The sequence below is a fragment of the Mauremys mutica genome, chromosome 3 (assembly GCF_020497125.1).
Source record: "Mauremys mutica isolate MM-2020 ecotype Southern chromosome 3, ASM2049712v1, whole genome shotgun sequence".
Taxonomy (NCBI): domain Eukaryota; kingdom Metazoa; phylum Chordata; order Testudines; family Geoemydidae; genus Mauremys; species Mauremys mutica.
In genome coordinates this window covers 25,155,255-25,227,343 of record NC_059074.1, presented here as the reverse complement: position 1 = coordinate 25,227,343, position 72,089 = coordinate 25,155,255, and the positions used below count along the sequence as shown (strand labels likewise).

General features: G+C 43.3%; 2 protein-coding genes and 1 pseudogene across 4 annotated transcripts; 1 reads left to right on the top strand and 2 right to left on the bottom strand.

The window, feature by feature from the left end:
- Nucleotides 1–28,058: 28,058 nt before the first annotated feature.
- On the bottom strand, nucleotides 28,059–35,665 carry RDH14 (retinol dehydrogenase 14). Its single transcript, XM_045010704.1, has 2 exons — nucleotides 35,246–35,665; nucleotides 28,059–28,939 (listed from the first exon to the last, which is right to left on the bottom strand). Exons 1-2 carry the CDS (start codon nucleotides 35,600–35,602, stop codon nucleotides 28,322–28,324), a joined length of 975 nt encoding a protein of 324 aa, XP_044866639.1. The 5' UTR covers nucleotides 35,603–35,665; the 3' UTR covers nucleotides 28,059–28,321.
- Nucleotides 35,666–37,430: 1,765 nt separating this feature from the next.
- LOC123366864 (cytosolic 5'-nucleotidase 1A-like) lies at nucleotides 37,431–59,772 on the bottom strand. Of its 3 annotated transcripts, none has more exons than XM_045010703.1 (8): nucleotides 59,649–59,772; nucleotides 53,737–53,967; nucleotides 52,881–53,048; nucleotides 46,629–46,758; nucleotides 45,594–45,716; nucleotides 44,636–44,820; nucleotides 42,851–43,130; nucleotides 37,431–37,632 (listed from the first exon to the last, which is right to left on the bottom strand). In XM_045010703.1, exons 1-8 carry the CDS (start codon nucleotides 59,676–59,678, stop codon nucleotides 37,577–37,579), a joined length of 1,203 nt encoding a protein of 400 aa, XP_044866638.1. In that variant the 5' UTR covers nucleotides 59,679–59,772; the 3' UTR covers nucleotides 37,431–37,576. The 3 variants fall into 3 exon arrangements, with proteins under 3 accessions (XP_044866638.1, XP_044866637.1, XP_044866636.1); XM_045010702.1 differs by having other exon boundaries at nucleotides 37,511–37,632; nucleotides 42,731–43,130; XM_045010701.1 differs by lacking the exon at nucleotides 37,431–37,632 and having other exon boundaries at nucleotides 42,136–43,130.
- LOC123367709 lies at nucleotides 58,584–58,759 on the top strand (annotated as a pseudogene).
- Nucleotides 59,773–72,089: the final 12,317 nt, after the last annotated feature.

Below are 72,089 nucleotides of genomic sequence, written 5' to 3'. Positions count from 1 at the left end.
CCTGGTGGGCGCTGTCCGGGGTTCTCTGCTCGGTGTCCCCGTCAGGCTCCCTTCTTATGACCCTCTGACCGCACTCCTGTCCCTGTTCTTTTATTAGTTGTCCCCCGGAATCAGTTGGGTTTTTGAGGTCCAGTAGATCCTCCTCTTAGGCTGGGGGGGATCCCTTAGCAGTGGGCAGGCTTCCGCCCGCCCAGTTCCCAGAAACCCAATAGATACATCCAGCCTATAATGGAATATAACAGAAAAAAGGTGGGGAGCCAAGGAAACAAACAAAATACAGCATCCCGCCACTTTAAGGCACACTGAGTGTGCTATGTGGAACATTTGCCCACCCCAGTGTAATGTACTGGGAGTCTGAACCAAAGTTTTCTTAAAACAACAAAAAGCCATAGAGAGCTGAACCTTGCTTTTGGCAGAGGTAGGAACCAACAGCCTTTTACTTACAAAACCCCTGTTAACCAGCATACAGAGGAGTGGAGCTTTGGGGAAAGAGCAACATTTTCATGGGATTTTCAGAAACTTTATACCTTTTATTTTTAAATGAACATTTTGAGGAAATGTTTTGATTGTTTAAAAGATACAACCATTTCTGTAGCCAGTAGAAACTTCTCCAAAATGGCAACAAAATGTTCATCAACATTTTTCAAAGTTATCAAAAAATGATTTTTTAGATTAAAATTTTAACTGAAAACTTGAAATTTGGAAAATAGCATCTAGTTTTAGATTATGATTCTTCAGTGTCCCAGTACCTTGCTCCTGACTGAGGTGGCTGGGCTGGGACTCAGGTTTTCCATTCAGAATTCAGCTCCCAGTGGTTCATTAGCAGGAAAAACCTGAGGGACCTCTGGCAATAAAGTGATCTGTGTGTATAATTAATATTTTTAGTAATATTAATAAGCAACTATAATGAGCAATTGTGAATGTGTCAGGATGCTGGAGTGGAGGGAGTGACTGGATAAATTGTGTCTAAGGAATAACAGTAACCAACTTTCCCCACGTGTAAGCTTTATATACACATTAGCTCTGTTCCCCAGCAAGAGCCCCCACAAGGAATACTCTGGGAATTTTAGAAAACAACCCAATACTGAGTGATATGAAAGTTCAAGTGTATGGGATGTGCTAATATGGAGACACATAGGAAGGTCCATGGAGAATAGGCATGAATTGCAAGAGTGCTGCCACCTGGTGCACATAAGTGGAATAGCAGGGATTTGAGAGAATGACAGAGAGCGAATGAGAGGTATTTCTTTCCCTTAGCTCAAGGAATATTTTACAGTATTAGCAGATGAATAGACCCCATTAGCCATGATAACAGGGCAAAGTTTTAATTTCTCCCACTGTAATGGGACTGATGGAGTAGCAACAGTATTTTCTGATGGATGAGTTTCTTCCAAAGGTAACCGGAGGATCTTGTGTTAAAGCCAATCCAAGGCCATAATTCATTTGAGATTGTAAACTGGAAGTCTCCAATTCATATGGGCTTTGAAGGTGCCTACATTCTTAATGAAAGTGAAGATGGAAAAGGCATGTCTCTGTATTCATATCAATCCCATAAGGAAGGCTAACAAAGCAGGCTCTTTGTGGGAATCGTAGGCTGACCATATTAGTAAGTAGATGCCCGTAGTAAGTATTATGATGGTATTGCCATTAGCATAACATAACAAGGTCTCAAAATGACCTAACAATGTAATTGGTATAAAGCTGGGTAAGTGGGTTAGTTGGGGATTAGGTCCTGCTTTGAGCAGGGGGTTGGACTAAGTGACCTCCTGAGGTCCCTTCCAACCCTGATATTCTAAGTGTGAGAATGCCCCTGTACATCTACTTCTATCACTTCATAGGCATTCCACCTTGGGATCTAGCTTACCAAACAGAAATGTGTCTGCGCAGTGTAGATGGGACTTTATGAGCCTGCCTAGCTCTGCCCTGATCTTTCTGGTGGCATAGATAGCAATAGAGCCGACAGGGGCATGACAGCAATATGCAGACCACAGTGGGACAGGTTTAATCAATTCCTGATCTATAAATACCCAGCCTGATGTCCTTGACCAACTCCTGGTTCCAGTGTAGGTCCTGATAGAATGTAAAATATTTATATTACATTTTAGGGGCTGGTGAACCTTACCCTTAGCTGTCAGCAAGTATGGCTTGGAGATGGACAATTTAGCATCTCCACCAAAAACCAATGATTATAATAAAGTAAACTTGGAGTGTGCAGACTGGAAGGGAGTTGGGGGTGGACAGTAATCAGGGCAGGTCATTCATCTTAATATTCACCCAACCTTTTAACTGCAGGGTCCAGGCTTTCCTTTTTCAGATTATTTTATATTGTGCCCAGCAATAGCGAGTTCAGGTACACTCTGGCTCAGGAAATATGCCATGACTCCCAACTGTAGTTAAACACAACGAAGCATTGTTGCTTACATTTGTAATACACAGTGGTCCAAAGATGAGGGATCAAGGATTGTGGCTGGGAAATCAATAGGAAATAGGGTGACCAGACAGCAAATGTGAAAAATCAGGACAGAGGGTGGGGGGTAATAGGAGCCTATATAAGAAAAAGACCCAAAAATCGGGACATCTGGTCACCCTAATAGAATCAGCAGCCTATATATGATCATTGTCTATCTTCTTAATCCCATGTATATTGACAAATGCTGATTGCTCATGTTTCAAGAGAAAAGGGAACTCTTACTTTCCTGGATGAGAGTGAACTGGCTAGAGGTTAGGTCATTCACGTAGGTAGTGGCCAACACCTCTCTGTAAAGGTAGCTGACTCAGGAAAATCATTCAAAACCATGTGTTTGAAAACGGGTATTCTTGGCCCATGCTATCAAAGTCTTCCTCATTACTTGAGGAGATGTTGGCTGCTATAAGTCCTGGAAGTCTCGAGAGATGGATATTAGAGGTGAAATCCTGACCCTATCCTGGCAAAACTCCCACTGACTTCAGTGGGGCCAAGATTTCATCCTAGATTTATTATCACAGATTGGCACATTCTATATATGTGTTTAAAGAATCCAATCTGACTGTACACACCAATCCATTCACATGCTTCTATGTCCACCTTCATTGTAGTATCTCAGTGCCACATAAGCCTTAGTAAAATTATCCTCACAATACCAGCAAAGTATCATTATCTCTAGTATACAAATGGGAAACTGAAGCACAGGCAGATTAAGTGACTTGCCCAACACCAGACAAGAGTTTTGTGGCAGAGCCACCTCCTGGTCTCGTGCCTTAACCACAAGACCAACCTTCCTCCCCAGGGAGAGTTCTCCCCAGTCTCTGTACATATTTTTGCCAATATATTAGTCAGCGTTGATCAAGAATATTGGGTGGTATCTGGCATACAGGTCTGGGCTTTAGCAGTAATAAGATAGGGTGGTTTACATTGTGGAAGATAAACCATCTCTTCCTAGAGACATATTAAATGTGCAGTAAAGGGAGGCAACTGTTTCAGAAAGGTATTGGTAGAAATTTATCAAGAAGCAATCATTTCTAGGAGCATTGCCAGATTGCATGCTACGAATTACTCCCAGCTGCTACCAGGATGATGGGCCTCCAGCTTTTCTTGGTCATTCTTGAGTATCAGATGGAGAGAGAGGGGATCAAAGAATTCCAAAAGGGTGCTTAGAGTGGAGGGAGAATGTTCCAGAATATAGTGATCCATGGCAGTGGGTGCACCTCACAAGTTACAAGGTATGCAGGCTCCGTCGTGGGTTTCGGAAGGCAGGGACTGCTTTTACTTTTCCGTAAAACCAGTTTTGAACAGATAGTTAGTGCAAAACAAATAATAATCACCCTGCTTTGTGTAGTATTTTGAGATTCTTAGAAGAAAGGATAACCATGCCCTGGGAATGTAGCTGGCTTATTATGGGATACCCAGTGCGGTGGGTGAAACACGTTTGCATTTATCTGCAAAGTTGGGACCTTGGCACCACATGGAGCTTGAATATTCCACATTAAGAACTAAAAATTTCCATGAGTCTTAAATATATTAATTTGAAACTTTAATATCTGCCCTGTAAAGTATAAGAGCTAGGAAAGACCTTATAGGAGCAAACAACTTCAATGTATTTTTTTTAACATTCATGTGAATTTTCCAAATTACCGTTCTCAGAATTTTACACATTGTTATAGCAGGTGGTGTACCGCAATAGAGCAAGCTGAGCACAACCCTGTCATAGGGAGGGAGTGACTATGTAATATCTTATTATGTACAGTAAATTCTGCACGCATCACCTCCTGGTTATGAATGGCTTTGTTTACTAGAGTATCTGGTCTGTGTTTATCTTTTGTATCTACTGTACTGTATTCATTGCTGCTGGCTTCATTGCTTGCACTAATTCACAGATTCCTCCGTGCCACAATATTTGTGGAAGGCTTTATCAAGTGTGACAATGATGGATTTGAAGAAAAATGTCTGCCTACATTTTGTGGTGAGGTTTGGCAAATGTTTCAATTCCACCCTTACCGTGTCCTCCAAGAAGGCAGGAATTACGTTTAAGAGGCTCTGCAGCTGTTTGGCATATAATATTTGGAGCTTATTATTATTAGCAATTTGTGGTGTCTGGCCAATCAGATTGCTTGGTTCTCTAAACATTTTCCACTTTATTTTTGTCACAGAACATGTAAAATTTTCCTCTTTCACAGGCAGAAGAAGGGAGGTGAAGACATTTTAAATTTTAATAAAATGAACTTTATATTATTATTTCAGAGCTTGGTTATAATATTATTTATACCTTGCAGGTGCTTCTATACATATTATAGGGTGTTTCATTTGTGATGCAGTAGGGATAGAACAGTTCCATTTCACTTAATAGTTCTACAGCAAGAACCCAATTGTTCACAGGACACGATGTAATATTAACAAAAGTTCCTCTGGGCCGTGTATTCATTTATGCTTTTCCATTCTATGGTAGGTGTTTTACCAAGAGAGATTTCTATTTGCAAGATAATGGGCTACATTTCTCTCCAGCATAAACTGGCACCATTCTGTGGACTTCAATGGAGTTGCAGCCTCTTCCACTGGCAGATGATTAGGCCCAGTAATCTCTGTCTCTAACCAGAATTATTGGGTGAATCTTAATGTTGGACTTAGTACAGGCATCCTCGGTGCAAGCTTCCCCATACAATTCTGCTCATGTGAATCAGTCATGCTGTTTCTGTCATGCAGTACAGCTGAGCAAAACGTTCCCATTTGTGCTGAATTGTACTATACTCTATACTGGTTTTATGCCGTGGACAAATAATATCATCTTGGAACTGAACTGAGATCTGTACATGTATTTTCACAAATAAATTAAGACAAATATGAGCACAGGTCTCCAGAAGTGAAAAACTACTGTCATCATAACAGCCGTGTTCTTTGAAATCTTGTCCCTTTTACAGTGTTAGTCTATGTGGAATTAATGAAATAAGCAGAAAATTTACTTACACAGTATATTTCTTAGGAAGATTCTAGACTACAAGCTTCCATTTTGTGATGGTGCCTGATATAGTTGATCAGACTAGATGATGGCAGTTTGGAATCTATGAATATTTACCAAAACATTATCACACACATATGATACATGTTGGAGAGTAACTAATTATAATACTTTGCTCTAACTTAACACCTTTCATCCAAAGATCCCCCCCAGGGGCTTTACATACATTATTTAATCTTGAGACCTGGAAGTAGGCATTACTCTCCCTGTTTTACGTATGGGTAAATTAAGGCATAGAGCAGTCAGACAACAGTATTAGGAATAAAACTCAGCAGTTCTAATTCCTAGTTTCTTGCCCTAACCACTAAACTATACATTAAGTCACAGGTACTGGGTCAAATTCTTTTCTGACTTATATCTGTGCGATTTAATGGGGTTGCACCAAAGAAACTGGCTGGTTGTGTCAGTCTACTCAGTGCAATGCTTACAGAGACATGCTCACAGATAGTTTTGCTGACAGGGAACTTTTCTATCTGATTCTTTGTTTTGCTCCTTGACTTCACTTCCAGGACTTTTTGTTGTCTAACATGTACTGAGATCTGGTCCTTTCAAGATGAGTCTTGAGCAAGGAACTGCTCAGATGCCCCTGTTCAATTGTCAGAAGCTTTTTGCCAATCATGCCAGCCAACAGAAAGGGCACACTGGGGTCAGGGAGATGGCCAGTTTTCAACTGCCTGCTGGGAAAACCTGAAACCACTTCGAAAGAGGATGACTTTAAAAATAAAGTTCAGGCCCCTTTCAGCTGATTGTGCAATTGAAAATAACATATGTGTGTGGGAGGCTCCATTGATACTGGAAAAGAAACTATAGAGATTGAATCTGTTTTAAAATTAATTAGAACATGGCTCATGTTAACTATGCTAAGAGAGGCACTGTAGCTCAGTGCCTAATGCACAGGACTGGGACTCTGGAACTTCTGCCACTGGTCTGCAGTGTGACCTTGGAACAGTCTTTTGGAGCACTGGGTTTCCCTCGCTATATGAAATGGGGGTAATTATGATACTTTATAGAGCACTTTGAGATTGACACATAACAGTTGGGTATTATTATTGTACTCTATTGACGTTCTTATAATTTTCCCATTGCAATGGTATGTGAGTGTCATCCAAGGTAAAAATAAGCAAAGTGTCTAATATCAGTCAAGTAATGTTTTCTCCCCCATTTCTCCATCACAAGGGGGGACATGCATGTTGTTTTTAATTCAGTATTAACAAAACCGATGTGCTGTGCATGACGATTCAGGAAAGCAAAGAAGAAGAAATGAGTTTTGCATTTGGACTGGAAAGTGGTGAGCTCTGTGGTCATTCTTAGTTCCCACAGGAGTGAATTCCACAGGCATGGGCCAACCCCCAAGAGAGACTGCCTCCTATGCAAATGAGCTTCACCTCAGGGGGAGTCAATTCCACCATTTTTGAGTAACAGAGTTGTTGTGGGTTGCTGATGTCTTGAAGGAGAGGAAGTCAACTAGGTCTTCTGGGCCCTGTCCACAGGGGAAAGGAGGGCTTTGGCTTCCCTGTGTAGGATCAATTAGTGCCTACTGATGGCCTGATCAGTGAGGAAGGATTGATATTTGACTGAAGATGGCTGCAAACTCGTCATCTGCTAAACTATAAAGCCAAGCAGAATGAGGATTTTATCTGACCTTGCAGCCTTGCTCTTTGGTGTCTGATCACAATTAATGTAGTCACATATGCAGATTTTGCTTTTCTGCTGTCCAGAACAAATTTCAGACACCTTAGTGTTCCTAGAAATATTCAGCATTTTTTGAATAAATAAAAGAGTCACCTCCACTTTTGGGTGCATCAGGCTTGGAATAGCTCTACATAGCAGCCGTATAATATTGTGATGTATGTGACGGTATTGCACATTTTTATATCTAGCAAAGGTACTAATATGACCCCCATTACAGCAGCATGTTACAGTCTTTAATATATTTGTTCTCAGTACACCCCTGTGAGGTAAGGAAGTGCTATTACCCTCACTTTACAGATGGGAAACTGAGCCACAGAGAGGCTATGCTCAAGGTCAAAGAAGTCTGTGGCAGAGAAGGGATTTCAACCAAAGTCTCCCATGTCATAGGCTCATGCCCTAACCACAACACACACCCATCTTTCCTCTCTATCACAAGCCAAACAGTGACACTTTAATATTATTAGACCTTGTGTCCTGAGAGTTGAACCATGGCAATCAAGCCCCTGTAGACAGTTACTTTGGAACTACATGTAGTTGGCTTCGTCTATGAAATATAGCTTTGATCTGACACTACAGCAGGGAATAGCAATCTTCTTCTGGGAGTGGGAGGGCAGAAGATGATTTGTATTTTAGGTTTGTTTATTTATTTAACCACATCATGTGCTTAGAGATTGCAGCCTCTTCTGTAAATTAGAAAAAATGTGGAACCCCTGGTGTGTGAGGTAAGGCTGCAGAGTTAGCTCTCACTCTGAATTGCTCCACAGTCTTTATCATCATAACCTTATTATGTCTATTCTGGATGAAGGCCTCATCCAACTACCCTATTCAATGGGTGAGATATACCCATTTAGGTTCAGTCATGAAATCAGGTATTCTCTTTATCTTATTAACTGGCATCCTTTGCTTCATGTACCATTCATTGGTCTCTAGCTTTTCTTTTGCAAGGAAGACCATCACAGACCTTCTCATTCCATCAATTTCTTTATTTTAACAGCATTCAATAATAGAGGGGTGGGCAAACTTTTTGGCCTGAGAGCCACATCTGGGAATAGAAATTGTATGTCAGGCCATGAATGTTCACAAAATTGGGGTTGGAGTGTGGGAGGAGGTGAGGGCTCTGGTTGGGGGTGTGTGCTCTGGGGTGGGGCCAGAAATGAGGAGTTCAGGGTGCGGAAGAGGGCTCTGGCTGGGGCGGGGGAGTGGAGTGGAGTGCGGGGGTGGGTGAAGGCTTTGGGGTGGGGCTGGGGATGTGGGATTTGGGGTATAGGAGAGTGGTCTGGGCTGGGACCAAGGGGTTCAGAGGGTGGGCGGGAGATGAGGGCTGGGATCGAGGGGTTTGGAGTGCGGGAGGGGGATCAGGGCTGGGGCAGGGGGTTGGGGCACGGGGGAGTCTAGGGGTGCAGGCTCTGGGCAGCGCTTACCTCAAGCGACTCCCCAAAACAGCAGCTTGTCCCTTCTCTGGCTCTTATGCAGAGGCGCAGCCAGGCAGCTCTGCACGCTGCCCCATCCACAGGCGACACACCCACAGCTCCCACTAGCTGCAGTTCCTGCACTTGGGGTGGGAGCAGAGCCCCCTGGCTGCCCATATGCATAGGTGCCAGAGCGGGGACATGCCGCTGCTTTTGGGAGCCGCCTGAAGCGGCCCCCGACCCTGCTTCCCAGTTGGTGTGCCAGAGCAGGGCAATCCCCAGACCCCGCGCCCCAGTGGGCGCTCAAGGGCTGGATTAAAATGGTTAGTGGGACAGATCCGGCCCACGGGCTGTAGTTTGCCCACTCCGCCATAGTAAGACCATAATTAGAACCAATACAGTGTCCTTCATTAGAGAATTTCAAAATGCCCTATAAACATTTCTCAGTGAATTAAGCCCCACAGATTCTCTGGTTGTTAGATAAGCAGCATTATCCCCATGTTACAGATCGTGTAAACTGAGATATGGGGAAGTTGTGTCCAAGCAAATCAATGGGAGAATAAGAAAACCCAGATCTCCTCTCTTCCAGCCCTGTGCTCTATTATTAATTTTATTTATACACGACCTCTAACCCTTAGCCCCATACCATCTGTGCGAGTCACTTGTTATCTTTGAAAGAGTAACTGCTATCAGAGAATTACTCCTCACAGTTCCTACTGGCTCAGCTCAGGAAAGGCTTTTGACAATTTAGTTCTTAGCTTCTGCGCCATCCTTTACAGTGAGTTCGGGCAGGGGTTTATGCTTCTCCAAATGACTCAGCTCCATTTGACACATCAATAACAGTGGATAAAGAGACAGTTAGGTTATGACTCTTTCCATTCCACTACTGCACTGTGCTGAGATGGAGCTGAAATCCATTGTCTGCTCCAGACATACATTGACTACAACTTATATCATTTTTTTTTTTTTGTAGATGGACTTGAACCAAACATCCTGGCCAAACACCCCTGAGCTTTGGAGAGGTCTGCACAAGGATCTAAACATTGCCACTGGCCTTGTAGCACTACAATGGGCTGAATCAAACCCCACTGGTCCTGAATTTTTAGGGAAATGCAGATTGGCAGGCAAACTTTGCAGTTTGGACTCCCCTCTAATTACTTTACAGCATCTAGTGCAAGTGATCATTAGCTTTAATTTAATTCAGTATTAATATTAACATCTTTACATTTACATAATGCCTTTCTTCCCAAAGTGATTTATAAATGACAGGTTACATCCCGGTACCAGGTACACAAACACAGCTCCTCTTGATTCTCCACTGAAGTCAAAGGGAATTGGGGAATTGCACCTAATATATGACTGCAGAATGTGGCCCAGTATATACAGAATTCACTTCAGCCATTACTGAAAAGGAGCAGCTGGAAGGAAGCAACAATTAAACAGTGCACAGCAATTGCATACCACAGTTTAGGATAGGAAGTAAAGAAGAAGAAGGTGTCTAACTGAAACTGCATTTATGTAGTAAACATAGTAAGTTATGAAATGTTTTGGCACTAGGTGATTTTTTTTGTTTGTATCAATTTATTGTGTAGGCAAAAGCTGCATCTAAGAAATGATTCATTCAGGAGTACAGCAGCAAACAGGGTTTACTTGTTAAATGATTGTTTCCCCAAAACAATTGCACCACAACTATCAAAAGGCATTCTCTGAGGTACATGCAGCCAATTAAACAGAACTTGCGAGGCTATCTATAATAGTGCCATTCAGTAACAGACAGGCTAAATATAATCTAGTCAGTCCCAACCTTTTAGATGAGTTAGGAGATAATTATTTTTTTGAAATGTTAATTAACAGTCCTTCAGATGTAACACCAAAATACAAGGAAGCTGTGTTTTCTGTGCAATAGTTTAAGCGTCTCCAAATGACTCAGCTCTAAAGAAATCAGAAACAGTGGATAAGGAGGCAGTTTGGTTTACATTTTCTTTTTACACTGTGTTGGGATGGAGCTAAAATCCATTGTGCATACGAAATGATATTATCCTTATAGCTACTTTATGTCAGCCAAGGCATATGGACTGTACATTTGAAGTCTGACCTCTGTTTGGGTTATATTTTCATAAAATTTAAAAAACAGCAGGATCTTTTCCTTTTGTTTATCTATTCCCTTGTTCAAATAAAAGAAGTTGAAATAATATGAAACATGTCAAGTTGTGTTATCAGTTGGACCAACTTACATAGCCCGAGAACTATTCTAAGTATTTAGAGTCTTTAATTAGTATGTTTTCATAACTGGACATTTCTAATCTCCTTGGACTTTCAAGCAGATGTTTGTGAATTAAAATCATTCTGTTTCAAAAGAAATCACTGGGTTTATTATAATATTTAAGGAATACGTTCCTTTTGATCACAGTACTGTGACATAACTCAGACATCATTGTTTGTGCTATTTCTCTAACACCAATGAAAGATGATACCATTCTGGCACTGAACCAACTGGTTATGCTGGGCACTGGTCTATGTTACATAGTGCTTATTGAAACCATCCTGATAAACAATTTAAAGTTATGGTTATTACACAGGAGGCTTTTAAATTAAGTTGTGCTGACAGAGAAACTACAAATTATCTGACTTATTTCAACAGTCTGCTTGAGAAAACAGTTTTTAATGATCTATTTAAAAGGAATAATCCTGTGCTACCTAGCACCTGTTCCAGAAATGACATATGAATGAGAAGGATGTTTGGCAAAAACAATCATTTTGGCTTTATAATCACTCTAGGAGCCAATTAGAAGCTACTGTGCACATTCAGAGAGATCCAGCAAGGTCACTTCAGTTTTTACTCAGTCACCCTACAAATAAAAAAACCCCTTCATTAATTAAAATACCAACCATGCAATATATGCTACTTTGCTCATCATTGCTGCAATTCTATCCTTTTTCTTGTGAAAACAAAACTGATAATCATTTGGAATTGCTCTATGGCTGAATAGTTACCACAGCTGAATTGCCATTTGGAATACTTGCTTTACCTGCTGAAAAGCAAACATGCTTTGTAATTGAAATGTTCCAGTGTCTCCTAAAGACTTTGCATTTAAAAATAAAAAGAGAGATCAATCACTTTAGAATCTTGACTTTAGTAACGCTTTTGATGCTGTCTCACATGACCTTCTAGGGAAATACAACCTAGATCAGTGGTTCTCAAACTAGGGCTGCCGCTTGTTCAGGGAAAGCCCCTAGCAGGCCGGACCAGTTTGTTTACCTGCCGTGTCCACAGGTTCAGCCAATTGCGGCTTCCACCGGCCCTTGTTCGCCGCTCCAGGCCAATGGGGGCTGCAGAAAGGGCAGCCAGCATATCCCTCAGCCCACGCAGCTTCCTGCAACCCCCATTGGCCTGGAGCAGTGAACTGCAGCCAGTGGGAGCCGCAATCGGCCGAACCTGCAGATGCAGCAGGTAAACAAACCGGCCCGGCCCACCAGGGGCTTTCCCTGAACAAGCGGCGGCCCTAATTTGAAAACCACTGACCTACATGGAGCTACTATAAGGTGGGTGCATAACTGCTCTCTCTGGGAACGGTTTTCCAATCAGTTATCAGTGGTTCACAGTCAAGCTGGAAGGCATATCAAGTGGGGTCCTGCAGGGATCAGTTCTGGGTATTGTTCTTTCAATATCTTCATCAATGATTTAGATAATGGCATTGAGTTTGTGGACAATACCAAGCTGGCAGGGATTGCAAGTGCTTTGGAGGATGGGATTAAAATTCAAAATGATCTGGACAAATTGGAGAAATAAATAGGATGAAATTCAATAAGGGCAAATGCAAAGTACTCCACTTAGGAAGGAACAATCGGTTGCACACATACATGGGAAATGACTGCCGAGGAAGGAGTACTGCAGAAAGGGATCTGGGGGTCATAATGGATCACAAGCTAAATATGAATGAACAGTGTAACACTTGCGAAAAAAGCAAACATCATTCTGGGAGTTGTTGTAAGCAAGACACAAGAGATGTTTAAGAGCAGGTTAGACAAACACCTGTCAGGGATGGTCTAGATAATACTTAGTCCTGTCATGAGTTCAGGGGATTGGATTAGATGACCTCTTGAGGTCTCTTCCAGTCCTATAATTCTCTGAATGAACAGTTCATTAATTATGACTTCTTGGATCTTTGTCTCAGACAAAAATAAATAAATAAAACATAAAGGTGCCCTTTGTTGATCAAAGCTATTTTGAATACAGTATATTTTTATCCATTTATTCCAACTCTCTAAAAAGATCAAGGGATAGATTGTGTCAGGATTGCATTGTTACAGGGGAAACACTATAGTACACTGGGGAAAGCACAATGTGTTACACCTCTTTCTGTGTGCAGGGAAAAGTCTTCAATTTGGATGGAGAAACTGTTTACTCTGAATTTCTTACAGTATTTTACTTTATGCAGAAAATCATAAAACACATGTAATGATCAAGATACACAAAATCCATCCTCCATCAGAGCCACCCAGAGGATTCAGGGGATCTGGGGGCCTCGGCGGCAGGGGGCCCCCGCTTCGGCAGTAATTCGGGGCAGGGGGGTCCTTCCGCTCCGGGACCCACCGCCGAAGTGCCCCGAAGACCCGTGGCGGGAGCCCCCGGCACCGAATTACCACCGAAGACCCAGCTCTTCAGCGGCGGGTCCTGGGACGGAAGGACCCTCTGCCGCCGAATTACCGCCAAAGACCCAGAGCGGAAGGAGCTTCGGGGCCCCGGGGCCCGTGAGAGTTTTCCAGGGCCCCCAGAGCAAGTGAAGGACCCCGCTCCAGGGGCCCCGAAAAACTCTCATGGGGGCAAATTGCCCCACTTGCCCCCCGCCCTCTGGGCGGCCCTGTCCTCCATCTGAAAGCAGCTTAGCACTGTTCTTATTATGCAAAGTACGCTTCACTTGATTTCAGTGGGTTTTAAGCATGTGCTTCAGTCCTTTAGTGTATCCCTTCACTGCAGAGTTAGTCCAGGCAAGCTTACCATGGGTGAAGCATCACCACTGTAATGTCCCACCTGTGCCAGACCCAGGTGGTTGTGTCCACAGTGGTGCTATCCTGGTCACCTATGCAGAAGTGCTCTAATGGGTCTTGCTGGTGTCAGCTTCTGGCTAACCGGCAGTATGGAGAAGGATTTCTTGGCCAGCCTCTCTGTTCAAATACTGTAGAAGTGCAGCAAATATGGAGCAGGCAAATATGAGTTAAAATGCAGAGGGGAGAAACTGGAAAGAAAGTACATCCCAGGTGAAATTCTGGGATAGGATTGAAGGATTAACAGCACCTGGACTTGATTAGCCTGCATTTTCACTGCAAAATACGCAGGATACCAGCCTGAGCTCAAGCCTGTACCTTCAGCTATGCTACGCCTGCAAGCTCAAGGCACTCTCAAGTCCACTTAAGAGGTTTTTCTATGTGGATGGAAGAGGTTAAGAGGCAACACCCGGGCTATAACCTGGGCTAGCTCTGTAGTGAAGACCTATCATTGATGAATAGGGATGCTTTTCTGATCTGAGGCCTTCACTGTTGGAAGGCTCCTAGTTGGCTTATCTGGCAGCACTGCAGTGCTTATACAGCAGTAGGCTCCAGATTTGATTTGAGGATAGAACAGGCAGGGTACATACATAGTGAGTTTAACCAGATGGGGAAATTTTACTAATAGGGCAAATCTATAATTGCTCAGACAGTTAATTACAAATAGAGCAGTGTTGTATTCCTATGAGAGATTTCTCAAATAGGGCAAGTCCCCTCTAGTATCTGGCCTCCATCACTTGTACTCCTATGTGCGAAGGCATTTTGCATAAACATTTAAAGGTGACCTGTAAAGGATTTACTTTTAATTGAACTTCTGTCCTCTTTTGATTCTTTATGATGTATAAAGAGGGCCTGAATGTGGTTTTTATTATTATTTCAAAGCTGCTGTTTTCTACCTTTTTTTTAACCTTAGAAATATCAAGAACATAAAGTCTAGATCCCCCTGCCTTTGTTGGAGGGGAGGGGAGCGGTATTGTTTATTGTGACATTGCTGAATGGGTGAGAAAGTTTACTAAAGGCTTCTTTTCTTCAAAATGTTAATTAATCATTGAAGTTAAATAGGTGTCCAGAACAAAAACAACAACCGTTTTAAGCAGCCTTACTCCAACTCTATACCTTCTTTACCGCTCAATTTTTGCTTGTAAAGCACTTGTGACTTCACCATTCAGAAGTTCTCCAGTCATCATAGAGTCTTCCAGCCTAGGTAATATCTGAATTGCTAATGAATAAAAAGCAAGCAGAAAAAAAAGTTTATATTTTAAATCTATCTATTTTAAAAACTTTGATACATCAAGAGGGAAAGGGAGCACAAGCCCAATTTTTTTTAACTTTGCCAGTTATCTTTGAAGTTAGAAAACCCAAAATGGTGTTCCCAAGGAGCTAAGTGAACATGGCAGGGAGATATTAAACAATTTTGTTTCTTCCTGGGAAACCAATTAGCTAAAACACTAAAATCAAGCTGGAGATCAATGCATAGGGAGTAATGAAGCAATGTTATAGTTTCTGAACAGAAAGCAGAGCCATAAGTGAAGTCTATGTACAAACATGTGGAAATGCCCCACTGCAAATTTCAAACAATACGTTTTATAAGAAACAGTCAGTTGACTTATTTCTAGGGAATTGGCAGCCACTTTGACTTGCTGAAAGATCCAAAACAACATGATTTAAGCTCTGTGTTTAAAGTTAATCTAGTTAACAAAAAACAGGACTAAATTCTCCTAGATTCAAATAGTAAATTAGATGCAAATTGACAAGAAAAGTGGCATTTTAATGAAGTACAGTATCATACACTGCAGACGAAGTTAATTCACAGAAATTGACTAACAGTTGACACAACATTTCATGTTATGAATTTTAAACATGGAGAAAAACCCATTGGGCCTCATTGTCTACCCCGCACCAGTACAGGACTGAACACAATGATGGTTATTAACAAATAATCATAGAGGAGATTTTTTTACTTGATTGATGAGAAAAGATTTCATTGAAAGTCATTGGGATTTATACTCCTACATTTTGTAGGTGCTTTTAAAAATCTGCTACAATGAGAATTGGGAAGTGTTGCTAACTAGAAATGTTGAAATTTAAGAATACACTTCTCTAAAATTTATAACGCTTTAGGACTCAACTCTGGCCTAGTAACTGTGGTGGCACAGGGGAATAAGGGGGTGCCAGGCACATCAGAGAAGCATACACTGCACTAGGTACAGGGCTCAGAAATATGCTCCCTCTCAGAGCAGTAGGGGAACCGTGAAGGAAATTTTGACTTCGTCTACACTAGTACTTTTGTCGGTAAAACTTTTGTTGGTCAGGGGTGTGAAAACACACCCCGACAAAATTTCACCGACAAAAGCGCCAGTGTGGACAGCACAATGTCAGCGGAAGATGCTCTCCTGACAACATAGCTATCGCCTCTTGTTAGGGGTGTTTTAATTATGCCAATGGAAGAGCTCTCCCCCCTGGCATAGAGCAGCTACACGGGAAATCTTAGATCGGCACAACTGCAGCGGTACAGCTGTGCCGCTTTAAGGTGTGTAGTGTAGACAAAGCCTGTGACTCCTTGAATCACATTCACAATATCCCGGTCTGCTTCTGAGGTAGCACAACAATGTTCTGCCTTTTATTTTCTATTCCATATAGGTACTATACTGCACTCATCAAAGCCACGATCAAGCCCTTCAGTTATATTTATTTCCATCTTTGCACAAGTCAAATCAACAGCACGACAAATAAATTATTAAGTAAAATCAACAATACAAATGCATTTCTCTTACTAGATTAACTACATGACCACTTAATGCTATTTTAATTATCTTTTGGCAACAAAGCCCCTACTTGATAAGCCTGGGGTTTCCTGCTGCAAAAAGAGAGCCTGGAATAAATCAACATTTACATGTGACATTATTGCTGTTCACATTGTTTTGTAAGCTGCATTGTTTGTATTCCAGAAAGTGAATAAGAACCTAGGGCAGTTGAGTTCCAGCATTTTTTAACAGCAGCTGAGAAGAATTTGTGCTTTTTTCCTAGTGTAAAAATATATGTTTTCTCTTGTTTCACTTAAACAATAAAGATGACGAAAGAATAAAAGAATGTAAAAAGAGAGAGGGCGAAACATAAAGGAAGAGAGGGAGAAAAATAGTCCATAAAAGGGTCTTATGAGAACAATTTTGCAATGCATATTTCTATTTCAAAATATATTACCTGTACACTACTGAGATCAGACCTACTACTACAGCAATACATGAGTTCCTCTGTTTTCTTTGAGCACTGCAGGATTGTTTATATTTGTTGTTTCATCAAATATTGTTACTATAATAAATTATACAAATTACTCTATGTGGTCTTTGCCAAAATTCCTAAATTAGTGTTCAAAGAGACAGATCTAAGCAATCTTCTTGATAAAATGCTGAACTTATAGTGCATTAAGTATACTAGGGCATCATTAATTGCAGATGTCTGTGTGTACATTCATTTCCCTAGCAAAGTCTGCTGCGGTGACCTTTCTTTGTCAGAGCTCTGTGGAATCAAATTAGACCAAGAATAATAGATGTGTCAAGGATGCATTAGTTATATGTGATCTCATCACCTGGATCACGTGCAGAAGTGCACATAAAAAATCTACAGTGGCAAAACAAACTACACAGAACAAAGGTCAGCCAGACAGCCAGGTGCTAGGAAGTATTTGTTTGTCATATAATGTTTAAACATCTTATAGAGTGATGTAATAAACATTGTATGTGCCATTGAAGGTGATGATAATAAAACCTAATGAAAGTGATGATGAATCCCCACTGTGAGCGTGCAATGAGCTTTGTGAATCAGCTACCATTTCAAATGCTTTCCAACACAAGTGCTTCTAGAGGTGAAAATTAATAACAATGATAGTCTTGCCAATATTCAACATTGCGCCAGTTTAACCTTAAATTGATTTTAAAAAAACAATTAAAACTGGTGCAAAACCCCATGTGGGTACTCTTAATTCAATTTAAAGCTGTTTTATATTGGTATTTTAGCTTAACTTGGTAAGGAATTGATTTAGACCAGTTTTAAAATAAATTAAGAGTATCCACACAGGGTTTTGAATCACTTTAAATAAATCATTTTAAAATCACACATTTAATTAAACTAGTGTAACTTTGAAGATAGACAAAGCCTCAGTAGCTTCAAAAAGTCAAGTATGTACATTAAAAGCAAACATCCCACTTAAGCACATGCTTAAATACTTTGATGAATAGGGATGAACTTAAGTATGTGCTTAAAGTATTTTGCTGAATCAGGACCCCAAACCTCTCCTAGCCTGATGGACAAGTGAGAAAGAAGATGTAGGGGCCTTTTCCATCCATAAGCAGCAGGGCAGGATCCTATCTGAGAGCTCAAGGCAGAACTAGGGGACCAAAGCCCATTGGAGTCTTTCAGTTGATTTTATTAGGCTTTGGATCAGAATCTAGGAGAGCAGATGAGTTAATATGTCAGCCTGTTACCCGCACACTCTCTAGCACACCCATCTTTACCCTTCTGTGGGCTCAAGGCATAACCCTGTTAATTTAGGCACCCCCACCCTTCCCCAGTTCCTAAGGTTCTGGGTTTAAGGCACCCAACTTTACCTCTCCATGGGCTCCGGGCTCCACCCCTCCATGGGCTCAGGGCTCTAGGTATAACACCCATTCCCTGTGGACTCAGGGCTCTACAGGTCTGCGAGGTCTTTTACCAGTGAAAGAGCCTTATACAGTAATATCCTTAACCTCTATTTATTAACAATCACCATAACAGAATCCACACTGAGCATACAATGCTCAGCACTCCCAATAAGGCAGATGAACTTTTTCTTCTGGCCAGTTATGATCAGTTTATCTGGGGACTCCAGCTGCTGCATAGTGTGATTGGCAGGGTGTTGAGGTCTGGCAGCTCTGATCTTGGGGCTGTGTCCTGGAGTTGGTTCCAAAAGAACTTCCTTTTGGACCCCAGTTTATATAGTGAAACTTGAGTGCTGCTTAGCTGTCCCGTAACCAATCATTTTACTAAAATATTACTAAATAATTTTCTAACCAATCCTAACATATTGTAAAACAATTCGTTAGCCAATCATACCCCACCACCACAGTTGATTTCACACCTAGCAAAATTAGTTGTGTAACGGACAGAAACAATTAAGAGAACCAGAGACCATACAGATGAAAAATAGAGAAGTGGGGACCATAAAGACAAATCAATAAAGAAGTAGGGATTTCACAACCACAACTGTTGATAAGTGATTTCTTGCCAGACAGGATTCTATCAAACAAAGTTTTCTTTAACCATCTTAAGATCTGTTTCTTTATCTGGTGATGGTGGGTACTATTAGGACAGCATTGCCTTCTTAACAGCCACATATTACACTGTTTTAATGTCATTTAGATGGAATGTGAGGATGTGACTTCCTGCTTCTTAGCTAATGGCTGTTGCTCTCCTTATATGGCTGCAGGAAAAGCCTTGTCTTACAAGCGCATGCATCACATCTGCAGCTTAAGGGGCATGTCTGGTCCTAAGCCATAAGTGACTGTCAGCAGATAACAGTGAATAGTGAGTTAGAGCTACTTCTGCTCATTGGACAAATTAAGTAACCCCCACCCCCTTCATTTTTGCCACAGCCTATTGTGAAGGATGCCCCTCTAGACAGCAGAAAGTCTACAGTGTAGGGCTCACCGAACCCTACCACTGCACCAACCAGGGGAGGATCTGATATTAAACTGATGAATGTAATGAATTCAAATCAGATATCAAAGGAATGGAAAATGGATTCGCTTCCTTTTCTCACCTCTGCATTGTCTCTTGTCCCATTTGCAATCAAACTCCACTTCCTAACACCAGTTGTGTGATTATTCCATTCTTACTTATTCAATTCTTAGGGTAAAAGACAGAGATCAGGATTAATTTTAAAGAAAATATTTCACTTGTGGGGTGAATTTTAAAAGCACCTCCGTGACTTAGGAGCACAAGTCCCATTGAAAAATCCCACCATATGTGTATGTTTCATGTGATTCATAGGGGGAAATTGCAAAGTACAGTAAAGTAATATCAACTTTTAAAAAATGTATTCCATATATTATATTGTCTTTATTTCTTTCCCTCCTTACATTTGCAATTACTCTGAATCTATAACTTTTTTGATATAGAACTGTTAAGAATCCCATGGTAGCTAAAAAAACAGAGTGAGGTCTCGCGAGGACCATGGAGCATTTAGGACAACAAGGTGTGGGAGTAGGGAAGTGACTTTACTTCTGTATAAGGCAGACCGACAATGGGATTCTGGGGTCTACATTTTAAAATATATATATATAGAAAAAACTGGAGAGGGTATAGAGAAGATCCACAAAAATTATTCATGAGCTGGGGGAAAAAATGCCATAGAGAGATTTAAGGAGCTCCATCTGCTTAGTTTATTTAAAAAAAACAAACAGATCTAAAGGTGACATGATTACAGTGCATAAATATCTTCACAGGGAGAAAATATTGGGAACTAAAAGGTTCTTCAATCCACTGGAGAAAAGCACAACAAGAATCCATGGCTGAAAGTGAAAGTCAAATTCAAACTGGAAATAAGACAGTGAGGGTGACTAACCATTGGAACAAAATACCAAGGGAAGGGGGTGGATTCTCCATCTCTTGATGTCTTCACATCTAAATTGGATGCTTTCTAGGAGATGTGCTTTAGCCAAACACAAGTTATTGGGCTCAACAGAAGGGTAACTGGGTGAAATTCTTTTGCCTGTGTTATTCAGGAAGTCAGTCTAGATGATATAATGGTACCTCCTGGACTTAAAAGAGAAACTGTGTAATTCTATCATCCTGAGGTCCATGCTAGTGGATCCAATTCCAAAAGCAGGGCCTTAATTTGGAAATGGAAATACACAGAAATAATGGTATGTTGATATTAATAATGGTTCTGATACTCTAACCACTTACAGACTCAATCAGGAGAAATTGCTCTGAAGTCAGTGAAGTTTCACCATTTTAAAATTGGTGAGAGACAAATCCAGCCCAAAATATTTATTCTGAAGAATCTCTGAATTCTATTCCATGACATATAGCTGAGACCATCTCATGTATATTTTTTGACACCTTCTCTTTTGCATTCTTGGATTCAATTGTACCACGTTCTTTCCAGTGCATTTATATATATCTGTATCTCCTTTCTTGTCCTTATAATATAATTCTATGCGTGACTTTTATTTCCAGGGTTAATCAATGAATGTGGTGCTTTCATTAATTTTAAACTGGCCTTAAAACTGAAAAGAAATAACTCACAAAAAGGACAACAGTTAGAAATTCAACTATATAATTAACAAAAACATTGAACAAATCTAAAGGAGAAAGCCTTTTGAATGGTCAGCACTAAGTCCCATACATGATTCTGTTATTCCAAGGTTATGCTGGTATTGGTATTGATTTCAGTGAAGTAACTGGCATAGAACTAGTAGAGTTCATGTGGTGAATCAAGACCACAGACTTGAGGCAAAATGTTGATCTGACATGAGACAGACAAGGTGGGTGAGGTAATATTTTTTATTAATATTCTGGGACCAACACGGCTACAACTGCACTGCATACAACAATCTGAATTAGGGTCAATAAAAGGGAGGATTCTTAATAAAAACACCATGGATTTGGCAGGCATGTTTTGTATCCTATACATTTCTTTAATACTGTGCTCATTTTAAATTATCTACAGTCCCACCATCGATAGATTGCATGAGCCCTCTAAAGTTCAGTCAACCCAGCTGCATGATCAGTAAAGATACAATGGTTACCGCACACAGGGTTATTTGGATTAGTGAATACCACACACCATTAAATCATCTGCCAGATGGCATCAGAAGAAAGCTGCAACTCTCACACTTTCATTTCAACAGCAGCAAACAATGTTCTGTTTTTAAAATAAACTCTTCCAGATGAGCAAAAGATAAACTTTGTGGTGCTTTTGCTCAGTCTTCCCTTTTGACTCTAGCTTTAACAAGGGTTCTGATTGGTTACATTAATGTAAAATCCCAATTTAGACCACCATAGTACAAAGCTGTCCCTCTAGGCTGCACCAAAATTCCACGCTCCTTACTGAATGCAATATTTTCACTCATCAACTTCTGTCAACAGAAGCCTTAAAATTGAACACCTCCCCGGTTAAGCCATTTCCTGTCATTTTATGTGTTTTCCATAGCAAACATGTTTCTGTGTTGTTGAAGCAATGACCATTTACACTTTTCCCAATGCTTTAACCCCTTTTAGAAATAATAGATGTCCAAAAGCAAACTTTATTTAAATAAACAAATTCAAACAGCAAAGTAGGTTGATAGGCCTTAACCTTTGTCGCAAGTATGCTTAAGGGGACATCACTGTTGCCTTTGTTTTATGGATAATACATCATCTCCTACTCTGCTTCTACTGTGCCTGGGCCTCAGGCTTGGTTGGAGCCTCAGTGCTACTGGAATACAATTTATTAATAACAACACATGACCATGGATACATGCGATATTAAGAAAAGTGTTTTGAAGTTGTTCATTTTAGGAAAGTAGTATGGCCAAAATTTTCAAAAGTACTCTCTGAATTAGGATGCCTCAAGATTTGGGGAGCACAATTTGAGCCACTTTTGACCTGATTTTCAGAGGGTTTGAGTAGAACTAATCAAAAATGAGGAAAATTCAAAACATTTTGCAAAAAAGGTCCATGTTTTTCCACTGAAAAACTTTAGAATCCAACATTTTCCTGCTAATTGTAGTTTCGAGCAACTGCAGTTCCTGTTGACTTCAAGTGGCGTTGCAGGTATTCAGCACCTCAGAAAATCAGGCCTGGGGTGTCTCAAGTTGAGAACCCAAAAAGAGGCCACCCTTGAAAATGTGACTGTTAAACTTCAATGTTTGTATTGTAGGCTTTGTCACCCCCATGCATCTCAGCCCAATCAATGGTCTTTATTCGCACAAGAGGTCACTTGGGCTCCCTAAGGACTATAGGATGAGGATTACAGGATTGGGCACTTCATATGCAGGAATCACTTTACTCACCACTGAACTGCAGTCACCTCTGGCATGGATGGAGGGTAGTAGCCAGCTAGAGAATTGATTCTCGGAGCAACAGCATGGTGGAGATAATAACATATTGGCAAAGGATAACCATGGAGTGGACCCTAACTCTTACAGAAAAGGCCTTGGAATCTTTAATGTCCACACAGTAAAGACTATGGTTTTTTAGGTCTTTTTGGAAAGGTACATACACAATAATCTACCCAAAGATTAATGTATCTAACAAAGAAAGGGCAAAAAAAGCTGGACAGGATTTGAACATGCACTTCCAAGCAGTCTAATGGCCTGACCCCACAATGCATAGACAATCTTAAGCTCCCATTGACTTCACTTTAAGTCGATGGGAAGTGAAATCCTGGCCCTATTGAAAATTATCATTGACTTCAATAGGGCCAGGGTTTCATCCTGGGAGTTTAGGATCCTTGGCAGCTGGCAAGGTGTTCAACACCTTCCAGAATTGGGCTGTATTTCAAGCTTGATGCTTATGGTGGCAGCATTTCATTTAGTGTTGTTATACCATACTGATCCCAGGATGTCAGACAGACAAGGTGAATGTGGTAATTTTTATTGGAACAACTTCTGTAGGTGAGCTCTTCTTCAACTCTGTGTAGCTCAAAAGCTCGTCTTTTTTGCCAACAGAAGCTGTTCCAATAAAAGATATTACCTCAGCATCTTGCAGCACTCATGGCATCCAGGCCATCCGTCCATTGTCCCCCACCCCTCCTAGTTACAGTGAGTCTTCATTTTCTCTGCAAATATTTAAGAAGTAAAAAAATTCCAACTTGCAGGAGAGGTTTGTTAACTTTATTAGATGGCTGGTGTGCCAGCCTTTCTGAAGGATGATTAGTAACATGTTCCCTTCACTATGCTTTTTACAACAGTGGTTCTCAAACTTGAAAATTGCTGAGGGTCTCGGCAGACCACTTAATGATGTTTCCAAATGTTGTTTGCACTGTTAGCTAACCATTGTAAGATGTTTGGATAAAAGCGATTATATATATATATATATATATATATATATATACACAGATTAGATATAGATATAGATATATAGAGATATATATACACAAACTTAATAATTACCTTTTTTTGTTCTACAAATAAAAGCACACAACTCATATTTTTATATCAGTAGTCTTGCCTTTCTAATGCAATGAATGTGAATGTGCCCTTTCTCCCCTGCTGCGGCAGTCCCCGAGCTTGGACTGGGAAGTGGGGAGGGCTCTCCCTTTCTCCCCTGCTGCTATGACTGGGAAGTGGGGGGGCCTCTCCACCACCATAGCAGCCACAGAGCTGAGCTAGGAAGGACGTGTGTCTCTCCCCGGCAGCCCTGGAGCTGGAGAAAGTCACCTCTTTCCCTAGCTGCTGCAGCCCTGCACCTCCCAAATTCCCCCCTCCCTCTTCTCACCCCACTTCCCCCTCCCACCTACCCAGTATTCCCCCCAAGACTACCACCTCACCTTACATGTGTGTCTTTTCCAGGGTCTAGGCACCTAATTAGTGGAGCCATACCTGCACGGCTCCACTAATTAGGTGGGTGGCCCTTCATTCTCTTGTGTGCGGCTTCCCAGGCACACACCTTATAGCGACCACAGTTTGAGAAACTCTGGTTTAGAACATTTGGAATCAATTAAATATTCAAATATAAGTTCTCAAATCTGAGTCCAGTCACAACAGGTGCAAGGGCACTTCTGGTAGCTGAGGGGGTGGGTAAGAAGCCTGTAAGGAGGCAGTTTTTCTGTTATGAGAAATATCAGTTCCACTCTGAGACACATCAAAAATAATGATTTGGTTGTCTAGGCCTCCTGGATCTTTATGCCAGCCAAATAGCTCCTTCAAGATTAACTTGGGAAAATGTATATGTAAAGGGGAATAGGCCTTGTATACTAAAATTATTTGAATGACTCTTGCAAGTTATTTTCTTTATGGCCTGAAGTGGAAATAAATCAAATGTATTTAAACTGGGAACTATCCATATCCACATAATCCCCTCATGCCCTTACCCTATTTTCACAGGACTCAGGCTTTGAAGCCTGTGATGCTTTCTCATAGTAGGAAGCTTACATGGGCAAAATGAGCAACCACAAAAGAATGAAATGGGAGTTAAAACAATATTTCTTTTTTCATTGCATCATGGAAAAACTGATCATTTATCTCATATTAAGATGGACAATTTGTACTGGAAGTCTCATGCTATGTACAGCTGCCCCCTCACAGTTGTAGATTTTGGGTCTTTTTAGAGTAAGTGTCTCAACGGCCAAAGACTCAGTATTTTCTTCTGTACTCTTTTTTTTTTTAAATATTAAATATGTACACAAGCCCTGTTTGCATGAACAAAGACAGCAAAAAATGACAGTCTTGATTCAGCAAAGTATGCCACCGACTCCCTGTCTAACCTTCAGCAAATCTCTGAAAATCTCCCTAGCATGCCTGTGCCTAAGGGATTAAGGTACAGAATTCCCACTTAAGTGCTTTTCAGCATGACACTTTTCTTTGCAAGCTATGCCCCGGTAGGCATCCATGACCCTCTTCTAACATGCACACAGTGGTTTTGACGGGGTAGCAATGGAACAGTGGATCACAGATCATAAATTTGAGTTCTATTTATGTTACCTTGGTTTTTTTACTGTTTCACCAAAGGCGCTAAAGGTATCTTCTGGTCTGTAGGGACTTGAGAGAACCCATCTTGTTTTTTGTCAGAAGAGTTTGTGCCCTGGTACAATTGGTCAAAACTTTCGCCTTGCCCTCAGTATTATGCTGCATGGTGCCTTCCACTCCAGCCAGGGTTGCATTTCAATGGTATTACATATAGTGTTTTAGATGAAAGACGCAAGATAAACGTAAAATAGGATTTCACAGGTTGAATACCTGTTTATTCTCTAACCATATTTCCATCCTCTCTCTGGGATGGCTCTCTGCATTATTTACAAACAGCATGTTTGTGTCAAACATTCAGAGTACACAATCACACACTTCGGTTCTACTCCTACAGGTTCTGTTGCCTAAAAGTGAGCAATATATGCTGCAATTACAATATAGTGAGCAATATATGCTGTAACTATTGTTACAGGAACTTTAAAAAAAATCAATTTTCCCCCTTAACTTATGTTCTAGATTTTTCTGTCTTCCTCCCAAAAGCATGGAGCTCCTGCTATGTCTCTTTCCTATATCCACAGCACTGTATCTCTGGAAAGAGGTGTGGAAGGGATTGAGCACAATACAGTGTGTGAGTTAGAACATACAGAACAACATGCAGTGAGTATGAGTTAGAACACATACATCGTAAATGACCTGAGAATCTCAAACATGGTGTTACCTCAAGTGTTGAGCCAATAAGGATTTATAGTGTGATAGATTAAGCTTCAAACACTTCAATCTTTAATATGTATATATAAATTAATAGTAGTAATCAAGACCCCAAAGCACTACTTTCTTCATATTCATTAAATTTACTTTTACCTTAAATTGGTGCTGTTAAATAAAATTACTAAAGAGACACAAGCAAATCATAATTAACCGGAAATAGTTACTGAAGTTATATATTTATTTTAAAATAATAAGGGAGGCATCTTTATGTAATATCCCTATATTTATTTTTGGCATATTTTAATTCCATTATCTCTGCATAGTAGAGACTCTCTAAGCCTATGTAGGATAGTTGCCAAGGCTACTTTTGTCAAGTTTGTGTATTAGTTTCTTGATCATATTTGTACCATGTACGCATTAGTGAGGTTAAGGAAATAAGTATCATCAGCGACTTAGATATTGGCATAGAAAGTACGCTTAAGTTTGCAGATGATACCAAACTGGGAGGGATTGCAACTGCTTTGGAGGATAGGGTCATAATTCAAAATGATCTGGACAAATTGGAGAAATGGTCGGAGGTAAACAGGATGAAGTTTAATAAAGACAAATGCAAAGTGCTCCACTTAGGAAGGAACAATCAGTTTCACATATGCAGAATGGGAAGAGACTGTCTAGGAAGGAGTACGGCAGATAGGGATCTAGGGGTTATAGTGGACCACAAGCTAAATATGAGTCAACAGTGTGATGCTGTTGCAAAAAAAGCAAACATGATTCTGGGATGTATTAATAGGTGTGTTGTGAGCAAGACACAAGAAGTCATTCTTCCGCTCTACTCTGTGCTGGTTAGGCCTCAACTGGAGTATTGTGTCCAGTTCTGGGCACCGCATTTCAAGAAAGATGTGGAGAAATTGGAGCGGGTCCAGAGAAAAGCAACAAGAATGATTAAAGGTCTAGAGAACATGACCTATGAAGGAAGGCTGAAAGAATTGGGTTTGTTTAGTTTGGAAAAGAGAAGACTGAGAGGGGACATGATAGCAGGTTTCAGGTATCTAAAAGGGCATCATAAGGAGGAGGGAGAAAACTTGTTCATCTTAGCCTCTAAGGATAGAGCAAGAAGCAATGGGCTTAAACTGCAGCAAGGGAGGTTTAGTTTGGACATTAGGAAAAAGTTCCTAACTGTCAGGGTGGTTAAACACTGGAATAAATTGCCTTAGGGAAGTTGTGGAATCTCCATCTCTGGAGATATTTAAGAGTAGGTTAGATAAATGTCTATCGGGGATGGTCTAGACAGTATTTGGTCCTGCCACGAGAGCAGGGGACTGGACTCGATGACCTCTCGAGGTCCTTTCCAGTCCTAGAGTCTATGAATCTATGCACTTACACAGAAGATGACTTATCAGGAAGAATTGTGGGGCATATTAGACTGAACCATATGCACATTTCACTATGAAAGGCAGTATGATAAAAATCTATAAATAGACAATTCACAAAACAAACCATAGGATCAGATTTTGGGCTCTGACACACCCTCCAGTCACATAAAGACCTACTGAAGTCAATGGTGGGGCATCCACCAGCCCAAGGTTTAGTGCAGGATAGGGGCCTGGATTCATATCTCCAGAAGAGCAGGTCTGACCCAAATAAAATGGAACCTGCTGTACAAACAAACATATATACTAGATTAATGGCAGTGACAGATGCTAATTTATGGAAGGCCATCTTGAAAATATCTGACTTGTGACCCACAGCTGAGTTATAATATGGCTTGATATAGTTCCTGTTCAGGCAGCCAGTGATATGCAGTTGTGGGAAAGAGTTTTTGTGCTATGAAACAGTATTCAGAGGCCTAGAGGATTATAGAGGAAGAGTGCTCACAACTCACTGGTAAAATCTTTCACATTTTTAGCTTGGATTGCTCACCAACCCAACACTGTTATTGGTATTAGGATGGATTCACAAACCATCTACAAGAAAAAGCAAACAGCCACACATTTCACCTACAATGCAATACAGTGCGATGTCTGAGATCAAATAGTGGAAGACAACAAAGAAGCATATACATTACATAGCAAATAACTTTTTATTTGTAGAACAAGTAGCTTTCCGAAGAGATTTAATGCTGAAATATATTCAAACACCCAGGCTGTTAGATTCTAGTTCTGTATTTTTTTTTTCAAAATACGGATTTTAAACCTAGTAGCTTTGAAATCTATGAGCAAAGTAATTTGTGTTTCACACCATTCAAGGGGGAAATACCATTGCAGAAAGCTTCAGGGTAGCAAAATATTAGTTATCTTCATTCCTTTCAGTAGGTCTTTTTTCCTAGCATTTATTTTAATAATCCAACCATCACTTCACTGATATCCCAAAGTTTTCTTGCAACTAAATCATCCATGGCTTTAGGCAGCAGTTCTTCCTCTTTGCAATCCCCAAAATACTTGCCTGACACACCCTCTACTTCTGCAGAGGAGGCCAAATAAATAGAAGTCTGGGCTCCTTCCAATGGGGTTTTGAAGAAAGCCCATGACACCAAATTGAAGAGGGGTTTTGCCAGCAAAGGAATATTCATGTATCTGCCTAGATTGGTTCGGACTATACCGGGATGAAGCACGTTGACAGTGACTCCTGTGCCTTCCAATCGGCGGGCTAGCTCCCTGGTGAATAGTATGTTAGCCAGTTTACTGCGACTGTAGCCAAAACTTTTATTGTAACTTATCTCACTGTTCAAGTCTTCAAAGTTGATCTCTCCATATTTGTAAAGTTTGGAAGAAACTACCACAATCCTGCTTGGGGCAGAACTTTTGAGGAGGCCAAGGAGGAGGTTAGTGAGCAAGAAATGACCCAAGTGGTTGACACCAAACTGCATCTCGAAACCATCCTCTGTCTTCATGTACGGACACTGGAATATCCCCGCATTATTGATCAGAACATCCAGTCTCGGCTCTTCCTTAAAATAGCAAAAATAATCAGATTTATAAACACAGCAATCTGTTATTAAGATTAATTGTATTCACTGACCTTTATTAGGAAAAAACATTCAACTGCTCATCCTCTAAAATGGGATTTTCTAAGTCATGGTTATTTTAATGTAATCTTGGAAAAAATAAGTGTATTGATAGTTGTCAGTAAGAGGAGTATCAAATCACATGGGATGGAGGGGGGGCTGTGTTACTCTGAATATAGCTAAAATATAAACATTTTTCAAGAATAGCATTTTTTAATTGAAATCCACTGAAGTTATTCTGTAATACCAATTTCTTTCCAAAGAATTATCAGGATGTGACATTAAAGAAAAGCTGATACATGTACCACTGGTTTGTATTTATACTGTGGTAGCACCTAGAAGCCCTGGTCATAGAGCCTATTGTGCCAAGCACTGTACAAACAAAGAACTAAAAGTTAATCTAGCTCTTTGAGGCAGGGATTTAGGGTTAAAGAGACACTACCAACAAATTTTAAACTCATCATTTGATTAGGGAAAAATAATTAGATTTATGATAAATTTTGAAAACACTGCTATTAATGATTAATACTTATGCTCCAAAACCTGCATAGTCTGTGCACCCAGAACTCCAAGAGGGAAAGATCTTAGGAGTTTCAAAGTGTGGTTCCACTCTGAAAAATGACTTCACACAAGTGTCACTATAAAGTTCCATGTTTCAATCTGAATGCTCAGTTTACAACAATCTGCCCCCCACCCTCACCCCTCTTTTCCTGCCAGTCCTGCAAATTTAACAGAGGCTCTGGAAGTCTAGCTGAGCTCTTTCTGGCTCCTTACCACCAGTAAGAAATTTTCTGCAGGCCAGATTCTATCCTCATTTACACCTTTGAAACTTAATAATCCACACATTTTGCCATCAGTGGCACAAGTATAACTTGGAGCAGAATCTGATCCTGCATTTGGAATTTAGTTAATAATTAAATCAAGCTGGGGCTTGATCCTGCAAGATGCTAAGTTCCCATAACTCCTACTGATATCAATGGGAGTTGAGGATGCTCAACATCTCACAGGATTGGGTCCTTCATGCATGAGTCGGAAAGAATTTACATCTCCCCCATAGCTGCATAGTACTGAAAGATGTAACAATTTATCACTGAAGCCAGCATATTACTCTGAATACACAATGCTGTTGGTCTTTGTGCAGTGAGGCTAAAAAAGTGAAAAATGAAAATTAGGTATCTAAACACCCAACTTATCAATCTAGGAACCTCCTTTATCTTACAGACAACTTCAGGAAGGAGTCAGAAGTTCAGAAAAGGAGGGGAATAACATAAGTGTGTATGTACTACAGCCCTTTGGAAGTGTTTCTAGAACTAGTCACCTCAATCATTTTGTTTTCTCCATCATTTACGCCGTGGTGAGGGGATTCTAAAACAGCAGATACCAGTAGAAATAAACCCAATAGCGGCACTACCTTCCCAGGCTGTCTCCAGCTCACTCCCGGGTATGTCACCCCACACACTTCATCTCATGCCTCGCTATTTTGTTCTCAATTTTGCTTGTGAAAAGACAACACTTTATTTGGTTTTGCCAATAGGGAGACAGCCAGCTTAAAAATCACTGTTTTTTAAATGTATCACTAACACCTATGAGGCACTACACCAGATTAGAAAAAAGGATATGTTGTTTTCCCAGTGTTTACTTTGTGCATTTCACAGCACTTTGTGTATAGTCACATTCAGTTTCCCCTGTAAAGTCAAACAAGCCCAGATCCTGCAACTGGATCTACGCAGTTGGCCCTAAATGGTTTCCCACTGAAGTCAGTGGAGTTTTCCATGGGCACAGCTGTCCATCCATGACAAACCAATTACAGAATTAAGGCTTTAGTCAATTTCCCCTGTTGTTTCTGTGGGTCTTTTCTATTAGTGTTTTTGTTCTGTTTAAAGGAGGAGGAAAATGCACACACATAACACGTCCTAAAATGAGATTCACACTGTGTTGGCCCTAACACTTATCTTCCTTCTTTTCACTCCCCTTACAATTTTCTTATCTGCAAAGATTGGAGAGGTCCAACAGACTACGAGAGACCCACCGCTGTAGCCCTTTTTACCACTCGTCTTCATTATTCCAGATATTTCTTCTTCAGTTAAACTCATGGTTTCTGACACCTTTGTTTAAGTGTGTCATTTAGTTACCCAAATGTGTGGGGATCCTACAGATTTTCAAGAAACATTTAGCTTTTTCTCTAAAATATAACCCTTCCTGCCTTGATTACTTCAAGGGCCTCTTGGGTCGGTGTTCGGACCCAAAGAGTGCAATAGTATTCCTGTCTAGACACAATGGGGAGAGACATCTTTAATACACCCTGGAAAAATAAACTATATAGTTAAGGGACTGTTATAAATTAGAACACTGTGAAACGTGCACAAAAATATTCCAAGTTATGAGATACCTGTCTAGCTTTTCATTTAAAACCCAGAGAAAGTGCCTCAAACAGGGCCCCTACAGTCTAGAAAACCCAGACTGAATAGTGGATTTTTGCATCAAGCTTATTCATCGTTTTAGTTAGAACCAGGAGAAAATTGGAAGTTTTGACTGGATTTTCCTTATTGTTCCTCAGTTCAGTAAGTGGGAACCCACACAATCCAAAACAGAAGAAAGTGTTAACACAAATCCTGTGAAGTGAATCTGGCACATCACTTTAAAAACTCATGTTTAGCTCTCAACTTTATTTAAGCCAAGATTATTCACTTTTTGTTCCTATTAAGAGTATCAACAAAAGAAAGCTATTAGCTGCCTTTTTCTCCAGCATCAGAGAAACTTTCCCCCTCTCCCAAGATGAGATAGTAAAATCCTAAAAGATGACAACTGGGTCCTGACTCATTCCCTCTTTACATATATGTCAAACATGACTTCCAAGTGCATGGACCTGCCCTGTGAATTGAATCCAGAGATCTAGCATTTGAAAAAACACTCAATCCAATCTGTTTGAAAGATGATACAATTTCTTCATCATGCCTCCCAATATTATCTGAGTGTCTGCCAAATATTTCAAATCAGAAATGACACCAGCCTCCTGGCAAATTATGTTAAAGGCCCAAAAGGGTGAAGAGAAAGAGAATACCGGTATTCATCACATTATTATTAATGTGAAGTTATGTTGAAACATCAAGTGTTAAGATGATGACATTTCATGGATTAAGAAAATGATATCAAGAAAATATTTACCCCAGTGTTATACAGGGTGGCAGTTCCAGCATTAGCTCATTTTCTACCATTATGTAGTTTCCCCACAGCACACACCCTTTCCTCTATTTTGGGATATCCCTAAACAGTGTAAATTGTATCCATGAGATGCCCAGTGAAACCATTTGTTGGCTTGCTCATGCCCTTCTACAAAATCTCTTAGGAAAGCCTGTATGACCCTAGTGAGCACCTCACAAAGTAGGCTTGCAGGATCCAGGATAGGTCTAACAAAGTCAGAACGATTACGGACATATAGTATACCCTAGATATAACAAATCCCTCAGGATCCAAGCCATTTGTTCATTATAGCAAGGGGGTGATTATCCAAATAGAGACCCATGATGGAGAGGGGAGGAGGAGACAGCTGACAGCTCCTCCAGCCCTACGACTGACAGCCCCCGACATATCACTATGGCTGGACGTGGGATCCAGGGACTGAGTTCATTATATCCAAAGATTCGTTACTATGAAAGGCATTAGAGAGAGGGTGTACTGTAATAGAAACGTGCTCAATGTAGATTGGATTCAGATGACCCCATGAAGTGCTCTCTCACTGCAGCCTATCCTCTATGCTGTAGGCAGAAGGGGGCTCACACTTAAGCCAATTCACAGTCACAAATTCCCAGATGCCTTGCAGAATAAACCGCAGCATATTGCAGCTGCCCTAGTTTTTTCTTTGCCTCCAGAGATTGCCCTTTGCCTGCTCCATCTTGATATAAGCTTGTGAAGGTGACTTCTGGCTGCACTGTATAACTCCATGGGCCCGGTCCTTCTTCTGACCGGTCAACACAGCTAGTGGAACAGGAAAATTTCCCTAGGAAAGGATACTTTGGCCTAATAAGGCTTTGTTCCCTGGGTTAAAAATCAATACATAAGAATGCACCAAAACATTACATCACATCCCAAAATATTTTGGGATTATTTTTAATACCCTACAAGATGCAAGAATAGCCCTGACAAAAGCTGCTAATCTTCACTCAATTTCAGCACTGAAGAACCCCAAGTCGCCAAAGGGGTAATCTGAAGACTTTGTAGCCCTTACTGGATAAGGGAGTGAGAGACAGGAATGTTCCTGAGTTGCAAACCTGCACAAGGGCTGCTAATTAGACATACAGAATGATTTGCTGACAAACTCCAGTCGTCTACAAAGGATAGGATGATGCCAACGCTATGTCTGCCCTTGGAACAACTAGTTCTCTCACATGCCATCTCCCATATAACCTTCACCAAGGCCCTGTAACCCCCATACGAGCTTCCTCTTGCCTCACTCCAGCCCTCCCCCATCCTTCTCCCCCTACACCATCCCTCCCAACCTACCCCATCCTCCTCCTCGCCCCCCAGCCTACCCTCTCCCCTCACTCCATCCCTTCCTCTGCCCCCTCTCCGCCTCCTCCTCACCCCCCAGCCAACCCTCTCCCCTCACTCCATCCCTTCCTCTGCCCCCTCTCCTCCTCACCCCCCAGCCAACCCTCTCCCCTCACTCCATCCCTTCCTCTGCCCCCTCGCCAACCCTCTCCCCTCACTCCATCCCTTCCTCTGCCCCCTCTCCACCTCCTCGCCCCCCAGCCAACCCTCTCCCCTCACTCCATCCCTTTCTCTGCCCCCTCTCCTCCTCCTCGCCCCCAGCCTGCCCTCTCCCCCACTCCATCCCTTCCTCTGCCCCCTCTCCTCCTCCTCCTCGCCCCCCAGCCAACCCTCTCCCCTCACTCCATCCCTTCCTGCCCCCTCCTCCTCCTCACCCCCCAGCCTGCCCTCTCCCCTCACTCCATCCCTTCCTGCCCCCTCTCCTCCTCTTCCTCACCCCCCAGCCAACCTCTCCCCTCACTCCATCCCTTCCTGCCCCCCTCCTCCTCCTCACCCCCCAGCCTGCCCTCTCCCCTCACTCCATCCCTTCCTGCCCCCCTCCTCCTCCTCGACCCCCAGCCAACCCTCTCCCCTCACTCCATCCCTTCCTCTGCCCCCTCTCCGCCTCCTCCTCGACCCCAGCCAACCCTCTCCCCTCACTCCATCCCTTCCTGCCCCCTCTCCTCCTCCTCACCCCCCAGCCAACCCTCTCCCTCACTCCATCCCTTCCTCTGCCCCCTCTCCACCTCCTCCTCACCCCCAGCCAACCCTCTCCCCTCACTCCATCCCTTCCTCTGCCCCTTCTCCGCCTCCTCCTCGACCCCAGCCAACCCTCTCCCCTCACTCCATCCCTTCCTGCCCCCTCTCCTCCTCCTCACCCCCCAGCCAACCCTCTCCCCTCACTCCATCCCTTCCTCTGCCCCCTCTCCGCCTCCTCCTCGACCCCAGCCAACCCTCTCCCCTCACTCCATCCCTTCCTCTGCCCCCTCTCCGCCTCCTCCTCGACCCCAGCCAACCCTCTCCCCTCACTCCATCCCTTCCTGCCCCCTCTCCTCCTCCTCACCCCCCAGCCAACCCTCTCCCCTCACTCCATCCCTTCCTGCCCCCTCTCCTCCTCCTCGCCCCCCAGCCAACCCTCTCCCCTCACTCCATCCCTTCCTGCACCCTCTCCACCTCCTCCTCGCCCCCCAGCCAACCCTCTCCCTCACTCCATCCCTTCCTCTGCCCCCTCTCCTCCTCCTCCTCCTCCCCCACCCTGCCCTCTCCCCTCACTCCATCCCTTCCTCTGCCCCCTCTCCTCCTCCTCCTCGCCCCCCAGCCAACCCTCTCCCCTCACTCCATCCCTTCCTCTGCCCCCTCTCCGCCTCCTCCTCACCCCCCCGCCAACCCTCCCCCCTCTCTCCATCCCTTCCTGCCCCCTCTCCTCCTCCTCCTCGACCCCCAGCCAACCCTCTCCCCTCACTCCATCCCTTCCTCTGCCCCCTCTCCGCCTCCTCCTCGACCCCCTGCCAACCCTCTCCCCTCACTCCATCCCTTCCTCTGCCCCCTCTCCACCTCCTCCTCACCCCCAGCCAACCCTCTCCCCTCACTCCATCCCTTTCTCTGCCCCCTCTCCTCCTCCCCCTCCTCCCCCAGCCTGCCCTCTCCTCTCACTCCATCCCTTCCTCTGCCCCCTCTCCCCACCCCTCCTCCCCCAGCCTGCCCTCTCCCCGCCCCCTGTACCTGCAGCACCCGCTGGCAGAAGCTGCGCACGGAGCGCAGCGAGGCCAGGTCCAGCTCCCTGATCACCAGCTCCCCGCCCTCCGCCTGGGCGCCCAGCTCGGCGCGGATCTCGCGGGCCGCCTGCTCGGCGCGGCCGCGGTCCCGGCAGCCCATGATCACCCGGGCCTGCCTCCGCAGCAGCTCGGCCGCCGTGGCCCGGCCCAGCCCGCTGTTCGCGCCCGTGACGATCACCGTCTTGCCCCGCATCAGCGCGGCCCCCGCGGCCCGCGAAGCCCGGCCGGCCCCGGTCAGGTAGCGGCGGGCGATGAGCAGCAGCCCCCCGCCCAACGCCGCGGCCAGCAGCGCCGCAGCGGCCATAGCCCAGCGCTCGGGGCCAGGAGGGAGCCGCGAGCAGGGGCCGAACGACACCCGCCCCGGCGTTTTTCCCAGGGCGCAGCCGGCGCTGGATGCTCAGTGCCGCCCACGGGTGGTGAGATACCGATTGGCCCGCGCGGTCCCCTTCGCTTTGCATTCTGGGACTCGTAGTTTCATCCGCCTCCCCTAGCGGCGGTTCAAAGTGCTGCCCAGTGCAGCGCGCCCCTTGGGCTGGGCGAGCCCCGAGCTCAGGTACAGCGATGTCTGGCCACGTGCTGTGCGCTACGCAGCCCGCCCCCGTGCAGGGCAGCCCCTGAGCTGCTGGTACCCCAGACAGAGACGCAGAAGCGTTTGAGCAGAGAAAAGTGTCTCCTGCTGCAGCCACCACCCTGGTCTTGTGACTTTCCCAGCCAGGTCTGGGTCTGAGCCCGAAAGACTGAAGAAATCAAAGCTCCCTTGACAAAAGGGAGAACTCTGTTCTGACATCAACAAGGTAGCATTCAGGGAAGACAGCAGGTGCAAAGTACTACAATGAAAAATCAGATACACAACGACAAATGGTGTCAAGTATCAGAGGGGTAGCCGTGTTAGTCTGGATCTGTAAAAGCAGCAAAGAATATTCACCCACGAAAGCTCATGCTGCCAAACGTCTGTTAGTCTATAAGGTGCCACAGGATTCTTTGCTGCTCTAACGACAAATGGGGAGACATGGGAGAAAGTCCAGAGGAAAGCAACACAAATGATTACTGGTCTAGAAAACAGGACCTACGAGGGAAGGTTGGAAAAAAAATTGGTTCAGTCTCAAGAAGAGAAGACTGAGGGGGGACTCAATAACAGTTTTCAAATATATAAAAGGTTGTTTACAAGGAAGAGGGTGAAAAATAGTTCTCTTTAACTTCTAAGGATAGAACAAGACACAATGGGCTTAAACTGCAGCAAGAAGGGGGTTATGTTGGATAGTAGGAAAAACTTCCTATCTGTCAGGGTAGTTAAGCAGTGGAACCCGTTGCCTAGGGCTGTTGTGGAATCTCTGTCACTGGAAGTCTTTAACAACAGGTTAGACAAACACCTGTCAGGAATGGTCTAGTTATTAAGTAGTCCTGCCTTGAGTGCAGGGGATTGGACTAGATGAGGTCCCTTCAAATCCTGTGATTCTATGAAAATGGCAAAACACTGGCTAGGCAGTAATACTGCAGAACAGGATCTGAGGGTTATTGTGGATCACAAATTAAATATATCTGACAGTGTGTTGTAGTTCCAAAAAAGACTAATATTCTGGGTTATGTGAAGAGGACTGTCATTTCAAAGATGGGAGGTAATTGTCTCACTGTACTCAGCACTCATGAGGCCTCAGCTGGAGTACAGTGTCCAGTTCAGGGTACCCCTTCAACTACAAGGCAATATTTTTTTTTAAAAAGGCATGTTTAATCTTGAGAAAAGAAGATGGAGGGAGAACTTGATAATAGTCTTCAGATACATTAAGAGCTTTTATAAAGTCAAAAGGCTGAGGATCAGTTGTTGTCCATGTCCACTGAAGATAGGACAAAAAGTAATGGGCTTAATCAGTAAGGTAGATTTAGGTTAGATATTAGGAAAAACTTTCTAACTAAAAGGACAGTTAAGTATTGGAATAGGTTTCATCACTGGAGGTTTTCAACAGGTTAGACAAACTTTCGTCAGGAATGGTCTAGCGCAGGGGGCTGGAGTAGATGACCTTGTGAGGTACCTTCCATATTAAGTCATACTCAGGTTTTACGCAGATCTAAGCTACTGAATGATATTGCTTAACAAATTCTTCATTACAAAACAGGGCTGAATGCATTTTTTACATTTTTTATTAATGACCGGTTATGGGTGAATTTATTACATAGAACTAATAAAGAAAAGATCACAGATGCACTTATGGACATCAGTTCAGCTATGTATACACTAATCTTGAATATTGAAAGCTTCAGACAAGGTTTGCTTCCTTATTTTTTAAGCAGCAGTCCTTTTCGTTTGTTTAGGTTTCCCAATGCAAACCCTGGGCCAATCTAGAGACAAAAGCATGAAGGTTAGTACTATGAAAGCAAAAACGGGAGACAGAAGATAAACCATAGTGAACCTCTAAATGGCTCAATTTCAAATCAATTTTCTATTGAAATATTTCTTAAAGTATCCAAAATATTTAATATCAGGTGACTTTGAATTATCCACGCAATGAAAAATGAAACTAATTGGGTTACAAAAGCTATCTAAGGCCTCCAGATCCCTTCAAAACATGAAAGATTTCAATAGACACTCGGAGAAAACTCGATCTCTCAGTACAAAACTTAGAAGAGGGATATGTATCTATAGTGATTGCTGATTTAATCTAATACATGATAAAGACCATGCTATTATCTGACCAGGCTCCTGTTTTTCTTAATATTCATCTGAAGGGAGCATTAAAACATAGGGCCTTGTTTTACCCTGACTTAATTGGGGTTCTAGTGGCATAAGTCAATGGGTAGAACTTGGTCTCTGAAGATTTTACACTTTCTCAAGGATCTAACAGAGATTGAAAAAGACATTACCAAGTTCACTTAGCTGAATACTGTCCCTCAAAACACTGCCTCCTGTCTCCTAAGACAAAGTCCCCAGAGGCAAGATTTTCAAAAATGGCAGTGATTTTGGGTGCCCAACTTGAGGCTCCTTAAAGCAGGGGTCTCAATGTCCCGGCCCGTGAGCCATCTGTGGCCCAAGAACCTCCCCACCGTGGCCCGCGGTAGAGAGACACATGCAGACACGCCGCCCAATGTCTGCTGCAGGTGCCGCCCCCCGCAGCTCCCATTGGCTGGGGGAGAGGGACAGCGATACCTCACTAGTCGCCAGGCAGCGTCAGCCATGGAGGCAACATCATTAGTTGCTGGCAGAGTCAGTGTCACTTTTTTCCACAATGAATATAAACAAGTCAAAATACTGAACACAACTATCTGATGCACATCTTGCTGCGATCCTGAAGGTTTCAACTGCTCAGTCACTGAGTCCAAACATCAACAAACTGACAGAACTGAAGGGTTGCCAGGTGTCTGGCAAACACTAAAAACTCTCTGGCAGGCGAAGAATTGTATAAAGCTGTATGACAGTTTTATTATTTCTAAGAAATTCAAAATAAAAAAAATACAATACAAATATTTTCTTTTCTGAACACCATCTTCAGTGACATTATTGGCATGTGGGGAGGATTTGAGGACTGGCCCTGGCCCTAAGTAGGGTGACCAAGAAACAAGTGTGAAAAATTGGGACGGGGGTGGGGGTAATAGGAGCCTATATAAGAAAAAGACCCAAAAATCGTGACTGTCCCTATAAAATCGGGACATCTGGACACCTTATCCCTAAGGTAAAATGAGTTTGAGACCCCTGCCTTAAAGGGACCTGATTTTAAAAAGGGCTGAACATCCACTTTCCAAAAATCAAAGCTGCTCAAGTTGAGCACCCACAAAAATCACTAGTCTACAGTGAAAGCAAATGTTGCCTAGGTTTTTTTGCTGAGAACAAATGTATTTCCTTGTTAAATTAGAAAATAGCGTAATTGATAAGACAAATAATTCAGATACTAAAAGATGAGCATGATCAGTCAGGATCACAACACATATTAAATACTTACAACATTGAGAGGACAGCTAAGTAATGCAATGACCAAAAAACAAAAAACCACCCCCAAACATAATAATGCTTCACAATTATACCACTTGAGTATCTCAAAATATTTTACAAACATTTACCCACCTTAAAGCCACAAAACCCCTGCAACAAAGGTAGATGTAGATAAACCTGTACATTCTGGCTCATCATAGGTGCAATTCGGTAAAGTGTCAAGCACCCCTATTTCCAATAGTTATTGCTGCTAGAATCTGAGGGTGCTGATCACCTCACAGGATTGAGCCTGAGGTAGCAAACATTTTGTATATGTACAAAATTGTACAGAAGCTAGCAAACTAAGTAACACAAGCACAATGCAACACACAGAATAACATACATTTTGAAGCATCTGAGTTTTTCCTCCTTTATGAAGGAAAATAAAAAGAAGGAAGTATATCAAAGTTGTCCTCCAAACCCAGCTCTCACAAGAGGCGGTAGCTGTATCAGCGTCAGAAGCTCTCCTGCCAACATAGCGCTTTCCACACTGATGCTTAGGTCGGTGTAACTAACATTACTTGGGAGTGGCTTATTCACACCCCTGACCAAGATAAGTTAGTTATTAATAGTTAAGGCTAAGATTTAGTTAGGGGTATTTTTGGTAAAAGTCATGGACAGGTCACAGGCAATAAATAAAAATTCACAGCCCATGACCTATCTATTACTTTTACCAAAAATACCCCTGACTAAATCTCTACTTCTGGAGCCTCGCTGCTGCGGGGATCCCCTGCTGGGGGGGAGGGCGGGGGCTGCTCCAGTGCTGGGGGTTGACTGCCTCCTGGTTGCTGCTCCTGGGAACCGCTCTCCGGATGGCCTCCAGGTGCCCCTGCTCCAGCTGCATAGGCGGTCCCCAGGGCTCCCGCAGGACCACTGCTCGGGTGTTCCCCAGAACCAGCCAGACCAGCTGCTGTTCTAGCGATCCCCAGAGCCAGCTGCCTGGGACTGCCCGCTACATCATCTAGCCACGGGGACCGCTGGAGCAGCTGGCCCTGGGCCACTGTAGCATTGGCAGGTGTGGCTGGCTGTGGGGCACCAGAGCAGCTGGCCCCAGGGCCCTGAAATCAGCCACACCAGCTACTGCAGAAGTCATGGAGGTCGTAGAAAGTCACAGAATCCATGACTTCCGCGACCTCTGTGAAAGAATCGCAGACTTAGTGACAGTGTGTACACACCCTGAGTGTGTGTGTGTGTGTGTGTGTGTGTGTGTGTGTGAGAGAGAGAGAGGGAAAGCCAAGTCAAAGGGATGAGTTTTGCTTTTCATTCTAAGAACCACACCCAGAAGAAATGCTGACCTGGAGCAATGCTTAAAAATACCCCAAACCTCATCTCTATCCTGTGATTATCCCAGTTAGAACACACCAACCAAATTAATATTATCAAGAAGACAACAAATTCAGCCTTTGGCCTATAATATATTTTCAGTCTAAATCCTTTCCAAAAAGCACTGCCACAGTATATCAGAACAAAGTTCAGCAAATCTGGAAAAGGTATTTGATTAAAAACTTAATCACTTCTATTCAGTCAGTTCTTCAGTATACTATATTTGCACAGTGGGTTGTTTCCATAATGAGAAAGTTAGCCCCTTAGCAATGATCATTGTTTTCCAAAATTAAAGCTTTCCAGGAGGATTCAAGGTATCTATCTTACTACCATCTCTTCAAAAGCTTAAACGGGATTGCAGCCTGACTCCTTGTTGATGAGTTCATTACTAAATTATCCGGAAGATTTAAAAAATATGCTTCAAACTGTTGCAGAACATTCCAAAAAATACATTATGATTTTACTTTTGATTTTGTAATGGACAATGGGCAAGTCTATCCTGTTAGAGAAGATGCCAAACAAGTACTTGTGATGTGCCCATTCAACCACAGAGCTATACAAAACCAAACCAGATACCAGGATATTTCCTTTGCTTATATTAAAGAAAACTGTAAACACAGCCTTTGTTAACTACAGAAAACTTAATCAGCAATCTTCATACCTCATGGCTAGAATCACTGTGAACAGTATTTTTAAAAGTAGCCTCTGAGTCTGTCTTTTTTTTAAAAACACTCAACTTGAAATGAATTGAACCTGATTTTCAGAGATGCTATACACTCCCAGCTGAGTTGTGTGTGCTCAGCACTTTAGAGAATCAGCTGCCAAGGTGTCAGGATGGGCATCCAAAATCTGAGACGTACAAAATCAGAGGCCCCTTTTCAAAATGTTGGCCTAAATGTGTCCTGAGATTTAAAGTCAATCCCTTGTGGTTTGCATTCAGAAACTTTATAAAGTGTGTGAAGAGGAACCTCCTTTGGAAGGATGAAATAGAATTTGTGCTAACTTAATCTCAGCTACAATGTGTTCTTGCAAATCTTACACTGATGACATGTTGCAACATGTATCTGACATATCTGAAGGTAAACCTGCATAACTAAAACAACAAAGAACAGAACCTTCAGTGTCAATGAACTGATGAACAAATGTATAATATAATAAAAACAGTAGGATCTTTTTTACATTTTTCTCCTCATACACTTCAGTGCTCAAGATTGGTTAAGGACTGACAGCTCTGGAGAAAATGTCCTCCATCTACAGATCAACACAAAATGAGGCATTGCAAGCCTGCTAACTATGCTCTGGCCAACACGCTGCATGTTCTAGATGGTGTGGATAAATTCCCTTTTCCATACCTACTCATTCCTTGGTCCTCTGCTCAGCTTATCAACAATGTGCAATGTGGTGTTGAAGTGGACACTGGTCGACCAGAAACTGAACTGAGGTCACCAAACTCATTTCACATAGGCCTCAGAAGAGCCATAACTTCTGAGTGATCCTTGTTGAGGAAAAAAAAGTCTCCCCACCCCCACCCCCAACACAGAAAAATGGCAATGTTCTGCAAAGTCAGCTTTATTTGAGTAGGAAAAATAGTTTAGAAAAATAAAGAGTTCCTGTAAACACAAGGCCAAACAAACTAACAGTTTCCACTGGAATTACAAATCACCCATACAGATCACAGATTCGTGATGACACAATCACTGGGCATATATATTCAACAAACTGACCCTGAATAGGTAAACATACTCGCACCACATTTTTGGTCTTTTCAAAAATAACCTGTAAATATTCTTTATGCAGCATGATTCATGTTATAAATAACCCATTTACAACACTTTCAGAGAAGTCACACACACACACACACTATATATATATATTATATTATATATATATATATATATATATATATATAATGTCTTTAAAATATGGCTTAAGCTATAAAAACAATACAAGACTTTTCCTAATATTAAAAAAAACTACAGTGCTAGACCTAGCAAACCAAACCAAAAAGTGTTCAAGAGAGTACTATTAAAAAAAACTATTAAAAACAAGTTTATATTAAAAATATTTCCTTTTAAAACTTATTTCGCTAGGAAGGTCAAATCTTTAAACATACTCCTTATAATATACAAATGTAGAGTTTTCAGACTTAACTATTTATGTGTTAGAGGCTGTCTAAGTTAAAGGGAAGCTATTTTTTAACAGTGTCATCTTTAGGTTTGGATTTGTAGTACTTCTGACCAATGCCATAAGGTACATGTGCTGCTACAGTACCCAGTTGTTGTGCTCCTTCAATGTGAAACATCTGATCATCAAAGAAAATATGAGGCCGTATTTTCACCAAAATTGGTCCTTTAGGAGCTCCTGCAAGAAAAAGTGCCTCATCAATCTCCAAACCCCAGCTACGGAGAGTCTTCAGCACTCTGGCTCCAGAACTTGCTGCACTTCTAGCTGTGACGAGGTAGGTTCTTATAGGACAATCTAATCGTTCGTCTTTTGCATAAAATTTCTTCTGCAGCTTCCCTAAGTCTTCCAGAAAACCTTTCAAAGGGCCCTAGGAATAAAATATCAGAAACATGTTTAATGTTTTTCCACTTCTCCCACAAACATCTCTGTACTTTCTTCCATGCTGGTCCTTATGTATAGAACTCTTTCATGATCCATAAGGCCACTACCTTCTCTTCCTTGGAACCCTTTCTCAACAGAATGCCTACAAAGAAAACCAACCAACCAGTGACAGCTTGGCTGGGTGGGGCAGTTGCTGAATGCTGATACCTATTTGCATAACAGAATGCCCTCCCATCACAAAGTATATTTGTATATAATAATTTCTATATATTTCAGTGCATCCCTCTTACTCTCTTTGTACGTTGCCTGTCTTCTTAGACTGTATGATCTTTGGGGCAGGGATCTTGTAAATCTATATTTCTCTACAGTGCCTAATTCAGAGGGGTCTTGACCCTGACTGGGGCTGGAAAGCCCTAATACACAGGTATATTTTCTGTCCAGAGTTCATGAAATGAAAAACATACCTTTTGCTTTTTAATGACACCTGATTCTGTTCTCATACTGACTTTTTACACTCGTGTAACTACACTGACTTCTGTGGAGTTCCTTCAGATTTACAACAGTTTGAGTGACAGAAGGATGAAACCCAAAATTAAAAACGAAAACAATTTTGGGTCAAACTCTGACACACCGAGTACCTACAATTCCCATTGCTTTCAAAGATCAGGCCCTTATTCTGATTTATACCAGTGTAAATGGAAGTAAAGTTGGTTTAAGTTGATTCTAACATGTTTGCATTCCTGGACAAACATCATAATTCTGTTTGACAACGAACATAAATATTACATTTGGACCATTCTGGCATTTGAAACAAATGCCAATTCTTTATTAATATGTTATTGAGAGATGTACAATAGCTGTTCCATATGACAATAAAAAGTGGAACAAAGTATGAATGGATATTACATTCCAAGCCCAGACATGTGCATTCTGTTACATGCACAGAGGGCAACAAAGGATCACAAATACTGACTAAATGTTTCAGAGTAGTATGTTTGGAAGTGGGGCTGATTGTTATGAATGGATATAGGCTGCCATGTTCACCTCGCTTAGGACCAGACCCAAAGTCCATTGATATCAATAGTAGTCTTTTTCAATGAATTCAGTGGACTTTGGATCAGACCTCTAGGGGATGATTAAGTGAAAATATCTCTAGAGGTAGCTACAAGGACCTCATGTTCTTACTCATGCAATATTCCCAATGAAATGGGAGTCCCGTGTAAGGACTGCAGTATCAGGCACTTAAATATCAAACATGCATTCTAATGACTGTCTGTGAAAAAGGAAATCCAAGCAGGTATAATGCAATTGATGTTACAATTAAAAGGTTCTTTGAATCACAAAAAAAAAAAAAAATCCATGAAGAACAAGACACAATGCATAAATTTAAGAGAAAAACAATGTACACATACGAAAAACAAAATCAAAGTACCAACTACAATTTAAGCAATAAAAAAGCGAAGTTGTCTTAACAGTTCAAGAAGCAGATACCTGTGCAAGGGGTTTATTCTCATTCATCTGTTCGTGTTCAAAAAATCTATCTAATCCATGCTCTTTGACGATCTGCTCTGACTCATCAGAAAAGAGAACAGCATCCCCATCAAACGCCACCCTCAGCTGCTTATCACAGTAAGGTATGTCTTTATTTGCAGTGAACATTGTAGCAGATGCAATGCCTGAAAATACATCAGAAGCTCAGTTAGCAGTTTCCAGTGGACTCACTAGTATTAATTGTCATTGCAATGGCATAGACACAGAATGGGTACAAAACTTCACTGCCCAGAGGATCTTACAGTCTAAGGCCCTGACCCCGGATATATTTATGCATAGGAGTAACTTTATATATGCAAGCAGTCCCATTGATTTAAGTGAAATTATTCTCATGCATAGTTACTTTCAGTCATAAGTGTTTGCAGGATTGGACCCTAAGTCACACTGAAGATAAGAAATAGTGGGAAATTCTGAGGACGATATTTACTCCAGCTTTATTTATTTATTTTCATTTTAAGCTCACTCTCTTCTTTCTAACGTTGCAGTGCAGAAAGCACTGGATGTTGGCTAATTTTTGGCATCAGAGAAAAGGTGACGTCAGGAGGAATTTGAATGAGACAGGAGGGAGGACTGGTACACTGGTGGTCATGCAAGGGAGAGGGGCAGCATGGATGAAGACATGAAGCTGGGAGTAAGAGATAAAGAAAGGATTGGTTAGGATGGCATTACTGACACAGTGCAGGGGGCAAAGAGGGGCATTATAAGAAACAAGATCCAAGCAGAAGGATAATAATCATTAAATAAAAACAGTGACTAGTTAATATTACGTATATGTATTGGACTCCATTTAATTTACTGAAATATTTCCATCTCCTGTGGAAAAGATACATGCAATTATTGAGTTCGTGTGATAATAGGCTTAAGTGAGAAATAAACCAAGGTAAGAGCCAATCCAAACCTGCTTCTATAGCTTCTTGGACTTTTTCAGAGTCAGCAGAAAGGTATAAGTTGGTAAGATATGCTGTTAGGTAACCAATAGGGCTTTCTCCACCAGTCATACAGAAGCGTTCAATCGATAAACCTAAAAACAGGCATGAAAATCTCAGATACAGAAGAAACAAACAAAATATGACAAGGTGCAACCCTGCTGTGTTTTTGTCCTAACACAAACAAAATACAGTTACTACCTGAACAGAGTAAAATGTATGAAATATTAAGATCTCTCCTTGATGTACATTTATCCCAATTTCTTACTGAGCAAAAGCTACTTTCCCGACTTCCTCTGAAACATGGGGTCATCTGGAGTTGGGATACCATCTTAGATGCACTCATGGTCTACTTTGGCATGACAACTCTTGCAGTCACATGTTGGAAAGACTGAAATTTAACTGTATGAATCTTGAGAAGGACATAGTGGCCAGATCTTCAGCTAAGGACTTCCTCTATGTCCTTCTGAAGACTTCCAGTTTTACAAAGTGACTATTCAGAATCAATGGAGTGATACTAATTTACATCAGCTGAGCAGCTGGCACTCTAGTCCTACAAGAAGAATCTTATTTTTCAATTAATGTTAAACTTTTAAAGAAGTTTTTCATGTTCAGTAGTAGTCTGACTTTTGACAACTTTAAGAGGTTTAACTTGGCCACAATGTTTGATCGTTTCTTATCCCCCAAGAATCCCCCCGCCAAATCCCTCTGAGACAGCTCAGTGATTGCAAGTTTAGAGGGAAAAATACAAAATAAAGAAACATTCAAGGACCTTTTCTTAGAAATTGAGATTCAGACTTGACAAGTTAAACCTAGAGCTTTGGGCCAAATCCTGTTTAACACACTCTCGCTTGTTCTGACACACACAAATAAACATCATTCACCTAGCAATGGGTATCTGTATCAAAGGAACTGCCCATTCCAGGGTCAGAGCACGCAAACTGAAAATGCTTCAGTTTACAGCCTGGCAGCAAGCAGCTCTACAGAATGTTATTTATTTTACTTACTATAGTGATTGATGCTGTTTATGAGTCTCACTCCCACTTGGGCATGGTTATTAGTCATCAGAACAATATCAAATAGCTCTTCATCATTAGGGTACAGCTCACGAAGCCGGGCATTGACCTGTTCTAGTGCCTGCAGGTTAGAAACATTGATGTGCATAAACAAGCTGCATATGCATCCTCTCAATCAGAGTAATTTTGGTTATACACATGGGCCCTGCCTTGAAGAAGAATGTGAAAAGCAGTTTGGCAGTTTAAACTTGCAAAACTTGTTTTATTCATTTCTCTTCTTCACCTCACAGCAACTATGTTCTGGGACTTGTTATAAGAGAAGCAAATAAGCAGTTTTCTTTTGATGAAAGTTACAGAATTCATCTTTATAATGAAGTTATCTATCATCACCTAAAATAAATCTGTAAAGGTACTGTACACCACCAAAGGTCTTTTAGTTTTCAGATGAACTGTGGAATCTAATCTTTCTAGATTCTGGAGGCTGAAGTACATTTGTTTTACTATGATCTGTATTTGACTGGAATTTTTCCTGGTTTTCGATAATGGGATTTCTCCAGGAGCCAAAAGATTATTTTTTTCCAGACCTGTACAGCTGTTTGTAGATGGTACCTGTTAATATTTTTTGGTAATCCTTTATGAAATTTTGTTAACGGATACAGGTATTGAGAGACACTTTTTAAACTCAACATCTAAATTGCTCCTGCAAAATTCACAAGTGCCTTTATATATGTGATTACAAATGCAGGTTTGGTGCAGACACTAATTAGGAAGGCAGGACTGACAATTTGTCCCTAAATAATGAGCATTAAATCCTGCCTTATCCAGTACATATTTCCCTTGGAGGTTCCTAATCCAAGTAGTGAGTTGGATTGATCCTGGTTAACCTAGGGCAGTGGTTCTCAAACTATGGGGCGGACCTCCCAAGGAAGGCAGAGCAATGTGTCAAAGGCAGTGAGAGCTGTGTGTTTTTGGGTTTTTTTTTTTTTTAAGAGCTCTGTCAGCCTTGGGTAGCTGGGGCTCCTGCAGAAGGGCCCTGACACCTGGGCTCGGAGCCTCCTCCTCTCCCACTCAATCCCTCACTGGGAGGCAAGCTGGGCTCAGGTTTCCTTCCCTGCTCCCCAAACCCGCACTTGGAGGCGGCGGGATTCCAGCTGTCAGCCCTGGGTTGGCAGCAGCAGCAGAAAAATAAGGGTGGCAAAGGGGTGCTAAGTCTGCTGGCACGGCGCTGCCTTCAGAGCTGGGTGGTGGTATATGTCCTTGAGAGGTGGGAGTGTAAACAGCTACATACACAAAGAAGGGGGCCCGATCAAATAAGTTTGAGAACCAGTGACCGAGGGTATCAGAAAAGATAAAGGAACAAGATGGTGCTTTTAAAAACCAGACCACTTATTTAGGTGCTTAAATGTACTCTCAATAGCCGACCCTTGGGCACTTAGCTTTGAAATTCTTGGCCTTCTTGTGTGGACTATGCTTAGGAAAGCTCTAGGTGACAGCCATCTATAAACCTACAGAGAGATCCTATTCATAGAGAAAGGGTAAGACTCCCTGTGTCCCCTTTCCCACCTTGTGTCCATGGGCCTGTAGTATTCCAGTACACTGGGTATTTATTGAAGGGACAAGGTGAATGAGGTAATATCACGCTTTTGCTTTGTGGGACACTTTTCACAAAGCAGTCACTCTATATCTGACCTATCAGTCCTCATCCTCAAAGAAAACCTGCACAACACTTTTAAAAGAGAAGCCTGGTAGCTGAAATTCATAACTTTGCTAGACACTAAAAATCATGGTCTTAATAAAGACACTGGATTTATGGCTTCTTACAACAATCTGTCACCCCCTAATGCCTTTTGTGTCCTATGATTACACAGGTATTAACTTCATCTTGAATGGTCCCTTACAATAAGTGCTAACTACTTATACTAAATTATCTGTTCAATCTTGTATTTAGCTGTGTCATTCTCAGTACCTTTCCCAGACCTGAAGAAGAGCTCTGTGTAGTTTGAAAGCGTATCTCTCTCACCAACAGAAGTTCGTCCAGTAAAAGATATTACCTCACCCACCTTGTCTCTCTAATATCCTAGGACCGACATGGCTACAACAACACTGCATATTCACTGATATATCAGATAAGACGATACGTTTACTGTCCAGGGTGATGTTAGTGTATTGGCTACTGTAATTCATCATGTTTTTATTTTTTTAATTATCTGTTACACACTCCCAAGCACCTTGTGGATGCAGCAAGTTATAAGATTATGTCTATTACAGTGACTGTGTTGACCACACTTATTTTTACTGCAACTTTCTTGAAATTTAAAGAAACTGTAAACAAAGCAAACCCACCATGGCCAGATCAGTTGGTGTAAGTCAGCTGGATTCCACTCATTTCAATGGAGTTATGTTGATTCACAACATTTGATGATTTGGCCCCAAAAGTCCAATCTGAAGGTAAACAGAAATCCCTTCCGAAGTGGCAGGTAATACTGTTCACCTGGAAAAGTTACTTTTGTGGACTTGAAAGCTTAATTGCTTTTTTAGTGAGAAACTCAAGGTTTTAAGATTGAAAAGTCATCAAACCTTGACTGTTGTTCTACATTAATCTCTTTGGGGCAAGGGCTGTCTTGTTGTTCAGTTTGTACAGTTCCTAGCACAACAGGGTTCTGGTATGACTAGGCCTCCTAGGTGCTATCACAGGGGTCGGCAACCTTTCAGAAGTGCTGTGCCGAGTCTTCATTTATTCACTCTAATTTAAGTTTTTGCGTGCCAGTAATACATTTTAACGTTTTTAGAAGGTCCCTTTCTATAAGTCTATAATATATAACTAAACTATTGTTGTATGTAAAGTAAATAAGGTTTTTAAAATGTTTAAGAAGCTTAATTTAAAATTAAATTAAAATGCAGAACCCCCTGGACCGGTGGCCAGGACCATGTGAGTGCCACTGAAAATCAGTTTGTGTGCCGCCTTCGGCACACGTGCTATAGGTTGCCTACCTCTGTGCTCTCGTAATACAAACAACAAATTAAAATAACAACATATTAAAGCTTTCCCTTAAAGGAGTCTGTATACAGAGACGCTATTTAAGAACTATTCATTACTGCATCCAAGTAGAAAATAATCCCTCATCAGATTTGAAATTTAGTGGCCTATGTGTTATGCAGGAGGTCAGACTAGTGACTAGATGATCCAATGGCCCCTTCTGGCCTCAAGGACTGAAAGCTGGAGAAAACAATCCCACATCACCCAACCATGTATATAATATGTTACGGTTTAATATTTAAAAAGATATTGTGAGCACATTCCAATCCAATTGTCCTTAAAAAATTATCATTAGTGCGCAAATGATTAAATCTAAAGAGCCTATTTTAGGGCTCTAACAGCCTGAACTGCACTGGAATGAGTGAGGAAGGTACACTACCTAAAAACTAGGATTTTCAAATAAGCCTTTGGGAGTGGGGCAGTCAAATCCTATTGAAATTCATTGGGAACTGGGCAGCTAACTCTTAGGCTCTTTTGAAAACACATTCTGCTTGTGGAGGGTAGTGGAAGCATGCTCGTACCTATATAGAGTAGTTACCATACTTGTAAAATGGTGTAGCACGTGCTCCATCTACTGTAACCCTGTTGGTGTGTAGGAAGGGTGTTTTCATTGCCCTGCTTCCATCCTGCCCAGACACACCCTTGATAAGGTGCTGAGCGCTGCTGGTGGCGTCTCCCTGTTGCACTTAGGAGACCACAGGAAATCGCATCACGGCTGTCACCTATTTCTTTTTTCCCCTCCACTCAGCATACCCATAATTTGATCATAAGTGGTAAAAAATGTTTAGCTATTCATAGCCTTTCTGAGGCTAGTCTTACAACAATTAAAGTTAAGGGTCTATTTTAAATCCACATGGAAGTGCTATGTCATAGACTCTTCCTCCCAGCTAGTCTAATTACCGACAAACAGTAGATCTTCTCAAAAACTACTTTGGTGAGGCCTGTGAGGTGACAATTCCCTGAAGAACTAAAATGAACACTTTGGACCAAATATATATAACACTCAAGCAACCCCGCTGAAGTCTGTGTTTATTAGAAACAGTTAAATAACCAAAGATGAAAGCATATTTTAAATATAGTTTACTCTACATCATTTAGGGCTGTTTACCTTTGGCATATCTCTTAGCTCACACAGTGAAAACAAAATAGTCAGTTTCACTCCTGCATATAGGCCCCTGAATCAGAGTCAGTTTCTTTGCCTTGTTCTCATTGCACCAGCAAGTTTGAAGCCAGTCATAAATGTTTTTATTTTTAAATAGTGCAAGGAATTCTATTAATCTTGAACCCACATCATTAGTCAGGCAAATTCTAAATGAAGTGAGTGAACAGAGTAAAAACTGAGGTGTTGTTTTATTGTGGGACAAGTGTTGTATCATGCCATGAAGTTCAAGAATTAATTTAGCAACTTGTACAGGGTCCTATGTAGGGCTTGATCCAATCTGAAAAGCTTCACTTTCCTAACAATATTACATTCAAAAGCATAGGCAAGTATTTAAGCCTGCTCCTGGTACATCTTAAGAACATAAGTACGGCTATGCTGAGTCAGACCGAAGGTCCATCTAGCCCAGTCTCCTGTCTTCCGACAGTGGCCAATGCCAGGTGCCCCAGAGGGAATGGACAGAACAGGTAATCATCAAGTGATCCATCCCTGTCGCCCATTCCCAGCTTCTGGCAAACAGAGGCTAGGGACACCATCCCTGCTCATCCTGGCTAATAGCCATTGATGGATCTATCCTCCATGAATTTATCTAGATTTTTTTTTAAATCATCTTCCAAAATACATACACCTTGCTCCCATCTCTATTGATTCTGACTTCTGCAATGTGGCCTATCTGCAGTCTCACAATAGTGGATGTTATTTTCTGAGATGCTTTGATATCAATCACAGGATCTTTCACCTTTTGACCATTTATTTCAGCTACTATATTCCTTGATAGGGTGTCAATATCCTCAACCTTGGTCATTCCACACTGAGTAAAGATCTTAAAATTTGGTTTTATAACTAATTAAAACCCATGCAAGTTTGGGGCAGTGATGTAGCTAGCATGGAACATTTGGTTGGGCCCAGACTTCGAGTGGGCTGGCAATGATGGAGGGGCAGGAGGAATCGGGGGGCCCGCCTCTGCCCAACCCCACCAGTCCAGCTGGCCTTGTGGAGGATGATGGATGCTCTGGCCAGGGGCCCTCCGTGGCCCCATGCATGCACCCAGCTCCAGGAGGAGATGCCACCCTCCAGTGCACGTGGCTCTTAGCACCCATCCCAGTTGCACTTCCCCATGTCAGGCCTGGCTCCCAGAGGCGGCAGGCCTATGTTTTTTGATGCCTATTGCCGCTGGACGGGCGGGTCACCCTCCTCCTGCTGTGGCGTGCACGGCGCACTCGTCAAGTGCTCCACTGCTGTGTGACTCCTGTCCCTCCCCTCTGGTCGAGCTGGGTGTGTGTGCACCCAGTGTGCAGTATCTTGCAGGGCCAGCGATGGGGCCTGAGCAATGGGGGCTGGGGGTGGGCCTGGATGCTAAGTGGGTGGGCTGTGGCCTACCCAGGTCCACCTGTAGCTATGCCCCTGGTTTATCTGGGGCCTAAATTATCTGATAATGCCTTAAAAGGAAATGAACTTTCTGTCTGTATCATGACTCTGATAGGCATTGATTCTATCCTCCTAACCACACCTTGTGTATGTAACCATTCTTTAATCTTTAGATTGTCAAGAGGCTATTAACTTCCTCCATGTAACCTGTGCCAGTTTTTCAGGAGGAAATACTACGTGATCTTACACAGGCTTGTATCTTTACTGACTCAGGGAGAGGAGGACAGTAAAATTATTCTAAGTTATTTCAGTCGGGAGATAAAGAGAGCAAACTGAGATTACTCAATCAACTCGAACAGGCCACTAAGCCTGAAACCATTTTCCAGCAGCCTCACTGTGTTCAGTAGAAGACTCCTCCTCTTCCCCAAATTTGGGCTTGAGCTTTCAGCATCCTCCCTGATGTGACATCCTGAAGTAGTTCCCCTCCCAGCACACAAACTTAGGAGCCATGTTTAGTGTATTTTTATGTGAGAAAAGGCTGCTGGCTGCATGATTATGTAAACGGATGTATTTACCAACCACTCTGGCTCTGGGGCGGAGTGGAGGCAGGCAGGAAACTCTGTGTAAGGTTGTTTGTGGAACAGAAAGCTTAGCTGGACTTTTAAATGGAGTGTCTTACCTTGACAAAATAGAAAGCTGGCCCAGGCTTCAGGGGGACGTTCTCGTTTTCCTCCTGGTATTTCACATAGGTTTCCACCCCTTCCTCTTCGTAGATTTTCCTGTCTTTCACCATGTCAAAGAGAGCCCGGGAGGAGACTGCCACAGTGATGGCATTTTGGGGCTTAGGCTGTAGACAATGGAATGGTGAGAGAGGGCAGGTGGGGTGGGTGGAGAGAGAGATAGGGGGGAAGGTGACACACAGGGAGGAAAGGAGGACATGGAAGTGGGTGGCACCCAGGAGAGGGAGGAGGAGGATGGCACCCCGGGAGGAGAGGATGGGGGTGACACACGGGGAGGAGAATGGCACCCCGGGAGGAGAGGATGGGGGTGACACACGGGGAGGAGGATGGCACCGCGGGAGGAGAGGATGGGGGTGACACACCGTACACGGGGAGGAGGATGGCACCCCGGGAGGAGAGGATGGGGGTGACACACCGTACACGGGGAAGAGGATGGCACCGCGGGAGGAGAGGATGGGGGTGACACACCGTACACGGGGAGGAGGATGGCACCCCGGGAGGAGAGGATGGGGGTGACACACGGGGAGGACGGCGTAGGTGTTGCAGGGTGATGTACCCAGGAAGGAGAGGGTGGGGATGGCACCCAGTGTCCCAGGGAGGAAAAGATAGGGGTGGCACACGGGGAGGGGGTGGCACACGGGGAAGCCAGGCCCGGAGGCTGGATGGGAAGGATCGGCAGAGGGAGGCAGACAGGGCACGTATCAGAGAGAAGAGGAAGGAAACACACACAGCTGTTTGTGAGCCCCGGAGAGATCTCCCCCCCGCCCCCCTCCACCGCCTACTGGCCGCACTCACCGGTCGGGGTCTCTTGGTGGAGACCAGGTTGTCGTAGAAAGCCTTGGCCGCTGCCCAGTCCTGCTCGGCGCCGACCGCCGCCGCCTGCTGCTGCGCCGGGGTGAGCGGGATGTTGCCGCAGGCCGAGCTGCTCGGGGACTGGTCCGAGCTGCAGGAGCTCATGGTGGCGGCTGGTGCCCGCGGCTGGTGCCTGCTGCTGCAGCCGGGCGGCGCGGGGGAGGAGCAGGATCTCTGCAGCGACACCGACACAGCGGGAGCGAGGTCAGCGCTCTGGGCATCCCCGCCCCGCCGCTGCAGCCTGGGGAAGTGATGACGGGCCGGGCCCTGCGCTGCGCCGCGCCCAGCCAGCCACTGCCCTTCCGCCTGCTGCCCGCCAGCCTGGGCCGCAACCCCCCGACCAAGCGCTACAGCCTGCGGGAAGCGGCGGGGGACCAGGGCTGCACCCCCGCCCCCGACAGATACACACAACCTGGGGGGACCAGAGGCCAGAGCTACCCCCCCACACACATATACACTGATACGCACAGTGTGTGTGTGTGTGTGGGGGGGGGTCAGGGCTGCAACAGACCCCCCCCACACACACACTGTTACACACAGCCTAGGGGGGAACGGACTGGGCTGCAACCCCCACCCCATCCCCAGTCAGCTACACACAGCTTGGGGGAAGGAGGGAGGTCAGGGCTGCAACCCCCACACAGACAGATACAAACTGGGGGGAACAGGGGCCAGGACTGCCACCCCCATATACACATAGCCTGGGGGGCCAGAGGAGGGCTGCAGTCGGCCGGATTTAGGGGAAGGTGACCACCTGGGGTGCACCAGGCTTGGTGTGCTGTAAGGTATTCAGAAGTTTAAGAAATTGGTGTGTGGGGGGGGGCACCGAAGACGCTTCTCCCCGGAGGCACCATTTGGTCTAGGGCCGGCCCTGGCTGTAACCCACACCCCATGACACACATACACAGTGGTGGGGGGGGGGAAGGGACAGAGGCCAAAGCTGCAACCATTACCATCAACTCAGAAAGACAGACACAGTGTGAGGGGAACAGGGGCGCGCGCGCACACACACACACACACACACACACACACACACACACACACGGGTACACAGCCTAAGGGGGAATGGGCCAGGACTGCCAACCTCCCCCCGACAGAAAGACAGATGCACAAATAGCCTAGGAAGAACGGGCCAGAGCTGCACTTGCCCCCGCTCCTCCAGCCATGCACACATGCACGCACACACAGACAGATAGTCTGGGGAGAACAGGGGCTAGATTGCAAATCCCAAACAGTAGCCACTGGAGTCAGTCACATCCTTATTACACTGGCTGCTTACATAATAAATTATATTTAGTCACCTAATAAATAAATGTCCTTACTTTTAGAGAGCCCTACAGCTTCCATTGACTTGAATGGGAGTTGCTAGTGCCCAGCACCTCTGAAAATAAGGCTACTTTTAAATTATGTATTTACCGACGCAATTTCAGGCACCCACGCTTGAAAATTTGATCTTAACTTCTCATAGTTTCCCACCTTTACAAAGTACTGTGAGATCACTGGAAGAAATGAAGTGTGGGCCTGGCCCAAAGCCCACAGAAGTCAGTGGGTTTGGGATCAGGCCTTGAATACTAGTAAGTAAAAAGTATTAGTATCTTAAAAAAAGGGGAGTGGATGGATCAAAGGAAATTCCCTTTCATAATTTGAAATGTTTCCTTACAGAAATATTATTTCAACATATAGCACTGGTTTATGACCGTAGCTGCTAGGCTGCTGGTGTTTATTTGGGCGTGTTGTTAAGGAGAACAATGATGAATTTGGAATATGGAAAAAATTATATGACCCGGCTCTTCCTGCTTGGACACTAACTAACTGCTGTTCACCTTAATATCTCAAGTCTTAGTATGGACAGCCATTTAATATTATGTTATGGCTTCAGGCACTGATTTTATCAACAGGATTAGAGACATATTACTTGCACAAGAGTTTAACTGCTTTAACATTAACTGCAGCAGAAAAAATCTGAAAGTTTTCTCACTAGAATATGAGCAAAAGTACAATGATATGTCCACCGGTCAAAAGTGGCTGGCTCTCAGTGGCTCAGTGAGTGCACAGTGCGGTCCAAATAACTTTGTTCATTAAATATACACAACATGTAAGGCCTAGTCACAAATACTGCTTTGGCTGGAGTCTGAGTGGCTCTAAAACACAACACAGTGAACACCACTGGAGGGCTTGAGAACTACTTAAAGGAAAGCAATGTTGCTTAGTGGATAGTGCAGCGGCGGGCAAACTTTTTGGCCTGAAGGCCGCATCGGGTTTCGTAAATTGTATGGAGGTCTGGTTAGGGGAGGGGGTCGTGGCCTGGCCCCCACTTCTTATCTGCCCCCCCAGGACTCCTGCCCCATCCAACCCCCACTGTTCCCTGACGGCCCCTCTGGGACCCCTGCCCCATCCACACTCACCCGCTCCCTGTTTCTGACTGCCCCCGGACCCCCGCTGCTGCATTCAACCCCTCTTCTCATTCCTGACAGCCCCCCCGGGACCCCTGCCCCATCCAACCACCCCTTCTCCCTGTCCCCTGACTGCCCCCAGAACCCCTGCCCCTGACTGCCCCCTGCTGCCCCATACAACCCCCACTCCTTCCTGACTGCCACCCAGGACCCCTGCCCCCATTCAACCCCCTGTTTCCCCCCTGACCACCATCCACACCCCCGCCCCCTGACCACCACCCCGAACTCCCCTGCCCTCTATCCAACCTCCCCTGCTCCCTGCCCCCTTACCGCGCTGCCTGGAGCACCGGTGGCTGGCGGCGCTACAGCTGTGCCGCCCGGCTGGAGCTGGGCCACCCTGCCACCGCCACCACGCAGCACAGAGACCGGGTCAGGCCGGGCTCTGCAGCTGCACTGCCCCAGGAGCTCACAGCCTTGCCGCCCAGAGCATTGCGCCAGCAGCGAAGCGAGCGAGTTGAGGCTGCGGGGGAGGGGGGACAGCAGGGGAGGGGCCGGGGGCTAGCCTCCCGGACCAGGAGCTCAGGGGCCGGGCAGGGTTCTACTGCTGGCTCTACCATTGGCCTGCTGGATGGCCTTGGAAACTATACCTCAGTTTCCCCCTCTGTAAAATAGTGATACTGACCTCCTTTGTAAAGCACTTGAGATTTACTGATGAAAAAGTGCTGCATAAAAACTAGGTATTATTATTTATTGTTACTCTATTCCTATACACTACAATGAGCTGGAGTTTTTTTTGTGGTAGCTGCCATCTTCTGCGCCAAAGTGTAAGCTTACATCGAAATATAAACCAGTTGATGGAGCTTTTGAGTTCCACTACTTTTTTCTTCTAATTTGACCTCTCAGCACAACGTTTTGTATTGCTATTCTCACAAGTAAAATCAGAATTTATCACACCCATATTCAGTCAGTTAGTGATGAAGATCCCCTTTACCCTTTTCAAGTTACCAGAAAATATCAACAATTTCAACTCTGTTGCCTGAGTCAGTGATCCTGGGTCCTACCACTGAAGTGGTCTGGCTTCAGGGCCTTACACATCAAGCCAGGACTTTCAAAATGCAAATTCAGTGGTGTCATCTGAAATATTTAATGGTGCCCTTAGAGTTCTGTTGAGGAGGAATGGGTCATTTCTCACTGCATCAAGTCTCTTGGGGAATCCAAGAACAGGAAAGAATCCAAAATTCAACTCCTTTGGTGGTTTCTCAGCCAGAAGTTAATAGAAGTGAATTTTCCAGTTTACCTGCAATGTTTGTACTAGGGTTCTCTGCTAAAAAAAAAAGCTGGAGCCTTTGTGGGTTTGTCTACACTACAATGGAAGCCCATGCTTGAACCTGGTCTCAAATCTAACCCCTCTTACATCTATGCTACAATTGCGCTAAACCAGGGTTCAGACCCAGGGTCCCAGGAACCTGCAGGTCTGGAGGGTCCAAGCTTGATTTAAGCCAGGACCCAGGGTCCGATTCCTATTGCTTTGCACTGTAGACATAGCCCCACCTGATTTGGGTCCCAGGAGTCAGCCAGAAGTATCCCACAATTCCATGGGGTGGCTTCCTCTCTCCCAACAATTTGTTATCTGCTCTATTGAAAACAGAAGCCACCTCCACTTTGTGAATGGCAGCAGATCAGGTCAGCATTAACACATTCTCTTCTGATTATTGATCTGCAAGCACACGGTCAGAGAGCCTCCTGGGTTTGCAAGGCAGAGTGAGCTGATCAAGCCTTTTGCAAATTGACTTGCTTCCTGGTAACGTGTTGGCAGTAAAGTTTTCCCACAGTGCACCACGGTTCTAGGGTTAGAGCAGCCACATTTTGGGGGCGGGAGTGCTACGGACTGGGATATGGTTATTTTGACTTACGTCTGCACACTGCAGTGTGGATACCAGAGCTCTAGGTTCGAGCCTGGTTTAGAAAAGTCTTAACTTAGGGTTACAATATAATGTGGACACTCTATCCCCGGGTTCCCTAACACAGGTCAGCTGACTCAAGTCCCACTAACCTTGGGCTTACATTGCAGTGTAGACATATCCTGTGAATGTGCTGTTAAAAAAAATCACATGTGTATTTCACAGTCTGTCACCACTGACAGGACAGAAAGAGAGGTCTCCTACTTTTTTATACTGATCCTTGGTTGAAACTGTTTTCCCATCAACTCGTTAGGTGTCCTTGCCTAACAAGAAGGTTAAGATAAAAAACCCTGCACCTAAATCTGGGTCTATGCTGGTTATGTGATATGTATGTATCTCGTGATCCTTGTAACTGATACCTGTAATCCCTCATAACTCAACCCGGACCCCAGATGTACAGTACCTTCCCTCTTAAGTTGTGTATATTTAATTTTAAACATTAACTTTAATAAAAATTTTAAATCTGTTCTTATCATTTGAATATCTGATATGTCTTTTATTTGAGGACTGTATATTAAATTGATTTTTGAAATAGAGGGATGGAATAGGAGCTTGCTCTGTCCACCCCATGCATCGACCTGGTATTGCAGTGCCTCTGGGAACAGTGCAAAGAAAAAAAGAAGTTGTTTAAGGACAGTTTTTCAGTGCTTAGATTGAAGGTTCCGCTGAAAATTCTGTTGCTTTTTCTTGGATCCACTCATCTCTGGAACAGATATAAGAAGCTTCCCAACTTTAGAATTCTGGGCCCAGAGGCAAGGAAGGGGCCTGAGATGGAAGGATCAGTTTTATCTTCTGAATGGGTAGACCGTAAGAAATATTGCACATTGACAGATGATGCAAGGTAGCCAATGTTCAGTCCTTAGGACATAAGGTGCTGATACACTGCAGAATGGACTCTGCAAGGACACTTCATCTGTGTGATTGCACTGACTTAGCTACAAAAGGTACCAGATGCATACAGGGCAATTTGATGCTTGACAAATCTTCCAGATTCATGCCATAAAGTGTGATGTTCTTGGAAGGAGCCTGGGAAAGGCTTTGGCCCAGTGCAGCAAGCCAGGACATGCTGCTAGACATAGCTGGTGAGATACTACCAGATTCCTGGTCTATGTCTAGAACCCCTAGGTGCTATGGTAATACACATAATGAATAATTATAATTTCATCTGCTCCACCAGATTACCCTTTTGGGTAAGCCCATGTGCTTTATAGTTAATATAGATACTACTAAATATAATTCTGCACTTAGAGCACTGATTTTAAAAAAATCATGAACACATTTCTAACAACAATATATTTTTTACATTTGTTCCACAAAACCTACATTTGAATCCTAGTCTGCCTCTGTCCCTTTAACTGCATGCTGCTTCTTGATGCTGTCTTTTAAAGTGCCTGTATTCATGCATGCCACTTTTATGCTAAGTCAGTTGGTTAATGGCAGAGATACGCCATGATACATTTACATTTACACTGTGGAAATCTTTCAAATACTTCAAGGTATTTACCTTCCTCTTTCTTTTCATAAAGTTCTTCATACATCTGGTAATTATTAACGATGTTACAGCATAAATGATGGTTTGTGCCTCCCTCAGCCCATCCTTTCCATCCCCCCACCCTGCCCCGCCCCGCCCCGTCCCATCCCGCCTGGCCACCACTGCTCTTCTAGGGAAATTGGAATGCTAAATTTGTGACATCACATTCCATTCTATGGCAACAGTTTGATGTCCTTTTTCCAGCTGTGTTCTACTGTTAAAGTCTTTCTTTAACATTAAATTAATTAGCAATGGCCAGATGTATTACTTGGAAATAAAGATCTTGCGTTTTACCAGATGATGTCTCACATGTCTGCCAGTAACTTTTAGCATGAATGACTCCAGTGGGGATGGCGGGATGGGAAGGAACTAAAGATGAGGCCAGGGTAGGAGCTGTCAAGTTTGAGTGTGAGTGCCAACCTCAGGGCAGACTGTCAAGAAGCGAGGCACAAAACCCCAAACTGGTGGTAAGTTCTGTACTTAGATTTCACCGACCAAATAACAAGTGTAAACTCCTCAAGCAGCCTAACCATGGAGTCACAGTTACCTTGGGTACTCGGGTCTGTCTTGCCACCCAGGCGAACAAGCTTTTGTGATCGATGGTCACTTACACCATAAATCACAACAATATTTAGATTACAACCAGTCACTTACCCCAGGTCAATTGTACCTTAGCTGTCTCACCAAAGACAACACTTGTAGCCAATCCTGTAATAAACTAACTAAAGATTTATTAACTAGGAAAAAGAAATGAGAGCTATTTACAAAGTTAAAACACGTAAACATACACACACAAATGAGTTACTGTCTTAGGTTTCAAAAGATAATAGATGCTGTTGTATATGCAAACTCTATATGTCCTTTAGGAACAATGTAAATTAATCAGGTTGGGGATCCTTTACTTGTGCTTAGAAATATTGCCCTCTCTGAATTCAAAGCAGCATAGTGATAATACTTTCTCCTTAACAGGGATTTTTATTCCTTTCCGCCAGCATTCAAGCTGTGATGGGACAAGGACTTGTACATGTCTCCTCTTCATGGGTGTAGGGGAAGCAATCAACAACATCTTTTGTCCACCCATGTTCCACTATGGTTTGTCTGGTGTCTGTGGGCCTTCTTTTGTTGGAGAGGAGATGATACATCTTGTGGTAAACTAGTATTTCACACTTGGAGATGCTTCTCTCCTGACTGGGGGTTTACAGACTTAGCAAATAGATTTATAGTTACAGAACAAATATTTAAATATTACCTTATAGCACGGAATACAGATTTATAAGTAAGATACTTGTAGCATCCTACTGGCATTTCATAAAGTCTAAATACTAAACACATTCTTATAATTCTAATCTCTATTTTAACATTACTAACACACAGGTGAGCCAGACTGGTTTCCAGCTATGCATTTGTCAGTGTTCAGTGAGGCCTAGGGGCTTGGGTATGAGCTGGCACATGGTTTGCCAGCATCACAGGAACATTTGGTGCATGGGAGGCAAAGATATTATTTAAGTGAGATCTCCTTCCCCTAAGTAGCTCTATCAATCCCTGCAGCAGAAGTTTCCTCTCTCCTCTTTCATTTTGTTCAACATCCTGACTTTTCCCATGTCCCCTAGAGAATTAGGTTCAAGACATCAGCAGTGTATGCAGCCTTCTGGGGATTTTTGTTCCCTAGAAGGCTGCATATAATTTCTCCTGGAAAAAGCCCATATATATCCCCCTTTATATCACTGAACTGTTTTCTTAACTTTTTGAACAAACATATTATGATTATTTAGGCTGAGCAAGGGATGGCACAAAACTGTACTTCTTCAAAAGCAACTATGAATCAGAGTCAATATTTCCACCGTTCTCCAGTGGAGAAAAATGGTGTAGTTTATTTTCCCCTTGTGCCTGGCCAGTGAGTAGGGAGGAAAGGGAGCAGAAAGTTGGCTCTTCCCACTCACCACCAGCTCCGTGCCCAGTTGCTCAAATTAAGAAGCATTCAGCGCTAAGCTGGGACAACTATACACACCTACTCAGGAGTCAAGATCCAAGTAGATTAACCAAAATGAAGAGGAGGTGGGGTAAGCAGGTCAGACGACCAGAATCTAGCTACAAATATTTATATTCAGACATGCTGTCCAAAATTTATCCCCCAGTGTAATTCCATCAATTTCAGTGAAGATATATTATAGAAAAATAAGTCATATCGCTTTTTCATTTAGCTTTAGAAAAGTGGTAATAATTAATATCTTGGTATTAGATTAGCCATAGGAAAGTTCTTCTATTGCTCTCAAGATAAAACAGAAGCATATTTGAATTGTAAAACAAAATATCAATAAGTGGGCTAAAGTGTTCATGCAAGGCCTGTTTCCAGGGTCTTACAGAAAGGATATATTCAAAGTATTATCAACAATTTAAAAACAGTCTTGCTAATTGGGGAGGATTGTTTAATTGGCATTGTATTACCTATCAAGTATCTTTTTGTTGATAAAGATAAATTAAGACCTCAGTCCTGCAAACTGTTCCAAGGGATCTGCCTATGCAGGATTTGAACCCTATTCACAAAGGGATTTAACTGGTGCAACACTAAGCATTACAGAGCCTAACTTTTATGTACCTGCTGCCTAGTGAGGGGCCCAGGCCCAGACCCTCTAAGGCAGTGGTTCCCTGGGGTTCATGAAATGTTACAGGGGGTTCTCAGGAAAAAATTGCCTAATGATGGACAGAGCTGTGCATAGGGACCCCGGGCAGCATGGGGCCAGCAGCCCGGAGCCTTGGGGACTTTCAAGCGCTAAGCAGATCAAAGCAAGCATATCTACTACACTGAGGAGATTTAAACTTCAAGACTCCTTTTGCGAAATAGAAAGGGAGGTGGATATTTTTTGCTATTTTTAAAATTAAATAGGCTGCTAGTGTTGTTTTTAAATTATTATGACGAACAAGTTTAAGCTTTGTTGTAACGTGCATTGTTTGCCCGGAGTGCTCAAGACCTGAATGCTTGTGTAGGAGGAACTCTTTGAGTTGCCTTCTTAAATACCTTCATGCTGTTTCACATCTGATACTCCTTGATGAAATATGGAAGCCAGAGGCGCCAGTATGGGGAGGCGACAAGGGTCACGTGCTGCCCCCACGTCGGTGCGCTCCCCCACGGGTCCCTCTGCTTTTTTCCTCCCCCCCCCACTTTTCCATCAGTGCTCTCCCAGGCCCTGGGGTGCATGGGGGCTTTGCCCCCGCACCTTCTTTTTTCTACTGGCGCCTCAGATAGGAGCCTTGTCTTATAACTGGCTTAATGAAAAGTGATACAAGCTACATAAGTGAGATCTTGGAAGCGTGTTGCCGTTTTCATAATGTAATAAAAATACTGTAATGATAAATAATAATTAATAAATAGTGTGTAATAAGCGTGTCATAAAAACAAATTTTATATTTCCAAGATCACTGCTTTTATAATTTATGCTGAGGTAAGGGAGAAAATCCATGGAAACATTCATTTTTAGGAGGGGGTTCACGAGACTTGACATTTTAGTGAAAGGGGTTTGTGGGTTGTTAAAGTTTGGGAACCACTGCTCTAAGGTATTTAGATACCTAACTCCCATAGATTTTAATGGCACCTAAATACCATTGAGGATTCAGCCCCCAGGCTTCCTATATATGCTGGGTGGGGAGCCACCTAAGCTAGCCAAAAGCAGATGCTGAGGAAAAGGAAGTGTCCTAAGCCCTGCCCCTCTGAGGTGCCTAAATCCTTTGGTGAATCTGGGCCTAGGTGTTGAAAACCTAATTATTTGTTTTGACAAATAACAAAAGATATTCAAGCATAGTATGACTCATCCCAATAAATGAAATAGCCTACCTTTGCAATATATGGGCAACAATTTATCTGCTAGGTCACATAGTCTTTCATTAGGGTTCATGGGAATTTCAAAGTATCTTATGAAAATAGCATATTGAAAATACCAAGGAAAAATTAGGCATACCCTGGCATATATTAATATCACACTGGCTCTATGGCACATTTTGCTTATTAGATTTAAAAACAGAGAGGACTAACAAGAATGTTGCTTCTTTTTAGCTATACTTTTAATCTATACATAGAGTGCCTATTACAATACGTTCTTGTTTCCCACGTATCTCCTTTTAAGGGAACATTGCTTTAAACTATGTTCATTCTCAAGTATCATTAATGATAGCTATTCCACAGTCCCTGCTGCAAAAGCTGACAGGTGACAGAGTTTTTGGGAGGCAATGACAATGGAAAAGCATAGCTATCATCAGAACAAAAAGTAAACTGATTACATTGTAACACTGACTGTGTTCCATATTTACATTGAAAGACTATTGAGCCTTTGCTAAAACAAGTCATCTGCTTTTTCCTCCCAATTATAAGGCCCAGTTCTACCCTCAGATACTCTTGTGTATATCACAAATAATGGGAGTTGCAGAAGGCAATTGAAAGGGCAGAATTTTGGTTTATACACCTGTCACTGCTCATGCACAGTGATGTCACAGTGGAGAGTTGTGGCCTTAATGGCATGAATGGATAAAGGGCTTAAGGGGAAAATATTTTTTGTTGTACATGTGTTTTAATAAATACATTTATTAAACACTTCTAGGTAATTACAGGGTGGGGTTACAGTTATAGAAAACTACCAATTGCCTTAAGCAAGGGTGGTGCTATGGTGCACTTATACCTGTTCATAGCGGAGATGCAAGTGGGATGCATTTGACTGTATATATATAGTTAACACCACGTTGCATGAAGACAATCATGAGCGGTTTTGAAGAGCACTCCAAGGGGGAAAAGCCGTGCCTGAGAACCTGAAACTGGTATTCATTCAACTAGAAGAGCTTTAGGGCTTGTCTGAGTTACAGTTTCAAGCCTGTTAGTGACTCATGTACAATATGGCTGTTCTCTGAGTTGCAACACAACTCCATTTGGCAGTGTGTCACATTTCTTTATCAAGTTTGTTAGTACTTTTTGCTGTAATGAGCCATTGGGAGTAGGAGTTTAGAGAACAAAGCAAATGATAATGTGTTAGTGTTTGTATTATGACACTGCCCAAAGGCATAAGGGTGCTATTGTGTTAGATATGTCTGCTGTCGTCACATGACATAGCCACAGCTCTTTGTGTATTTTCAGTAGGTATGAGCTTACTTTTGGCCTCCCTGAGAATGTCTTTCAAGTTGTGTTTGATTACAGTGTTCAAGTTCCCTGTTCTCAGTATTATTCGTCATTTTCTACTAATCTTCATCTTCTACTAATGACAGTACCCTATTGAAGGCATGTAATAATAATAATGATGATGGTGATTCCTATAGGGAGCTAGAATGGTCTTAGGGTTATATTAATTACTATTTTATTATTATTGTGGTCATATCAGGGACCCGGACCCCATTGTGCTAGGTGCTATACAAACACAGATCAAAAAGACAGTCGCTGCTCCAAAGAGCTTGCAATAGGCTATAGAGCACAGGACAGGGAGTAAGGAGATTGGGGTCTGTTCCCAGCTTTGCCGTAGATTTGCCCTGTGACTTTGGGGAAAACATTTAACCTCTCTGGCCAGAGCCAAATAAAAGGTGTTGCAGTTCTGTCTCCTCCTCTTCCTCCTTCCACCACTCCCCCAGCCATTTTGTGTGGCATTAGATTTGCTTTGAGGATGCCTAATGGATCAGGCCCCACAGATGAGATAAGAACATAAGAATGGCCATACTGGGTCAGACCAAAGGTCCATCTAGCCCAGTATCCTGTCCTCTGACAGTGGCCAATGGCAGGTGCCCTAAGGGGAATGAACAGACAAGTTATCATCAAGTGATTCGTGCCCTGTCACCCAATCCCAGCTTCTGGCAAATAGAGGCTAGGGACACCATTCCTGCCCATCCTGGCTAATAGCCACTGATGGACCTATCTTCCAGGAATCTATCTAGTTCCCTTTTGAACTCCGTTATAGTATTGGCCTTCACAACACCCTCTGGCAAGGAGTTCCAGAGGTTGACAGTGCGTTGTGTGAAAAAATACTTTCTTGTGTTTGTTTTAAACCTGCTACCTATTAATTTCATTTGGTGGCCCCTTGTTTTGTATTACGAGAAGGAGTAAATAACACTTCCTTTTTTACTTTCTTTATACCACTCATGATTTTATAGACCTCTATCATATCCCCCCTTAGTCACCTCTTTTCCAAACTGAAAAGTCCCAGTTTTATTAATCCCTCCTCATACTGAAGCCGTTCTGTACCCCTAATCATTTTTGTTGCCCTTTTCTGAACCTTTTCCAATTCCAATACATCTTTTTTGAGATATGGTGATCACATCTGCACGCAGCATTCGAGGTGTGGGCGTACCATGGATTTATATAGAGGCAACATGATATTTTCTGTCTTATTATCCCTTTCTTGATGATTCCCAACATTCTGTTTGCTTTTTTGACTGCCACTGCACATTGAGTGATTGATTTCAGAGAACTATCCACAATGACTCCAAGATCTCTTTCTTGAGTGGGAACAGCTAATTTAGACCCCATCGTTTTATATGTATAATTAGGATTATGTTTTCCAATGTGCATTGCTTTGCATTTATCAACATTAAATTTCATCAGCTATTTTGTTGCCCAGTCCCCCAGTTTTGTGAGATCCTTTTATAGCTCTTCGCAGTCTGCCTGGGACGTAACTATCTTGAGTAGCCTGGGACTTGACTATCTTGAGGTGAGGTAACTCCTATCATCATGTGACTTGAGGATCCCACTGGGGCTTAGGCATGAGATAGGTGTCTGGGCTCCTAGCTCAAGGTGTTCTGTGCATGACCAGAGGTAGAAACCTAAGTGCCTAGTGGTCTCTTACAGCAAAGAATTAGGCACCAATGGATTTTAAATATAGCAAAATGTAAACTGCAAATAATATATTGAACCATTTAGACACCGGAACAGCTTAACAAAGGATGTGAAGTCTTTAAGGTACATCTGCACTGCAGCGGGGAGGTGTGGTTTCCAGCACAGATAGACAGACTTGTACTGGTTCTGCTCGAGCTGGCATGCTAAAAACAGCAGCATGGAAGTTGCAGCCTGGGCGGCGGCTCAGGTACCTAGCCTGAGCTGCCACCCCTGCAGCACTGTCCTGTCTGCTACTGCTGGAAATCAGTTGCAGTGAGACAGCCGTTAAGGCACGTCTTTCTCAAATATACGCTGTAGGTCAACCACCAGTTATTGGACTCAATGCAGAAATTTTACTGGGTGAAATTCAATTGTCTGTGTTATGCAGGAGTTCAGACAAGACTATCATAATGGTTGCTTTTGTCCTTAAAATTAATGGATGGTTGTGAGGCTGGATTCAGTAAGTTTTGTAACGTACTGTAGGAGCCACAGATAGAGAGACTACAATCGTACAAAGTATTGTTATCGTTTCCATTTGCTTGTCTGGGTTTGAATGAATTCTAGGTGACAGTGCCTGTCATCCATGTTTGCTACTAATTAGGTTGTATCCAGTGTGCTTGTTGTGGGCTGCAGCTCTCAGAGGTAAGCTCTCAGAGGGTAAATAGGTTCAATGTAAGTCAGTGTTTAGTGTGTTGCTGGAAGTGGACTTGGTGAGTCAGAAGGTAGCAGTCTTCTCTCTGAGTTGGTACTGAAGGAATACCCCTACACCAGTGTGCTTTTTGGAAGCACTGTGGTCCTGGAGATGATCCCCAATCACATTTGCAAAACCATTGTGCTGATCACCACTTTTGAATAGTAAAGTTCCTATGGCCACTTTTCACATGATTAAGGCTGATAGCTCTCGTGCCTGGCCAGATTCCAATTTGCGTAATTAAATATTGCCTTTGCACTGTAAATTCTCCCTGCTGTTTTAAACTGGATACTTCCTGTTCTAATCCGTTCCTCAGGGCTGTTGAAGAGTTGCCATACTTTATCCTTAAATTAAAGGCTACGATCAAGATTCATTCCTCGATATGACCTCCTCTCTGCTGGAGGTGGGAGGTGTGTAGGGTAATAACACCACCTAAAAAGTGAGCAGCCCAGACCTGGAGGAAGCTCAAGATCAACTAAGGCAGCCCAAGGATGTCACTGCCATCAGGTCTTGCACTGAGTCCCTAATGGAAATTAAATCAGTGGCCCTTGACAGAGAGTCTGAGAAAAGGAAGCTAGAAACACAGCTTGCCTTCCTTGGCTATGAATGGTCCTGAAGTGCAGGGTGATTCCTGCCCCAGACAGGACGAACCTAGCCCCACCTCTTCTAGGCTGGTCCTATGGCAGTGGTCCCCAAACTTTTCACAGTTGCGCCCTATGGGCTCAGTAGGGGGGGTGGGCAGAATGGGGCCAAGACTGGGGCCACAGCTAGGGGTGGGTCTGGGGCTGGGAACTGAGCCATGGCCAGGGGACAAAGCTGTGGTCAGGGCTGTGAGTTGAAGCTGAAGCCGCAGCAGGGCTGTGGTTGGGGGCCAAGGCTGGGGCTAGGGCCGGGAGCGGAGCTGGGGCCAGGAGCTGGGATCAGAGCAGAGCTGGGGGCAGAGCAGGGCTGGGTGGTGTTCCCTTCCCACCCACCATGGGGGCTGGCCCAGCACAGCCATGCCCCCTGAACATTCCTCTGTGCCCCCTAGAGGGTATCCCCCACAGTTTGGGGACCTCTTGTACTATGGGTATTTGCTTGAGGTAGCATTCACTATATAATCACATATTCTTTCCACAGGACCGATACACAGGATGTACGGTGCTCACTAAGTCGGTAGCTATTGTGACAAAATTCCTCCTCTACCTTGGTGGGTCCTGCGTTATTGGCAGATTTGCTCACTTCAGTGATCTTCCCCTCTGGTGGAACCCACAGTCTGGGTCAATTCCTCCTGTATCTGATTAGGAGTTGGGAGGTTTGGGGGGAACCCGGGCCCGCTCTCTACTCTGGGTTCCAGCCCAGGGCCCTGTGGATTGCAGCTGTCTATAGTGCCTCCTGTAACAGCTGCATGACAGCTACAACTCCCTGGGCTACTTCCCCATGGCCTCCTCCAAACACCTTCTTTATCCTCACCACAGGACCTTCCTCCTGGTGTCTGATAACACTTGTACTCCTTAGTCCTCCAGCAGCACACCCTCTCACTCTCAGCTCCTTGCGCCTCTTGCTCCCAGCTCCTCACACGCCCACCACAAACTGAAGTGAGCTCCTTTTTAAACCCAGGTGCCCTGATTAGCCTGCCTTGATTGGCTGCAGGTGATCTAATCAGCCTGTCTGCCTTAATTGGTTCTAGCAGGTTCCTGATTACTCTAGTGCAGCCCCTGCTCTGGTCACTCAGGAAACAGAAAACTACTCATCCAGTGACCAGTATATTTGTCCTCTACCAGACTCCTGTACCCCACTGGTCTGGGTCTGTCACACTATTCAATGTTTTGTTTTACCCTCACCGCTCGGTGTGTGGTCCCATGTCTTAGTTACTGCACAGATCTTCTGAATACAGAATTATTAACTTCTTTGTGGACTTTTTTATGGTTGTTATCACCATAGGATCGGAGTGCTTCACTGGTCCCAGGCCTCCCCATAGTTTCTCCACCTCCACCCTGGTCCTTTCTGCCATTCTTCCCCGCCACTTATTGTCTCAGTGTTCCACCAAGCTCTCTCCCCTCAGCATTCCAGTCAGGCTGATTCCTTGCTTCCATGCGGCATGGGAGTGGAGGGGGAACGGGCACTGAGAGGACAGCAGAGGTAGTCTTCTGGCTCTCATTTCTCATTCCTACTGTCACAACAGCTCCCAGCAGCCAGAAGATGCAATTTCAGAGAAAGTTCTGCTCAGCCTTGGAACCCTGCTATGGATCACACTCAGTCTGATTGTGGGGGACAGTACATGTGCAGTCTGGTCAGCTCCTAGGAATTGGGTGGGGATGTACCATGGTAAATGCAGATGAAATCTTAAAATAATTTAGCTGCTAAACTCTATCAAGTCTCTACTGAGAATGTGCAGACTGATATTTTTCAGACTTCTAACTAGGCCAAATTTAGGTAGATTTTCACAGGGAATGGCAAAAATTGTAAGAATTTTTTAACATGAGCAAAACAAATTATTTTCCTCCAACCTGGTTTGCTGAAACAGCTGAACCATTTTTGTGGAGGGGGAAAAAACAAAAGTCTGAGGCAGACACATGGAGGTTACTTGCCTGTTACTGGAGGTTCTTCGAGATGTGTTGTCCCTATCTGTATTCCACACACGGATGCTCATGCTCTCCATGTGCCTAAGACCCGAGATTTGTTGTAAGTTGTGTCCATTGGTCCATGCCTGCCCAGTTGCTCCCGTGCTCTGAACCAAAGACATAAAGGCTGGCATGGGCCAATGCCTCTCCAGTTACTCTTCTTACTATAAATCAAATAAGATCCAAAGCCGGGTGGGTAATAGAATATAGATAGGAACTACACATCTCAAAGAAACTCCAGATATAGGTATGTAATCTCCACTTCTTTTTTGAGAACGAATCCCTATGTGTATTCCACGTGAATTTGAATGTGAACAGGCAGTATTCAAACAGAGTGCGAGGATGCAGTTGGCAGGGATGTGTGTGATACTGCTGTCTCCCCAGTTGCATCTGTAGAAGAGGGCTGGATTAAGGCGTAATGCTTCATAAAGGTATGGCTGGAGTGCCAAGTAGCTTCCTCACAAATGTCCAGTATAGGTACTTCTCGAAGAGATCCTGTTGAGGTTGCTTGTGCTCTTGTGAAGTGGACCCTCACTGTGTCTGGGGGAAGAATACGGGCCAACCGATAACATAGACTGATGCATGTAGAGATCCATGGAGAGAGTCTTTGGGCAGTAACGCTTGTCCTGGCAAATGCTCTGCTATAATGACAAATGTCCTTGGTATTTTCAAATTGGTTTAACTATTGCCAATAAGAGACCAAGGCTCATCTGTCGGCAAGGGAGTCAGTACCTTTTTCTTTATTGAAGTGTAAGGTTTTGGGAAGAATACTGGTGAAATTCAGAAATTACCTTGGGGATGAATTTTGGGTGGAAGTGAGGAGAGAATTTTTTTCTATGAAATGTGGCATAATTTGTGTTAACAGTCTGTCTGTGGCTGAAATGGGTGATCTCTAGTACCTGTTACCTGGGGTTCTTTCAACCCAAAGCTCTTGGTAACTTTTACTCTGTGCGAGGTGGTGTCAGGAAATAAATCAGGGGAGACACGGCTGTCTGACCGATAGATGGCTGGCACAAACAGGACAACACAAGAGTGCTTTCACTTAAAGCTAAACTTTACTTAATCTCAAGCACTTACACACATCCACAACAGATTAGTAAAACACCCCCAACCCTTGATAATTACCAAAGCTGAGAGTGGCTCTTGAGTGATACAGCGTCAGGCTTCCGGTGGCCAACTCTTCTGTCTGCTAGTGGGGACCGCAAGATGTATCCAGAGGGAGAGTCCAAAAAGAGTCCCAAAAGAGTCCAACTACCTCAAACTTTTCCCCCTTATTTATACATTAGTAATAGAATCACATGTCCTTTAAAGAAAACGTGTTAATTAAGAAGTTTCAATAGTCAAGCAAGAGGTTCCTTCTGATTATTGATTAACCAGATGTGGGTTTTTCCAGAGTTTGCAGCCTTGAGGCCCCAATAGACATTACTGGGACACATCCTACTCTTTTAAAATAAATGTAGCAGCAACTTCAACACAATTCTTATCAGGAAGGACGTGGGGTCAAGCTGCCCTTTCTGTGGTACCCCAAACCCCCTCCCCTCCTGCCTTGGTCAAGCTGAGACTGCTGAATAGGCTGCTTTTAACAATGAGCCGTAGTGGTTTCAGGCACTTAACTGGTTTGCCAAAATCTCCCTGTACAGTACCCACTTGTCTGTTATTGCCCTCCAGTTGTGGGCAAAATGGGCAAAGCAGTCACCAAAGGTTTGGGGGACCATGTGGCATGGCACCACTATAGATATAGATAGGTGTACTTAGTGATGATTGCAGTTTAGTGGCAGTAGTTGAGGTGGAAGATATCATGTATCTGGGTCTTTGCACCCTCTGGCATTTCCATGGTGGTTCATAAAGGTGCTGGCAGTAAAATGGCTGAGAGGGAGGTCTGGGTCTGTAAATTTGCTTGATGCATTTCTCTTTGAAGCTGGGGTATAAATGCCCAGGGAGTGGAGGGTTGTCCTGGTGTTCTTAAGAGAGTGAAGTGACTCATTGGTTTTCTCATTGAACAGATTAGACTCATGAAAGGACAAGTCCTTGATGGTATTCTGGACCTCCCTGTGAACCCCGAAGAGTGAAGTCACGATTTGCACGTCATGACTATAGATATGGCAAATGCTTTAGACACAGTATCATTGGAGTCCACAGCTGCCTGAAGTGATGTCTTAGCCGCCAGCTTGCCTCCATTGATGAGGGTCTGGAATTGAGCCATGGCCTTCTGAGGGAGTTTGTCCCTGAATTCCACAAATTTGGAATACTTGGTGAAATCGTACTTTGCTAACAAGGTCTGG

What these genes read in the sequence shown, in the direction of transcription:
- RDH14 (XM_045010704.1), bottom strand. Translation starts at nt 35,602, where the DNA reads ATGGCCGCTGCGGCGCTGCTGGCCGCGGCGTTGGGCGGGGGGCTGCTG. An exon ending in TCTGCCAGCGGGTGCTGCAG is followed by an intron (nt 28,940 to 35,245) that starts GTACAGGGGGCG and finishes TGCTATTTTAAG; the next exon opens with GAAGAGCCGAGACTGGATGT.
- LOC123366864 (XM_045010702.1), bottom strand. Translation starts at nt 59,678, where the DNA reads ATGAAGAACTTTATGAAAAGAAAGAGGAAG. An exon ending in CCACCAAGAGACCCCGACCG is followed by an intron (nt 53,049 to 53,736) that starts GTGAGTGCGGCC and finishes CATTGTCTACAG; the next exon opens with CCTAAGCCCCAAAATGCCAT. An exon ending in CCAAGAAGCTATAGAAGCAG is followed by an intron (nt 44,821 to 45,593) that starts GTTTGGATTGGC and finishes ATGTATTTTCAG; the next exon opens with GCATTGCATCTGCTACAATG.